The 72,089-nt window shown below is 43.1% G+C and overlaps 2 protein-coding genes across 2 annotated transcripts in view; both read right to left on the reverse strand.

Moving 5' to 3' along the window:
- Positions 1-1,816, reverse strand: part of LOC142141261 (nicotinamide N-methyltransferase-like) — a 15,655-nt gene extending 13,839 nt beyond the window's left edge. The window contains exon 1 of the mRNA XM_075199990.1: positions 1,660-1,816. Coding sequence (XP_075056091.1) covers positions 1,660-1,810 — 151 coding nt within the window. The 5' untranslated portion in view covers positions 1,811-1,816. The remainder of the gene's footprint in view (positions 1-1,659) is intronic.
- Positions 1,817-22,843: 21,027 nt separating this feature from the next.
- Positions 22,844-53,559, reverse strand: LOC142103901 (nicotinamide N-methyltransferase-like). The gene is made up of 3 exons (XM_075188265.1): positions 53,403-53,559; positions 27,311-27,518; positions 22,844-23,393 (listed from the first exon to the last, which is right to left on the reverse strand). Exons 1-3 carry the CDS (start codon positions 53,551-53,553, stop codon positions 22,964-22,966), a joined length of 789 nt encoding a protein of 262 aa, XP_075044366.1. The 5' UTR covers positions 53,554-53,559; the 3' UTR covers positions 22,844-22,963.
- Between the last annotated feature and the right edge of the window lie 18,530 nt (positions 53,560-72,089).

Below are 72,089 nucleotides of genomic sequence, written 5' to 3' on the forward strand. Positions count from 1 at the left end.
AGCTGTAAACTCTGCTCGAGGTTGGCAATCTCTCATAATGTTGCAATAGTCTGCTTTAGATCAGTTACCTGGGCTTCCAAAGAGACCAATTGCTCACATTTCTCACAGAGGTATAAACCTTGGAACAATTGTTCCAAGTGTGCATACATATGACAAGATACACATTGAGTGAGATCATCAAGAATGCTACCACTAATCTTATTATGGCTAACCTAACTTCTTATAGCCTGCAGTGAACTCGAGAGTACTAACCTTTGCTAGCCACTTACCAGATTAAACCCCTTCCTGGATTCAACTCCATACTGGATCTAACTCCACATTTTAAACAAACAGCACTTGAAATCAAACAGCAGTGGAAATCACAAGCTCACTGAAATTGCTTACCACCACCTGTTAAATAGAGCTTGCACTAACCAGCTGTATCAAGTAATGCAATTAATCTACACCCACTAGCTATAACAGAAAAAAAAGACACTTAATAAACAGACAGAAAATCAAATCCCCTTCAATAAACACTCAGAATAACTCCCCAATATATATCACTCTCTCAACACAGCTCAGCAATCCTTACTGGATCTAGCTCCACATTTTAAACAAACAGCAGTTGGTCCCAGGGTCCAGCCACCTGAAGCATGCAGTGCCGGAGGATGGTATGGGCGGGTTACCAGGTATTAGAACCCCCCTTCAGTTTGCCTATGGGGAGGTGGATCCTGGCAAAGTTTTACCCCGAAAAAGGGGAAAAGAATTCTTTCTGATAAAAAAAAAAATGGAAATAGGATAAATTACCTTATTCAATAATTTCCATAATATCCTCTACTAATTATAGCTATAGATATTATTTCTTCTAAAATAGGCATCCCATCAATTTTTAAATGTTTCCGGTTAGTGATTTTTAAATCACCACCTCAGGTAGTAATGTAGCTCATGGTAAATTGTCTTGCTTCCATTCACAGTTCATGACCCTCTGTCCTCTATATGGTCCTTGGTAAACTGACTTCTTAGTTTATCATTATGTTTTAATATAATTATCTTATTACTTCCCATATGGACTATTGCTATAGACTTCTTATTTGTCGTTTCCGTAATTGCTTATAGCCTTACAGTCAATTCAAAATCCTGTCATCACACTTATGTACCTCATCCGCCAATCTTCATCTGTATCTTCTATTTATATCATACCATATTTATAAAGGCTCAACACAGTTATGTATAAAATGTAAACTTTTCAATACTACTTTAACCACTAAAGATCTTTACATTATGGCCCACCTTAAATCTGCTCTTTTCTTACAAGATATTCTCCAAACTGTCCCCATCTTAAATTACTGCAGACTGAGGCTCAGCATAGCAGCGATTAGTTGTAACATAAACTTCTATAGAAGTTAGATACACAATCACGTGCAACTTACATTCACATACCCACAGAAGTTTCATATAGACTAACATACAGGTTACATGCACACACACATTCAAATGTAAGTTATATACAGGTTACAGAGACACTCGCACACAGGTTACATACAGATCACATACATATTCACACACACTCACATACAAACCACGGTGCACAGTCATTTGTATGTCTTTTTTCAAATAAATTTTCACAAAAAAAACTTCATTCCAAAATGAAATTTACAGTTTAAAATTAAAATCAGATACCTGATGTAAATGCTTTATGAAGAAATGTCATCAAACTTTTAGTGCTATCTTGAAAAAGACAGTCTGGAGTTTTTGGAGAGAAGTATGCGTCTAGTAGTGTATTGTGATTAAACTCATCCACATGGTAGTGCTTTATCAGTCTGGAATCCATTCTGTATCTCTGTTTGCAAATTTGTAAAATTGCTAGAATTATTCAGAGCTTTATAGTTTATGTAACCGGATTTGATGTTCTTTAATAAATATTGAAGTTGTATCACATGTCAGCGCAAACAGGATTATACAGTGGGAAAATAATGTTGTCTAAAGATAATATTTTCTAAGTGATGGGATAGTTAAACATGGCATGGAATTAACCCTTTACACTCCCTGCCATATTTATTCTTTTTACAATTTAGATTTACACTCACCCACTCAGACACAGGTTACATATCTAATCACCCACTCAAATGCAGATTACATACACACTCAGATAAAGGTTATATAAACACTCACAGACATACTCACCCACTTACAGACAGGTTACATACACACCAACTTACTCATGTGCAGGTTATATACACACTGACATACAAGTTACATTCATGCTCACTCAAGTATAGATTACATACACAATCACCCACTGAATTGTAAGTTACATATACACTCAGATACAGGCAGGTGCGGGCTGGCAAATTTCAGCCCAGGAGTCAGCACAGGCGGCCACATCACATGACACGCATCGCTTGCCATGTGATGCGGTTTTCTGAGCGGCCCAGGGGGGCGATGCCCCCCGGCCCAGCCCACCCCTGGATACAGGTTACACACACATTCACATACAAATTACATACACCCTCACTCAATCATATACATGCTACATACACACTAACATTGAGGTTACATTCACACTTACTAACTAATTGGTAACATACATGCTGACTGATATTGAAGTTATACAGAATTTAAGCTCACATACTGGTCAGAGACACACACATTTACACACTCACATGGAAACCACTGTTGTGGCATGTGGGGAAATGAGGTATGACCTCAAACGGAGTGCACCTCGTTTCTCACAAACTGCGGACTATAAAAACATATAATTTTTCTAACCCTCTAGTTCCCCATATTTGTCAGCAGGGCCGGACTGGGACTAAAAATCAGCCCTGGCATTTAAAGCACACAGGCCCACGTGTTGTGGGCTTCATGCACTATATTGTTGCACACTGATGTTGGCGTAGTATGCGTTGCTGGTGCAGTACAACATGATGTAGTGTGTGTGTGTGTGTTGGGGAGATGCGGGTATATATTTCTCCTAATGACCCGCAAACTTACATTATTAGTACCCCAATTACATCAATAAATACTATAACAATACATTATTTGTATCAAAATTACAGCAGTAAATAACCCCCCACACACACTCATACTACATCAATACCCACCCACATTACAGCAACCAGCATTACCTCCCCTTCCCCACATTACAGTAACCAGCATCACTCCCACATTACAGCAACCGTTGTCACCCCCCACATTACAGCAATACCCTCTCCTACTTGTTTGCAATACTAAGCCCCAAACACACTACAACATTGCAGCCACCACGCCACCCCATACTACAGCAATACCACCAATACAGGCGCCACTGTAGGAATCCAATGTTTTGCTATTTTCAAATCTCCCACAAAATAGCAGCAACAGAATACTTATACACATAGGTAGCAGGTACCCTTTTCCCTCAATTAAATAGTAATGGCAGAATTTCCATGAGTCATTCCACATGAAATAAAACTCTAACAAATATATCAGAAAAAACATAACTATTGAACGATCATTTAAAACCACACGGCTGCATTAAAAGTATTTCCATCTACAGCAATTTTTTTTTTACTACAGTAACTGGATATGCGTCTTTTCTATTCATTTTAAATAACACAGTATATAAATTAATGGAGGTAAAGGAGGTGGGTGAGAGATAATTGGATGTGATCCATCAGTTTGTTTGGATAGGAAACATTTAGATTATTTACCTGGAGACGTCTACCCCCTTGACTCACAGGCAGGGCCAATAAGAGGAATTTTGGGCCCCGGTACAGCAACTACTTTGGGCTCCCGTTATATTCAATAATGAGAGACTTGCCTTTGGCAGAAGTTCATATTATGCCACACCGTAGTGCCCCCAGTTCATATTATGTCACATCGTAGTGCCCCCAGGTCATATTATGCCACATAATATTACCCTTAATTCATATTTTGCCATGCAGTAGTGCCCACAAATCATATTATGGCATAGTAGTGCCCCCAAATCATATTATGCCACAATAGTGCCCCCAAATTACATTATGCCATACAGTAGTGCCCCCAAATAACATTATGCCCTACAGTAGTGCCCCCAAATAACAGTATGTCATAGTAGTGCCCCAAATCAATAGTAGTGACCAGACAAAAACTCATTCACAAATAAAAATTGGTACAGCATATCAGATTCTGAGAGTGCGAGCCCCAGGAGCAGCTTAATACCCCATTTACAATGCAAAAAAAAAAAATAGATATATTGACACAATCACAGGTAAAATGCATGACAAGCAGCTTTTTTCCTCTTAATTAAAAATCTCTGTACAAATAAATATGCAAGAAACATTACAGCACAATAATGAGCAATACATATTGTTTTAAACATCATTAGATACACAATAGTGCCCCCAGTTCAAGAAAGGATGGTGAAAAACAAATTGGACACGAGAAATATATGAACTTACCTGATTATGGCATCCTGTGTTCTGTTCTCCTACTGGGCGCGCTGGGCGAGGAGAGATCCGCAGCTGTCAGCTCACACAGGCAGTCGGGAGCAGGGACAGAGGGCAGTGGTTGAAGTGGAAATTTAGAAGTGGGGGTGTAGAAAATATACGTGAATGAAGTATGAAGGCTTGATGTTTTTTTAACACTTGTCCCCTCTGTGCATTCCCATTCTTCATTACTACTTGTGTTTTATGATGGCTGCATCCCTGACAATCCCATTGTTAAGATGTCTCTCCTTTTACACTTTCTTTTAGCTATGCCCCTGCACCATCTTATTCTTTGTCCCTCTCACCCCTCTTCATGCACCCCCTTCCCCCTGGCTCTCACCCCTCTTCCAGCACCCCCTTTTCCCCCTGGCTCTGTCACCCCTCTTCCAGCACCCCTTTTCCCCCTGGCACTGGCACCCCTCTTTTAGCACCCCCTTCCCCCTGGCTCTCACCCCTCTTCCAGCACCCCCATTTCCCCCTGACTCTGTCACCCCTCTTCCAGCACCCATTTTGCCCCTGGCTCTGTCACCCCTCTTCCTGCACCCCTTTTCCTCCTGGCTCTGTCACCCCTCTTCCAGCACCCCTTTTCCTCCTGGCTCAGTCACCCTTCTTCCAACACCCCTTTTCCTCCTGGCTCTGTCACCCCTCTTCCCGCACCCATTTTCCCCCTGGCTCTGTCACCCCTCTTCCAGCACCCATTTTCCCCCTGGCTCTGTCACCCCTCTTCCAGCACCCCTTTTCCTCCTGGCTCTGTCACCCCTCTTCCAGCACCCCCTTTTCCTCCTGGCTCTGTCACCCCTCTTCCAGCACCCCTTTTCCCCCTGGCTCTGTCACCCCTCTTCCAGCACCTTTTTTCCTCCTGGCTCTGTCACCCCTCTTCCAGCACCTTTTAATCTGTTCATCTTCCAGATTCATAAAACCAACATATTTTCTGATAATTTATATATATATATATTTTCCTAACAACTGTTTCTTAAACATTATTAAAACCAGATGTTTCACTGAACACACACTGAAATCACACACAAAAAAAACTCTGGAATGCACTTCACCAGATAAACTTACGAGAATTTATCACTTGCAACGTGACATTTATCTATGCTTTAAAATACATATAATCATTACACAAGTCTTAACAGGCACTACAAAAAAATCAGCCTATCTTTAGCCTACTGTCTTCACAAAACAAACCTTTTTCATCTCAAGATGATAAAGAAATTAAATATCCAGCATTTACCACAATTGAGCTGATTATCAGTATGGATAACAGAAGTACGAGACAGATGTATGAAACAAGCTGTGACGAAATGAGTTTGATAACCCTGTGAGCATGTCTCATTTCTCACATAATGTGAATTATAGCAAATACTTTTTATAGCTTTCTTTTGTTTCCCCAGCTCACCAGACTATAACTGCATTGTCCAATAACATGTGGCTAAGGGGACATTGTAGTTCAGTGTACATATGTATATTGTTTATTGTATATTGATAACTTGAAGTAAGGTTGCTATTCATTGTCTTTAAAGTGAAGCCAGGGGGATTATGGGTAGGGATCAGTCTGCCATGTGCCTGAGTAGGAAAACTAATTAGTGTCCATTGTTCTCACCAGGTTAGTCCAGACAGGCCATCTAACAGGGGAGGTTCTCTGAAAGGACAGCTCATCTTCACTCCCCTGTCCACCCCCCCCCCTCCTAGTCCAGCACTGACCAATGGTTAAGTAGAATAGACGCAGGGGTTTGCCCAGGGAGGGGAAAGACTGTGGAAATCAGACTTGTGATATATAAGGAACAACTCCAGGGGGGAGGGCGGGGATGCTTGGATTTCATTCAGGAAGGTGCAAGATGGAGTTTTGAATTGTCGTTTTCTAACTCAAATCTATATATGCAGCTGAGAGGGATCCATGGGTCATGAAGTCTGGACAGCAGGTGACTATATCTCCTTAAGTTATTGGGGTAAGGGACAGATGATGTGGTAAATCTGCCTGGCATTTATTTACTGTGTGGACATAATATTCTAGTGTGATTTGTATGACAATAAATATACTGTTGTATTTTTATAACTGCATTTTGCCTGAGTGACCATACGAATCCTAGAAGGTACTGGGTAGCACTGGGCCAGATAAACCCAATATCTTCACATTTTTGGTGGCAGCAGTGGGATCACTCAGTCCCAGGTCTTCTCTGGGTAGAGCTGCAGGGGAACTGTATCGTGATACATTCCAGGGCTCTGCAAAGCAGTTAGCACTAGAAACCAGTTACCACATTATCCTGAACTTTCTCCTAAAGGCTTTAAGGTAGAAAGTGTCACGAAAAGCGTTGTGGGCTTTAAGCGAGGGAAGATGCCGCCTAAGTGCCGATTTGATAAGGGGAAGCGCACCCCGCCAGAGGAGAGCGGAAGATGGAACCGTGTCTCAAAGAGAGGAAATCACAGTGAGGTGATCCCTGGAAGTAAAATGGGTGTGAGCTCTAGGAGCAAGAGAGCAGATCACAGCTCAGTGTTGAAAAAGTTCCCAAAGGAAGGGATGAAGCAGTCTAGTACACCCAGGAGAAAGGTGTACTGGGATGAAGGACTGTGGGAGTGTCTGCAGGATGGGGATATGGATGTGTTGCACCACCCCACCACAATGCAGCACATTTTGGATTATTGGGATGAGGAGTGCCCAAAGATTATTATGTGGGAAGGAGCCAGTCTACAGGAGAAATTGGAGAACCTGTTGGATGTGTTCCTAATGTTGAAAGAGGAGGCACGTGCCTGTAATTTTCAGGATGAACCAGAATGGGATGATTTTACACATGAAGTTATTTGTACTATGCAGAATCTGGCCAAGGGAGAATCCAGATACAACAATATTCAGCAGTACAAACCAGATGGAAATGGACTATTACAGCACAGTAACATGCCTGATGAATCCCCTGCAAATGTACTAATAGAATCTGTCCCATTAGCAGATGCTACAGATCCACTAGAGACAATGAGTATGGAGGAGCTGATAGTGGAATGCCAGATTCGGGGTGTACCTTACCTGTACTGCACGCACAGGGATATCCTCAAACGTCTTTTAAAAGATCAGGAGAATCCCATCCATGCCTTCAGTGTCTATAGGAAATGGATGCTCACTTTGGGTCCCCACATACCTCTCTGGGAACAAATGCAATGTCTGCAACAGAGTTTAGAAGAAGCAGAGGATGAGGTATGGCGACAAGGACTTACGGACACTGAAATGTGGCAGGATCAGTGTTATCGAGTGAATACTGAAAAATGCCAATTGCAATATCTTTTGTAACACTCTAAAAAAATGGCTGCTCAGTCTGTTAATCAGGGGGAGTTCCATCCCAGTGGATTATACACAGTTGCCCAAGCTACTATCTTGGGGGAGACTGGAGAAGAACTGCTTGGTGAGGATGTTGTACCTCTGACTACTGAAAAAGGATTAGGAGAAATCCTCCCATTTGGTGACTTGGATGGAAAAGAGCTACCAAAATTGGCAGATGAGGAGATGTTGACAGAGGGGGTGTCTGAGAGGGCTCCAGAACAGCAAAATTCACCAGCCCCACATGCTTTGAACCATCGCACTCCAGCTCCAAATCTGGGAATCCAAGACCCAATACTAGAGGCCTGCACTGGACCATCCACTTTGTTTTGCTACCAGGAGGACAAGTCTGTGTCCAATGAGGATTCACACTACCCCGATGCGCCACAGGCGAGGGAAGTAGTGCAACAGTTGGATGTGGTAGCAGGGGAGGGCAGATGCACACCAACATACTTACAAGGGCACCCACATGTGGTTTGGGAGGGGGACAGAGGATTCCCCATAAGCAAAGAATTAATGGAGCCCCCACGCTTGCCTGCCACTGGGCAGTTGTCCCTTGAGTGTTTGGGAGAGGAGGGATTGGATCTTTGCCAGAAACAAACGGACAAGGAGCCAGAAAGTTTGCCTGCCACTTGGCAGTTTTCACTTGAATATGTGGGGGAGGGGAGCATGGTCTCCAGAAACAGAGGACAAGCCAAGGGACTATTTGCAGTTGGGCAATTAAGGGTGGATAAGGCACACAAGGGATGTTGGACTACAACTCTCCTACCATGGATGTGTGCAAAGGAGTGGTCCAGTTTTATTGTTGTCTCATCTTATGACACAGGGGAGCATAAACCCCCACTCCAGCTGGGTGGGAAGATATGCCTGCAGCCATGGGACCCTGGTGGGAGATTGAGGAACTGTGTACTGCTGTCTACCTTGCCATCAGACCCAGGAGAAACCACAGCAGGCCAGAGATTTTGGACTTGGGGGAGAAAGGTTTACTTGGAGCAAGGGAGCCACTGGGGAACAAGGGCTAAAAAAGTAGGGGAGGTATATGTGACGAAATGAGTTTGATAACCCTGTGAGCATGTCTCATTTCTCACATAATGTGAATTATAGCAAATACTTTTTATAGCCTTCTTTTGTTTCCCCAGCTCACCAGACTATAACTGCATTGTCCAATAACATGTGGCTAAGGGGACATTGTAGTTCAGTGTACATATGTATATTGTTTATTGTATATTGATAACTTGAAGTAAGGTTGCTATTCATTGTCTTTAAAGTGAAGCCAGGGGGATTATGGGTAGGAATCAGGCTGCCATGTGCCTGAGTAGGAAAACTAATTAGTGTCCATTGTTCTCACCAGGCTAGTCCAGACAGGCCATCTAACAGGGGAGGTTCTCTGAAAGGACAGCTCATCTTCACTCCCCTGTCCCTAGTCCAGCACTGACCAATGGTTAAGTAGAATAGACGCAGGGGTTTGCCCAGGGAGGGGAAAGACTGTGGAAATTAGACCTGTGATATATAAGGAACAACTCCAGAGGGGAGGGTGGGGATGCTTGGATTTCATTCAGGAAGGTGCAAGATGGAGTTTTGAATTGTCGTTTTCTAACTCAAATCTATATATGCAGCTGAGAGGGATCCATGGGTCATGAAGTCTGGACAGCAGGTGACTATATCTCCTTAAGTTATTGGGGTAAGGGACAGATGATGTGGTAAATCTGCCTGGCATTTATTTACTGTGTGGACATAATATTCTAGTGTGATTTGTATGACAATAAATATACTGTTGTATTTTTATAACTGCATTTTGCCTGAGTGACCATACGAATCTTAGAAGGTACTGGGTAGCACTGGGCCGGATAAACCCGGTATCTTCACACAAGCAATTCACCATTCAATGATATTCATAAAGAAGGTTTGCAATTCTAAAAACAGCTAAAGTATCTTAAAGCGGGACAGTTATTAGCTCTCTTACCAGACCCGCTTAGCTCTATGTATTTCCACCATCTGTAAACCATTAGGACGATATAAAAAAACCTCAACCCCGTTCAGTATTAACACTATATGCTGCGCTGGCTGTATCATTATACATTTATTTCTGCTTTACTTTAAAATGTATGCATTTTTTATTTATTTATTATTTTTTTTCACTGCTCATGTCACTTATTAACAACTAACAATTAAATAACATTTTAATGTCTAGGTTAAAAATTAAAATTCCACATTTAAAAAAAACACATTTTATAACTTCTTAGTTATTGTTTTCATTGCAACTCTATAGGCACTCTTACTTATTTGCCCGGGGGATCACCACACCCTTTCTCTCCTTAAAAACAGCAAACTTTTTCTGTGTTTATTTAAGGGATGCATCAATCATGAGAAATCGGCATTTCTACTCGTATATCACAAAACATCACAATGCTTTCTGCCAAGTATAGGTCATCAGCCTATACTGCATAAGCAAATCATTTAACACATTGACTTTGCAAGTCACATCTCTTATACTATGTTAAACACTAAAATGTCTTTTGCCAGTTATGGGTGGCCAGTCCATACTGGAGAAAAAAAGCACATTTTAGCAACATTTAAACCAACAATATTTTCTTAAGTTACTAAGTTTCTGCAGAAACACATTAAATTAGCAATAAGGTCCGAGGTTACTTCACATATCAGCATCCACCTCCACCCTCTCCTCACTAACTGCTTTGATACCTCGATACACTTCAGTGCACAGATATACATAGATATAACTACATCTGATACTCACCAGTGCAGCGGAGTGTAGGTCATCAGATCATCTCCCCCTTGTCGAAGCAGTCATGAAGAGAGTATGGTGTGGTATGTGATACTCATAGGACGATGGCCCCCAGCCATAAGTTATTTTCTTTCCGTCTTCTTAAATAATATAGATACATAGATACGGTCATACTGGATGAAGCAGACATATGCCCAGGGTCTCAAATGCCAATTGGCACCCTATATTTGATTAACTTATTATTTTATAGAATATGAAACTCCTTCTTACTTCAAAACACACCTTTCCAGCTTACATCAGTGCTGGCACTCTATCATTAAAATAACATGTTCTATTGGATGGTCAGCTTGACCTTTAACGGTGCCAATAATTCTTTTGGACATATCCGGCTATGATTGCTAAAGACAATCATATGACCATTATCTAATCTGTTTTGCTCATGAATATGCAGTAATGGAAAATTACTAACAACTTGTCTCTTGTTATGCAATATGTGTTTTTCTCCGTTCTCTTAAAAGCACAGAAACAAATTCAAGTTTATTGGTTCATTCTATTGAACTAATTGATAATATAGGGTTTTTGTTAATTATTACTTCGACAGCTTTTAAAGATTTTTTTATGTGAGTGTAATTGTTATAAGAGAATAAAGAAGTTTTGAAGAAAAACATCATCACACTAGGCTTCTCTACTTCTCTATTTTTCTCTTTGCACTTTTCGGTATAAATTGGGATATTATCCTGAGATGTAATACCCGAGATGTAGTCGTTTGGAGAAAATTATCTTGAGAAACCATTACAGGCCTTTATAAAAGATATTTTCCAGTAAGTACATTACCATTAGAGTGTCATGGGTGAATCAGATCTTCTCCACCTATTTAAGTTGAAAAGGCTAGTGGGAAAGAAAAACTCTAGGGAATCATTTCTTCACAAAGTTATCATCACTTACTTTTTTGGAGGATTGGACTCTATTTAGATAAAATTATCTATTGTATTACGTTTTTTGCACGATGTTTTGTTTTTTCAATTTTTTTTAATATATGCTGGGACTATAAACCAATGAATGAAGATGTGTTAAAATAATTACCATTTACATTTAGGTCTGTAAGAGGTATATCTAGAGTTAAAATTAGTGCTGAACTATTCATCAATAACTAGACCATGAGGGCCGCTTCATTATATTGGTGGGTCAGGTGGGACATCAAACTATTACAGTGGCAAATTTGTATGCCCCTAATACAGGGCAGACTAGTTTGTTTAATAAGGTTTTTTTTGAGCTAAGTAAAATACAGAGAGGTCTTCTCCTATTAGGCAGAGATTTTAATACTATTCTGTCGGAGGAACTGGACAGGTCAGGTACGCGGCATGTCCCCCCGCCTACTACCCAAACAAAAACGTTGATCAAACATATGGCTGGGGTTGGTCTGTTCGACTCCTGGAGAGCCCACAACCCCTCCTCTCGTGACTATACCTTTTACTCACATCCACACAATTCTTATTCCAGAATTGATATGATTATGGGCTGTAGTAAAGTTATACAACTTCTCACCCACACTGACATATACCCCAACCCTTGGTCGGATCACTCAATAGTCACGTTTTCTTTTGATCTGTTGGATAAATCTAAAAGTAGCTCATCCTGGAGATTAAACGATTCTCTGCTCAAACTGCCCGTGTTCAGAGAGCAGATAGAGTCTCACCTCCAAGAATATTTTGATCTTAATCTAACGCCTGACACCTCTCTTCCCACTATTTGAGAGGCGCATAAATCAGTCATTAGAGGGGTCATTATTAAGTTTGCCTCCTTTCATAAAAAGCAACAAACCTTGAAACTAAATTCTCTAACTGACCAGTTGCAACAGCTCGAGGGTACTCACAAACAAAATCACTCAAAAATTGTTTATAAGCAAATCCTCTCCGATAGAGGAGAAATCTAATCTTTGTTAGTGGAAAAGACCGAGAGAGCCCTTCGCTGGCTCAATCAAAAATTTTATGAGAAAAGTAACAAATCTGACTCTATGCTAGCAAATAAATTGAAAGCAAAATGAGCAGCTCAGGCAATAATGGAAGTAAGAGACAGGAAGGGTATGCTGAGTTACGACCCGAAAGTTATCAACGACTCTTTTTATAGTTACTACAAATCTTTATATAATCTGAATAAAGAAGGCGCCCCGGTACCCCCCTCACCGTCTACCATCCAACAATTCCTAAGGACATTTGATTAAGAGGAAAATAACTGTATCACACCAGAACAATCCTATTATTTCAAGGTGGTGGTATATATAGTCAATAATATTTATTACATCATACCTCCGTCACCTAGAAGTGGTGCACCCACACAACTTTCTAAATATAGGAATCAACAGAGAGCAGGTTTGTGTTTAAGGGCACTCAAAGGATATCGGAATGAAATTAAAATAAAAACAAAATTTTTATTGGTATGCTTTAAAAATAATATCACAAAAATGTCATAATAATTAGAACAGTGAAATATTAAAACATGTATATGGAAAAACTGACCTAAATCAGCAATAACTGTTAAGATCAGCAGAAAATCTGCCTAAAGGTGCTGTCCCTTACTAAAATGAAGGTAATAAGGTATAGGTGCTTTGTAGTTAAATAATACAGTTATTAAATAATAAAGGTATTAATACCTTTATTATTTAATAACTGTTATATTTAACTACAAAGCACCTATACCTTATTACCTTCATTTTTTTTACATGTTTTAAAAAAATTTGTTTTTATTTTAATTTCATTCCGATATCCTTTGAGTGCCCTTAAACACAAACCTGCTCTCTGTTGATTCCTAAATTCCTAAGGACATGTAACCTTCCAAAACTAGACAAGAACATAGCTTCGAAATTGAATGAGGACATCAGTGAGGAGGAGCTTAAGGCAGCTCTTAAATCCCAAAAGACTTCCAAGGCTCCTGGTCCTGATGGATTTACCACCTCTAACTATAAAACTTTTAAGCATATTCTGTCTCCGCACCTACTTTCTATTTTCAACTCAATCCTACGGGGGGAGTAATTTCATAGAGACACCACACGTTCCAATAATATAGTAATACCCAAACCCAGTAAAGATCCCACTGTTTGCGCTAACATCTCGCTGCTAAACACGGATATTCAGCAATTTGCCAAAATTCTGGCGAATAGGTTGAACAATCATCTGTCACACCTCATAGATTCAGATCAAGTTGGATTTGTCCCAAACAGACAAGCTCTGGACAACACCAGGAGAACTATAGACCTGATTTCTTATATAAATCAAACCAAACTCCCTTCGGTAGTTTTGGTGCTAGATGCAGAATAGGCCTTCAATAGGCTCTCCTGGCCATTTATGTTTCAAACCATCCAATCCTTTGGATTCTTTGGCAATTTTCTTCAAGGTATTCAAGCCTTATATCATAATCCTTCCTTCTTGGTGTCGACAAATGGTTTGAGCTCATCCATGTTTGGCATTGGTAATGGGACGAGACAAGGATGCCCTCTCTTTCCTCTTATTTATGCACTATGCATCGAACCACTTTCTGCTCGGATTCGACTGAACCCAGATGTGCAGGGAATCCAGGTCAAGAGTAGACAATACAAGATTTTGTTGTTCGCAGATGATGTTCTTCTCACATTATCATCACCTCAAACCTCTCTTCCTAATTTATTTGCGGAACTGCAAAATTTTGGTTCTCTTTCTGGCTATAAAGTGAATAACTCCAAATCAGAGGCGCTTGCGCTACATCTTCCACCTCACATAAAGAAAGTATTAGAGCTCAACTTTGAGTTTCAATGGCGTCCCCGAGCAATCCGATACCTGGGAGTTCATATAATAACCTCCTACGAAACGTTGTTTCAGGCTAATTACCCCCCTTTGCTGTCCACAATAAAACAAGATTTATTGACCTGGAGTTCTCTCTACATCTCGTGGTTCGGGCGGATCAATACCATCACAATGAATGTCTTTCCCAGACTTTTATACTTATTCCAGACCCTTCCAATTAAAGTCCCTGACTCTTTCTTGAGCTCTATTCAATCTATATGTGGTAAGTTCGTGTGGCAAGGCAAGAGACCCAGACGTAGTAAACTTTGTCTAGCTAAATCTAAATATAATGGTGGCCTGGGCCTTCCCTTATTTGACAAATATTACCAAGCTACACAACTGACTCATCTCATTTCTTGGCTCTTACCGTTAGGACTCAAGAAGTGGGTGGATATTAAAGAATTGTTGTCTCCAGATATAGGTAGCTTCTTACCTTGAATTCCTAGGAGTGTCAGACCAGCCTCAGGCTCTGTTACGCCCTCCATCCATTTTACGCTGGAGGTATGGGACAAATTGAACAAAAAATATACACTGGCCCCATACCCCTCGCCTCTCACCCAGCTGTGGAGACACCCTCGTTTCCCACAGGGTTGCATCAATGCGTTTGCCTACCCTTGATGGAAAACGGGGTTAGATAGACTCTTTCACCTGATGGGAGAGCATGCATCATGCTCCTTCACAGACCTGAGTGAGAGACATGCACTTCTAAACAACCTATATTTTCACTATGTGCAAATCAAAAGCTTTATAGAAGCCCAGACCCAATAATCTAAGTTGCGGTTGCCAACACCCTTCGAGAGGCATTGTATTTATAGTCCGAGCCGCCGATGCTGTATATCAATCCTGTATAGTTCTCTCGTGACCTCCTCATCTCCTCCTAAGGAGCCATTTGAGCAGGCTTGGGAACAGGATCTTGGGGTGACTCTAGATGAGGAGAGATGGTCGCTCATTCGTGAAAGAATTTCGAGGTCAACTATTATTACAGCCATCCGTGAAAATACATACAAGGTCTATACCAGATGGTATTTGGTCCCTGAGAGACTTCATTCTATTTTTCCCCACACCTCAGTTCTTTGTTGGCGTGATTGTGGGATGGTGGGCTCTTTCCTTCATATTTGGTGGGATTGCCCTCTGGTGGCTAAATTTTGGGACAAAGTAATATCACTGGTTCGGCAGGTTACCTCAATTAATGTGCCTAAAAATCCACTCTCGGGCACTTCTATGCCAACCTATCAAGGGCATTACTAAGGTTGGGTGGTAGGGGGGAGTAGTGTCATTACAGACACAGTTGCTCCTTTTGCCGCAGACCGCATTCTGTCAAGGAGTGTCCGAGGTGTGGCCTCGGTCTCAGCAGAGGTCGCGGCACCGACGGTAATTTTGCGCAAGGCTCATTCCCCCATTTGTACAGACGTGCTAGAACGGTGGCTCAAGTTATACCCTGATGCAGATCAGGCAGCTTTTCTCCGCGAAGGTTTTCGCCAGGGCTTTTGGCTTCCTAAGGGGTCCGCGGTTCGCGAAAAGTCTTCTGGGAACCTTAAATCCACTTATATCTTTCCAGAGGTACTGGACGGAAAAATTTGCGGCGAGATCAGCCTGGGACGCATGATTGGTCCTTTTATCTCCCCGCCCATTTCTGATTTAGTCATTTCCCAAGTAGGTATAGTTCCAAAAAACGTCCCAGGTAAATTTAGTTTAATTCAGCACCTTTCTCACCCGTTAGGTAATTCGGTTAATGAAAACATGGATCAGGACATCAGTTCTGTAGTGTATCAGTCATTTGAGGAGGCCCTTCTGTTGGTTAGATATTTTGGCGCCGGCGCCCTTATGGCAAAATTTGGATTTAGAATCAGCGTTCAGATTGCTTCTTCTAAACCCAGAGTCATTTAAGTACATGGGGTTTCAAATTAAAGGCAAGTACTAGATAGATAGATGTCTGCTCATGGGATGTTCTCTTTCCTGTTCCTATTTTGAATCATTTAGTTAATTTCTGCACTGGTTAATTCAGGCGGGGACGGGTCACGAGGGTATTGCCCGACAGCGTTTTTGCCCTTGTAGGGGATAGGAATAGACACGTGGCGGGCTGCTGTCGTTTGCCGGCTGTTAAAATTTCCAAACTGGAGAGTATGATATCCAGTGCTCTGGCCTCTCCTTCGCTTAAGTTAAAACAAGTACAAGCGTTACTAGGACTGTTTAATTTCGCGTGCAGGGTCATTCTTATGGGTAGAATTTTTTTCAGGAAACTTCAGTTAGCTACAGCAGGTAGAAATAGACCACATGCTTTGATTAAACTGAACGAAGAGATCAGGCAGGATTTAGGAATATGGTTATCTTTCCTTAGGAGGTTTAATGGCCACAAGATTGGATCGATAGAGAGTTGGTTAAAAACTTACTGGTCTTAGAGTTATTCCCTATCATTGTGTCCTTGGTGTGAACTGGGAGGGGTCTTTTGCAAGTTCCACTAGAAGTAGGGACATTCTGATATCCTTACAGAATGCATCCCTCAAACAAATGGTGAAGGAGCCCAAACACAAAGACAAAATATTAGACTTAATTCTTACAAATGGTGACAGAATATCAGATGTAAATGTGGGAGAGAACCTATGATCCAATGACTATCGAGCTGAATGGTTTAGTATAAAGACAGAGACTGACTCACATCACAAAAAAACAAAGGTGTTAGATTTTAGGAAGGCTGACTTTATAGACATGGGAAAATGTGTTCGTGACTGTGACTGGATCATTTATAAATAACTTATGTATAATTTTTTTTAAAGGAAATAGTGCAGGACGCTTATTTATATAATTGCAAATGTACTTATTTTTGATATTGTGTGTATTTTGTAAAGGAAATATCTTTATTTCTGAGAACAGGGGAGGAAATTAGTTTTTTGTTTTAATTTTGCTAGAGGAAATGCATTATTTATGAAGTATATATCTGATGCAATAAGCCTTTGTTGAGGAAGGCTTTTGTGTATTTTGGAGTAGGGAAATGACTTGTTTGGGGTTTTGTAACTCTTCTTGGGGAATGTGTATTCTGCAACTGTCTGAAGAAAGGATACATGTTAATCCCATGTTAATTAGACCTTTTGATGTGAGAGGGTCCAGCACCTGAAGCAACAGGAAGATTTAATTATACTTGCTGTTAGATTTTCTCTGTGTCTAAAACAAGATGCAGGAAATCACAGCATGATTTAGGATATCACAGATAAGTGTACATATTGTTAGCTTTGCATTGCCTGTAAATCTAGGTTTAGGTAAACACATTGCATCCTGATTCTAAAAATAGCTCAGACCTCAAGGACTGGCTTACTGTTATGGACTGGAATAATATCAGGCCTAGTGGGCGGTTCCCACGATGGCCTGTGCACGTGACTAGCTGAGTCAGGATCATACAATGTTAGAAAATAAGAACACAAGACGGTGGGTCTGCTTAATAAGTACTTCAATGAGTATGAGCATAAGTACATATCAACACATGGAAACAATGCAGCAAAGTTCTGTACACAGCAGAGATGGTGAGTAATGATGTTCAGGATACCACAGGGGTCCGGTAATAATAGAGATTTCACTACAACATATATGCAAGATAAGTGTCTGATCACCGCAGAGTGTAGAAATAGCAGCGTCAGCGGAACAACCCAGAAGGTATCAAATAAGTTCTTGTACAGTAGTATAGGTGAGATGGCAGTTCAGTATATCACAATGATGAGAATCCGCACACTTGGCATAATAAACAAAGTCTGGTAAATTGGTGCATAGAGATACTTGCAAACAGAGTCCCAAAGATGGTGCTACCAGCACTTGGTTGATGAAGCAGGTTCACCCACAGGAAATCCAACAGGAGAGTTCAGGAATACACAAGGATCAGACAATGCACAGAAGTCCATGGAAACAGACTAGCAAACAAGTTGCACTGACAGTGAGCAGGTGTCAGTGCTGAGTTTAAATAGAGCAGGTTTGAATGGCACGCCCCGAAGTGAGTCATGTGATCCACAGGAGAACAGAGCAGACAGGAAAAGTAGCAAACCTGGGGCCTGATTCATTAAGGATCTTAAATGCAGAGGTATCTTATTTCAGTCTCCTGGACAAAACCATGTTACATTGCAAGGGGTGCAAATGAGTGTTCTGTTTTGCACATAAGTTAAATACTGCCTGTTTTTTCATGTAGCACACAAAATATCAACTTTAAATTTCAGTGTACAAATAAGCTATCAAGTATTTGTGTGCTACATGAAAAAACAGCCAGTATTTAACTTATGTGCAAAACAGAACACTCATTTGCACCCCTTGCAATGTAACATGGTTTTGTCCAGGAGACTGAAAAAAGATACCTCTGCATTTAAGATCCTTAATGAATCAGGCCCCTGTACAGGATTGTTACACTTACCCTGTGAGGCTGTGTCCAAAAACTGTATAGAAAGCACTGTTTTATATTGAAAATCGTTCTTCTTGTTTCATCTGACCTGCTGAACCAGGTACCTTCATCCAGGGTGAGCAAATAAACATCACTTGCTTCGAAGACCTGCTTAGAAACTTCTCTATCCCTGTGACCTACAGATTAGATCCAAAATCTAATCCGTTCCCTGGTACATTCATCCAGGGTGAGCAAATAAACATCACTTGCTTCAAAGACCTGCTTGGAAACTTCTCTGTCCCTGTCACCTACAGGTTAGACCCAACTCTTTTCCGTTCCCGGATATTTCTGAGCTTTGGACCCAGCTTTCCGGTTACACCGCTCTGCCCAGCTGCCCGCTACCCAGCAGCTCTTGCCAGGGGGATCCATCCCCAGCAATACTGATTCTTAGGAAGAGGTCAGGGGTACCAGCCCAGGTGCACCAGTAACGGGGTACACTAGCAGCGTCAGTTACCCAGAAGAAACCCGGTTCTGGATGCCAGTAAGGAGTCCACTGGTGGCAACATTATTAAGTCCCTCCTACTGTGGTTAGAGGGCGCATTTGGGATACTGAAAGTGAAGGGGAGTAAGCCCAGCCGGTTCCCAGCAACAACAGACAGGATGGCATAGGTAGTCCATCTTGTCACAGTGACTCTTTGGTAGAGTGGAAGAACTCAAAAGAAGTTCAGAAGCGGTGGGGAAATTAAAAAGTGGAATACTAAAAGCAACAGACCTTTTTAACAAAAGGGTTAGGAAAAGCATAAGGAAAAAGAAGTAAGTGTGGTTTGCAAAAGAAGTAACAAGTATCGTGAAAGCAAAACAGATGGCCTTTAGGAAATATAAACTGACTCAGGATAATGAAGACAAAGAGGTGTATCTTGTTAGAGAGAAGGAGAATTATAAGGTAATCACATGTGCAGAGGCACAAGCTGAAGAGAAAATGGCTCAGTCAGTAGGTAAAGGGGGCATAACTTTTTTCGGTATATAAGTGAAAGGAGAAAACAAAAAAGAGAAATAATAAGACTAAAGACAGAGAGTGAGAGGCAGTTCAAGTTAATTTGCAAAAATGCTCATAAAGATGAGGTAGATTATTATTATTATTATTATTATCCTTTATTTGTTGGGCGCCACAAGGTTTCTGCAGCGCCGTACACAGTACAAACAGTAGTACAAAACAGGGTGACAAAGTACAGAACAATAAACACAAAGTACCAATGCTTCAAGAACTCCAGGGAAGACATATGGAGTAAAGACAGAGCATAAGAACCGGTATGGAGACAGGAGGGGAGGGGGGGCACTGCTCATAAGAGCTTACATCTTAAGGGAGGGTGAAACAAAAACAGGCACGAAAGGGAACCAAAAGCAGGGGGAGAGAAGAAAGGGGCCAGGGGAGAAAGGGAGAACGAAAGTAGTAGATACAAGTAAATTTACAGAGGAGAAGCTCCTAATAGAACTCTCAAAACTGAAAGTGGATAAATCAATGTAGCCAGATGGGTTATACCAAAGAACACTAAAATAGCTTAATGGGGTGCCATTAACAGAATTATTTAATGAGTCATTAGCTACAGTAGTAATACCACAGGACTGGAAAAGAGTTAATGTAGTACCATTGCAAATAAGTGGAAGCAAGGAAGAGTTGAGCAACCACAGACCAGTGAGCTTTACATCAGTACTAAGGAAATTAATGGAAACACTCTTAAAATAAAAAGTTGTAGAATTTCAAATCCAGTAACTTGCATGATCCCAAACAGCATGGATTTGCTGAGGGGAGATTATGTCAAAGAAATCTTATTGACTTTTTTGACTAAAGTAATTGATCATGTGGGGGCCACAGATGTAGCTTAGGGTTGGGTACGTGTCCCCGACTACGAGGACACCGACAAGGACTTTCCACTATTTCAGTAGGCAGAAGCTGGCAATCACGAAAAGATGGTAACAGCAAAGCTTTGAAATCACTACTTCCCAGAATCGCGATGAATGCACATCGGCACACAAAAAGTCATGTGACTTTGTGTGACTGTACTATTATTAGGGGTGTTAAATGACTAATGCAGGGATGCACGGAATGTGTAAAGTAGAAGGGTTGCTGTAAAATATTTTAATTTCCGAGGCTCCCTGCATGAGTCATTTAACACCCCTAATAATAGTACAGTCCCACAAAGTCACATGACTTGTTGCTTGCCCGGCTTGTGCGTTAATCACAATTCTGGGAAGTAGTGATTTCAAAGCTTCGCTATTACCATCTTTTCGTGATTGGCAGATTCTGGCTTCGGAAGTCGGGTAAGTCCTTGTCGGTGTGGTGGTAGTCGAATTAGTAACTACCACCGGTAGCTTATCTAGATTTTAGTAAGTCTTTTGACATTGTCCCACATCGCAGACTGTTAAATAAATTCGAAAGCTTGAGATTGGATTATAAATTGTTCAATGGATAAGATCTTGGTTGCAGAATAGAAAATAGAGACTTGTAGTAAATGGAGTGCATTCACAGTAGGGAAAGGTTACCAGTGGAGTACCTCATAGATCTGTACTTGGACCAGTGCTTTTAATATCTTTACTGGTGACATTGCAAATGGTATTGAAAGAAAAGTATGGCTTTTTGCAGATGACACAAACATATGCAACAGGGTAGACCAGAAGGGGTAAAATAAATGATCGATGAGGTAGGCAGAGTAGAGGAATGGTCAAGACAGTGGCAATTATGGTTTAATGCCAAAAAATGCAATATCACTTGAGTCTCAAAACCCAAAGGCAAAATATAGTATTAATGGCATTATAACGGAAACTACTGAGGACGAAAGTCTATCTAGGAGTCACTATTTTAGGTTATTTAAAGGCAGGTAAGTACTGTAACAAAGCAATGAGAAAGACAAGTCAGATGCTTGGTTGCATAGTGAGAGGAATCAGTAGCAGACAGAAAGAAGTAATAATGCTATCGTATAGGTCATTGTACGGCCTCATCTAGAATACTGTGCTCACTTCTGAAGAAGGATATAAATACATTACAGAATGTACAAAGATGGGCAACTAAAATGGTGCATGGCCTACAGCAAAAAGACTAAAATATCTTAATATGTATAGTTTATAGCAGAGAAAGAAAAGGGGGATATGATAGAAACTTCCAAATATGTGTAGGGTTTTAACAAGGTAATGGAAGGAATCATTCTTCAAAGGAAGAGAAGTATTAGAACACAAGGACATGCACTGAAACTGGAGGATAGTAGATACGTGGAATAGTCTCCCATCGGAGGTGGTTGAGGCTAATATAGTAGAACAATTTAAACATGCTTGGTATATAAATACGGATATCCTTAAAAGGACTAACAATCAAATAGGGCTTGAGGCTACCATAGGTTAAAAATTTGGCAGACTAGAAGGGTCAAGCAGTTCTTGTCGGCCGTCAAATTCTATGTTTCCAAAGTTTAAAACTGAACAATTTTTTTGCTACAAAACCAATTGCTTTGAATATATTATAGTATACAGTATAATTTTCATTTATCCACTCCCTAAATGATACTTTACTTATGCAAAAAAATGATGTGAGGAACTAAGCTATTTTCTTACATTAAAGAAAATTATTTTGTTTGTTTTTATTTTCTATCTGCTACTACCAGACAATACAGTTTTGAGAAGGTAAGTTGGTAATCACCAATCACACTCCTGGAGGGACAATATTCTTTGAACAGCCAGGAAGCCGAGGCAGTCTTAATCTACAATTGATGAGATGTTAATCTGTCTATTAATTAGGCCTTCTAAAGTTTTTTTTATTTTGCAGTATCCTGTGTGACAGGACAAGTGTTATTCCTTCACGGGTCCAAGATGACTGTAGAGCTTGTTGTTATAAGTAGATAATATAATACAACTGGATGGGTGGGAGATCAGATGTGCAATGGGTGGGAGATCAGATGTGCAATGTCAATAATGATTAATGATAATTTTGATCATTTTATTCAAACCTGGATAAATTGTTACACAAACACAATGCACAATTTAATTTTTTGACCATTTATTGGCTAATGTTACTGCATATGGATGATGATAGTAATTCTTATTCTTATTAAGTTATTTGGAAAAGTTTTTAAGAATAATTTAACATAATTCACACAGTTTCAAACCTAACTATGTTATAATTTATAATTATGCTTAATTTAATGACTTAAACTTGTCTGGAATACATAACATTTAAGAATTATAAATAAGAAATCTCTAATTTAGTCTTTGAAAAATACACATTAAGATGGACAAAGAAACTGCTTAATTAGTGAAATAGCCAATTTGGTTCTAAACCTCACTCACTTTTTGGGCAATGACAAAAACAAGTTTCTCGTAGTCTGCAAGATCAGAGGTAGTTATTCTCTCCAGGTTCTCATAATGTTCAATTTTGTACCCTTCATCACTTAGAGTCTTTCTTAAAAAGTTGTCATCATAGGTTAAGACATGATACTTGTGATCCCCAATTTTAAAATAGGAAGCATTAATATCTCCATATATTATAAGATACCCTCCTAGTTTAATTAAAGAGGATATATTTTTCAGGTTTTTGCAGTAAGTGTCCTTGTCCTTACTAATAATATCCAGCCCCCATATGCTCGTTACACAGTCGACTTTTGGCAGCACTAAGGGATCCGTAGGATTATCTTTGCTGAAGTCACATTTCACCGGTGGTTTCACTTTGCTTCTCAGAAGGTCTTCTCTTTCTTGCCATCCATTACTGGAAAATATAAATAAACATGTTTCTTATATAAGTATCCATAGAGACAAGGGGACAAGGTACTAGGAGTATAGTTAAAATGTAAATTACGTTAACATGGAAACACTGCTACAATGCTATATTTTTAATTGCATATTGTTGAATCTATTTTCAGTACCTAATACTAAGGTTGTTATCAGTCTTCATCTCCCACAAAAAAATATAACAGTGTTCGTGGATTCGGACAGATTTTAGAATGCAAATAAATATAATTATAGAATGAAGTTAATAGTAAGAAAGACCATTACAGAAAGTCCAAAGAGTTTTTGATTCCATTATAACTGATAAGATTTGGTAGGGAAAGTGCTAATATGGAAATTCTAGAGGAGACAGGTAAATAGTTCATATGAATAGTCTGTTATCTTGAACGGTGAATCCTATTACATACATCATCCTCATACCGTTTTTCATGGTGGTTCACACAGGAACAGTCAATAGAGAGGTAATGTAAGTAAAACACACAAAATCATTACCTGATAATGTTGTGTGTAAGAGATTGAGAGAAGATCTACTAAAGCCAAACCGCAGGAAAAATTCAGTTTTACAAAGTGCCACATGCAAAATTATCATCCCAACTTTTTCAATTAATAGAAAGCTCTGTATTTATCAATGTGGCATTTGTCAAACCACTGAAAAAAGAGACCAAAAGTCACACAAGAAAAAGAGAGGTGGTTGTGAGAGGCGAGAAAGCTTAAGCTTATCTACCAAAAGCAACTAAATAGTTTAAATGTTACAATACCCCTCCTTCCAGTGTGCAACAGGCCATGTTAGTCAGCATCTGGCTGATCCTCTATTGGGGAGCACAAATAAACATTTGGGACCGCACAGCTGAAGATGCCTGGCCCAATTCTAAGTAGCATTGAGCCCCACCTGTTACCCCGTGCTGGTGGATACCAGGGACATCAAATACCTTTGCTCCCTTGTAGTAATAACTTAGTGTTTATTAATAAATAATTGTGCCTCCTTATATGGATTAATAAATAATAGTACTCCTTTTATTTAATGCATTACAAGTATGTTAAAATTATTTTCTGTAGTGGGATGAATGTATACTTGCCTACCATCCTCAAATTTTCTTGATTCATTGGAAAAATTATTTTTATGCACACTATCTGATTTCTCGAACTCTCCTTTCCTGCTCTCTGACCTCCATCTTCTCTCCTTCAGTTGATGAATCCCTCCCCTTCTCCCCAAATCCTCCCTCACTAAACATAGTCTAAAAATACCAATCTTCTCTTTGTTGCCTGAAGCTCTCCTCTCCCCAATAATCTCTCTGGCCTGCCCCAATCAGACAGTCTCCCGCTACAATAATACCCTCACCTCTTAAGTCTTCTGCTCTTGCCACCCCTTTCAGCTCCCCAAATTCCAAATTACAAGTTTGTCACTCCTAATAGTCCCAATTTCTACAAAAATGGTCTTGCACCGTTGAATGTCATTAGAGGAATTCTCGCTCACTCTCCAATTCATCCTCTATTCCTACAGTTCCACCCTCTCCCTTGCCAAACAATCCTTCTTAAGGTCTCTCATCTCCTCCAAGTTTCCCAACCCCTTCCGACCTCTTTGCCATCTTAAATGACCTCTGTCCAGCTCCCCCTCCCACCCTCTTCTTCACTCTCTCTGAATTAGCCTCCTTTTACCCCCTGCTCCGCCTCTCACCCAGTCCCTAATATGCTCCACCCCACCATTGATTATGAAGTCCATGCTTTTCTAATATACTCTCCCACCTCACTTCCTCTACTCTAATGTCTCCCTCCAACTTGCCCACCTCTTCGATTTATCCCTCTCTATCAGCATCTCCACCTCGTCCTTCAAGCATGCTCTCATCTCAACATATCTAAAAAAAAAAAAACACTCTTGACCCTGCCTTACTCTCAAATGACCACCATATCTCTCCTTCCCTGTGCATCCAAAATACTGGAGCAACTCATCTACAAACAACCTATGGCCTTAGTGACACTATTCTGTCTTGGTTTACCTCCTACCTTTTTAACAGTTCCTTCTCCATTTCTACCTCTAACTCCTTCCTCTGCCACCCTTCCCATTTTCCGCAGGGCTCTGTCCTCAGCCCCCTGCTCTGTGCATATACTCCATTGAACTTATCAGCTCATTCAGTCTCCAATATTAACCCCCATATCTACCTCTTCTCCCCTGAACTCTACCCCTCCTTCCTCTCTCAGGTGTCCAGTGCCTCTCTGATGGCAGCTTCCAGGAAAGAACTACTTAGCTTGGGTAGCATTTAGAGACAAACCATGTCTGACCAAGCAGCTTAGTCCAGAGAAGACAGGTCATGAAGTACAAGCTGAAGTCAATGGATTGGAGAAGGTAGAATAGAGATGGACGAAGCTGACGTCAAAGGATTGGAGAAGGCAGAATAGTGGGGGACAAAGCCAAAGTCAAAAGACTGGAGAAACTAGAATCATGATGTACAGTGAAACAAAACAAGTGTTCTTCAATGCTCTGACAGCTGTCATCTGGAGCTAGTGTTGTGAATTCTCACATGAACAGTTCAAAAATTGACCTTATTGCCTGCACCATCCTTGACTCCTACCTCTCCTTCACCCCCATATGCAATCCCTCAAGCAACCCACTCTCTCAAAATCTCCACAATTATTGCAACCTCCTCCTGACTCCCTTCCCCCTCACCTGCCTCTCTCCTCTTTAAGCTATAGATGTTGCATCAAGATTACTCATCCTCTGTTGCTGCTCCACTTCTACATCCCCTCTCTGCCAAACCTTACACTGGCTCTCTTTCCAATGTAGAATCCAATTTAAATTCCTCAGCCACACCTTCAAATCCCTCACCCAGTCCTCCCTGCCCTACATCTCCAATGACTGCCACCTCACTTCCTCTTTGGTAACCTCATTTCCCATTCACCTCCAAGACTTCTCCTGTGTTGCACCACACCTCTGAAATGCTCCCCCTTGTACTATCAGACTCTCCTGCTGACTGAAAACGTTCAATCATTCCCTAAAATCTCACCTGTTCATTAAAGCCTACCAATCCACTGCCCAAAACCTCCCCATCCCTCAAAAACCTCTGCTTTCCATGTAAACCTCTTTTTTTTCCGCCCCATCCCCAGTAGATTGTAAGCTCTTACGAGCAAGGCCCTCACTGCTGTGTTGTCATGTTGCTGTTCTTGTTTACCCATTCGTCCTACCTGCTGTATAAAACTGCAGAACTCTTGTGTCATATAAAAAAAGATAATAATAATATATCAAATTGCAGCTTTATTTTGCATTACTTGATATTTTCATTTGGACCACTGCCGGAAAGTAGGTTTCTATTTAATATTTTAAAAGGAGAAAAACAAAGGAGATGTTCACATTTAATTTCAGCTTATATGAAATACGACTTTTGCGTTTATTATTAACTGTCAAGAAAATATTAGCTTTTGCATTCTGTATATGTCCCTTTATTACATTATACTGTTTTAAATAGGGTAATACCACTTTAGCATTTACTACTAAAACTGGCAAGCGACACATCTATACATTACTGTGGATGAGAGCAATTATGAAAAAGCTTGGAGGACACCTGCGGGTAAATGTATCAAGCTGAGAGTTTTCCGGCGGGTTTGAAAATTGGAGATGTTGCCTATAGCAACCAATCAGATTCTAGCTATCATTTTGTAGAATGTACTAAATAAATGATAGCTAAGCTTGATACATTTACCCCCTGGTTGTACCACATTTACACTCATGAAATTATAAAAGCATATAACAAATTTTGAAGCTTTATAACTATATTAGTCCTGCTAACTTCTTAGTTTAATATTGTTCTATTAAAATAAATTGTTTTTATTTCTGCTTGTCCTGTTCATTGTTATTGTGATATTATAAGATAAATAATAAAATTATATAAAAATGTGACGCCAAACCTGCTTCCCTTTAACTGTTCTGTGATTGTTGAGGTATGAGTCCAGTCAAAGGCGTCTGTATCTTTATTTATCCATTTTTCCAATTCCTTGATGCAAAAGTCATTAAATTTTAGAATTGTAATTTCTTCCAAGAATTCACAGATTGGAAGAAGGTGATGGATGATGGGGCCACAACTAATGTCAATCAAGGTTTTTCCTGCAACATAACCTAAAAATAGAGACCCATACATACATTATGTTAGTATTAGAATATATTTACTGTACCAACATATGTTCTATTACATTTCCTTTTCTTTTGGATTTAGTTGGGTGATAACTAAATCACTATTATTCATTACCTACTGTATCTCATGCCGTTAAAATGAAATTCAGCATTGTATGAACAGCCATCAAACTATATTAACAACTGTATATATATGAGACATAGGTGAAATCAGAAGGGAAAGTAACATGACCAATAATTCATAGTTAGAGCTACAATCGAAACCACACTATTTAAAACATAAATTATTGACAGTATTCAAAACAGTCATAGCTGCCACATAAGAAAGGTCCAGTATGTTTTATATCCAGGCAGCCGGACAGGAGATTTAAGGAGAAAGGAAATTTGCAACCCCACAGGGCATCCCATTATTTCAGGAGTCAGTTCCTAAACTACAAATGTATATTCCTACATTGATTCTTTTCTCTAGACTCGTGTTGTGTCTATCCAATCATAGACTGACTTTGCTAACTTGTGTATGGAATGTATTGAACAGGAATATTTTTGGGTAGCATGCTCAGTGCAGATTTACTGCTCTATGGAAAACATGTTAAGGATTTTTTTTTTGTTTGGGATGGGATTCTTGTATTGCTTGGTTGCACCTTAACCTTAATAGTAATCATGTTAATTTTAAGTTTACCAGAACTTTTCATTCTACACTGGTCAAATTCCCGGAAATACAGCTCTTGGTCAGTTTTGTGTCCATGCCTTTCATTAAAAGTTCAATTCTAACAGTTTTTTGAATTGTAAGAGTAATCATCTAAAGTCCTGGAAAAAACATTCCTAGAAGGCAACTTCTTAGAATTTGCATAAATTGTTCAAATGACAAGTTTTTCATGAACAAGCAGTAAGCGATCAATTTAAGTCTGTGAATCTACGATCCACATAATCTGAGGTTGAATAGTTAATGTGATTTTCTCTCCTCAGACCTATTAATCATTCTAGTAGGAATGTGATTGATTGAATGATATCCTTCCTTTCAAAGTATAATGCTTTTTCATATATATATATATATATATACACACACACTAACTGAAGTACCCATCATTGCTCATGTTTAAATCTTCAAGTTATTAAGTTAACAATGAGTTGGATGTTATCCAAATACATCCAGTGGAAGGCCCAGAACTGGCTCCACTCATCAAAATTCTGGCCAGCATTCACTAATGGTAGGTGTGAGTGAAACCTCAACCTCCTCATATGTCTTCTGGCATCCAATGCTACCAGTCTGTGAAAGTTTCGTCCAAATCCATCCAGAGAAAGACTCAGTACAGGCTCTATGGGTCAAAGTTCTGCTCAGCGTACACCAATGGGAGATCTGACATGGACCCCAATCCCCCTTAAGCCTGGCCAGGATCCAACTGGACCACCTAGCATTGGTTTCATCCCAAGTGGTGCAGAAGTGCCGAAGATATTTGCCAACAAACAAAGAAACAAATTTCTTTTATATATATATATATATATAGATGGTTTCCAAATCGATTCAGTGTAAGGCAAAGAACAGGCTCCTCAGGTCAAAGTTCTGGTCAAGGAACACCAACGGGATGTCTGACCAGTGCCTGAAACCCCTAGTCTGTCTTCTGGTATCCAATGTTACCAGTCTGTGAAGTTATCGTCCAAATTTATCCAGAGAAACCGAAAGGCTCAGAACAGGCTCCCAGGGTCAAAGTTCTTCACAGTGTACACCAACGGGAGGTCTGACTGAGACCCAAACCCCCCGTAAATCCTGGCAAGGTTCTAACTGGACTACCTTGCGTTGGTTTGATCCCAATCAGTGCAAGGGTGTCCGAATGCATAACTGGAAAGGCAAACAAACCAAATCCATCCAGTTAATTGCTCAGAACAGGCTCCCAGGGTCCAGCGTACATCAACGGGAGGTCCGACCGGAACCCTAACCTGCTTAAAACCTGCCCACGATCCAAATGGACTTCCTGGCATTGGTTTCATCCCACTCTGCAGTAATAGTCAGCATATCGATGCTGACTACACCGACAACACTTACCACTACATCTGGAGTCCTGCTGGCTGCTTCCACAACAAGGATCCATCACGACTCTTCACTGAAGCGACTTCAATCAATCCCAAAGACGGAAGACGCCGGCTGCACTGGATGACGTCACTGACCTCGCTGACGCTGTTCACGCTGCTCTTAAGGGGGTAATGTAACTATGGGGCCATGTACAATGTACTTTAGAAAGGGTAGTACATTGTACATGGCACCATAGTTACATTACCCCCTTAAAAGCAGCATGAACTGCGTCGGTGAGGTCAGTGACGTCATCCAGTGCAGCCGGCGTCTTCTGTCTTCGGGATTGATTGAAGTCGCTTTAGTGAAGAGTCGTGATGGATCCTCATCGTGGAAGCAGCCAGCTGGACTCCAGATGTCGTGGTAAATGTTGTTGGTGTAGTCAGCACCGTTGTTCTGTACCCCATCCCCACTCGGTGCAGGGGTGTCTGAATGTATAAATGGACAAACAAGCCAAATCCATCCAGTGGAAGGCCCAGAACAGGCTCTCCAGGTCAAAGTTCTAACCTGCGTACACCAATGGGAGGTCTGACCAGGACCATAACCACCTAAAAGGTCTTCTGGGAAGCAATGTTAAAAGTCTGTAAAGTTTTCATCCAAATCCATACAGTAGATGGCTCAGAGCAGGCTAACCAGGACAAAGTTCTGCCTAGTGTAAACCAACGGGAGGTCAATCCAAGACCCTAACACCTTTAAATCCTGACCAGGATGCAAATGGAACACTCGTTGTTAGTTTCATCCAACATGGTGCAGTGGTGTTCAAATTTATAATTGGACAGACAAACAAGCCAAATCCATCTAATGGAAGGCCCAGAACAGGCGCCACAGGTCAAAGTTCTGGCCCGCATTCACCAACGGGAGGTCCGACTGGGACCTTAATCACCTAATATGTCTTCTGGGATCCAATGTTACCAGTCTGTGAAGTTTTTGTCTGAATCCATCCAGTTGAAGGCTCAGAACAGGCTCCCCAGGTTAAAGTTCTGTCGAGCGTACAACAACGGGAGGTCCGACTAGGACCCTAACCCCCTAAAAATCTGGCCATGATCCAACTGGACCCTCACGTTGGTTTTATCCCAATCGGTGCAGGGGTGTCCAAATGCAAACAAACCAAATCCATCCAATGGAGGGCCCAGAACAGGCTCCACAGGTCAAAGTTCTGGCCAGTGTAAACCAACTGGAGGTCCGACTGAGACCAACACCCCCTAGTATGTCTTCTGGAATCGAATGTTAAAAGTCTTTTAAATTTTCGTCCAATTCCATCCAATGGAAGGCTCAGAACAGGCTCGGTGGGTCAAATTTCTGTTCAGTGTACACCAAAGGAAGGTCCGACAGGGTCCCTAAACTCCTGAATATATGCCTGGGATACAACTAGACCACCTTGCGTTGATTTTATATGAATCAGTACAGGGGTGTAAAAGATATTCGCCTATAAACAAAGAAACAAAGAAACAAACTATTTCTATATATATTACAATTGTTTACAACCAAAAAATTATGTTTTCAATTTCTGATGCTCTATCGATTTGTTGCGTTGCTGCCTTTTAACAGATTACTTTTTCACTACTAAAGAACATTTGCAACTTTATATTGAGAGCAGTGGAAGATATTCCTCAATTAACAAACAAACATATAAACAAGCGAATGTCCTCTTTTATATATATATATATATATATATATATATATATATATATATATATATATATATATAGATTAGCTGAAGTACCCAGTGCTGCCTGGGTTTAAAGTTTCAGCCTGCAGTGCCGAACACTTCTCCAATCGGAATAACTTGGCGTCAGCATGGTGATCCAATCGGAGATTTGCAGCATCAGCTTCAAGATAAGTCTGTTTATTGTACAATCGGTTTTGCAGAAATTCGGTTTATATTCGTAGGGCTTGTCGATGTCTGATTTTTCTGCATAGATCAAGCGTACCCAACCCATGTTACCAGTCTGTGAATTTTTTATCCAAAGGCATTCAGTGGAAGGCTCAGAACAAGCTCTCCTGGTCAAAGTTCTGCCCAGCATACACCAACGGGAGGTCCAATCGGGTCCCTGACCCCCCTAAAAACTGTTCACCTCGCGTTGGTTCCATCTCAATCGGTGCAGGGGTGTCGAAGATATTTGCCAACAAAGAAACAAATAACTTCTTCTTTTATACATATCGATGTTGTCCAAATTCATCCATTGGAAGGACCAGATCAAGTTCACCGGTTTAAGGTTCTGACAATTGTACAACAACAGGAGGTCCAACAGGGACCTTAACCTTCCCCTAAAAACTGGCCATAATACAACTGCACCAGCTCTCGTTCATCCCAATCGGTGCAGGGTAGTGCCCGAATGCATAAACGGAAAGACAAACAAACCAAATCCATCCAGTGGAAGGCCCATAGCACGCTCTGGGTCAAAGTTCTGGTCAGTGTTCACCAATGGGAGGTCTGACTGGGACCTCAACCCCCTAACATATCTTCTGGGATCCATTTTTGCCATGCATGAAAAGACCAGGGGGTAAATGTATCAAGCTAAGAGTTTTCCGCCGGTTTGAAAAGTGGAGATGTTGCCTATAGCAACCAATCAGATTCTTGATGTCATTTTGTAGAATGCAATAAATAAATGATAGCTAGAATTTTTCAAACCCGTCGGAAAACTCTCAGCTTGATACATTTACCCCCAGAAGTTTATTTTCAAAATTGGTGCACATATACTCCCATAATTCCACAATCAAGATATTTTTTTTGTTAAGGGGACGTCATAGAAGAATAAATAAATTATAATTTTTATGAACTTGATTAAAATAGAGTTAAGAATAAAGCGAAATATAAAGGTGCTTGTGAATAAACAATCTGTAACATATTTAATGAGGTTGGAAAAAGACACCAGTTCATCAAGTTCAACCTATTTTGAATCTCCTGCGATCCCTCACTTATATCTGAAATTGATCCAGAGTAAGCAACCGCCAATTTGTTTCAATTTTGAAAATCCCCCCAGACCCAATATTGCAGTCCTATTTTTACCCTATATCCACTACTATCCTTCATTTTAATTAATGGTCGTATCCCTGAATACACTTTTCGGCAAAAAAAATTCTTAAACATATCTATTGAATCTGCCATCACAACCTTCCCTGGCAGTGAATTCCATATCTTCACTGCCCTTACAGTAAAGAACCCCTTCATTTGCTGGTTGTGACATTTGCTCTCCTCTAACCTTAGGGGGCGACCACGTGTCCTTTGTATGAGATCTTGGGGTAAAAAGTTCCCATGAAAGTTCTCTGTATTGACCCTTAATGTATTTGTACATAGTAATCATATGTCCTCTTAGACGGCTCTTTTCTAAAGTAGTTATGCCTAAACTGGCTAACCTTTCCTCATACCTTATCAATTTTGTTGCCCTTCTCTGAACCCATTCTAGTTCCAAATTATCCTTTTTATAGAGTGGTGCCCAGAACTGTACTGCATATTCAAGATGAGATCTTGCCAACGGCTTATACAGTGGCAAAATTGCACTGTCTTCCCTTGCATCTATGCCCTTTTTGTGTATGCCATTACTTTATTTCCCTTGCGGCTGCTGCTTGACGTTGAGCACTATTGCTAAGTCTACTGTCTAGGAGCACGCCCAAATCCTTTTCCATTATAGATTCTCCTAAATTAATTCCATTTAATTTATAGATTGCGTTCTTCTTTTGATCCCTAAATGCATAACCTTACATTTATCTATGTTAAACCTCATATTCCATTTGGCCGCCAATCCTCCAGTTTATTTAAGTCCCTCTGTAGAGAAGCTACATCTTGCTCTGATTTTATAACCTTATAGAGTTTAGTGTCATCTGCAAAACTAGAAACATTACTCTCTAAACCATCACCAATGTCATTAATAAATATATTAAAAAGGAGTGGCCCCAGCACAGAATCTTGAGGTACTCCATTTAAAACTTTTGACCAATTAGAAAATGTTCCATTTATCACAACTCTCTTTTCCCTATTCTCTAACCAGTTTTTGATCCAAGTACAAATGTTGTTTCCTAGATCCAGTTCCCTTATTTTGTAAATCAACCTTTTGTGTGGCACTGTATCAAAGGCCTTTGCAAAAATCTAAGTAGACCACATCTACTGTGCTGCCCTGGTCTAAGTTCCCACTAACTTCCTAGTAGAAACTAATTAGATTAGTTTGACATGACCTATCCCTCACAAATCCATGCTGATTCCCACTAATAATCTTATTGTGCACCAAGTAATCCTGAATACTATCCCTTAATATACCTTCCAGTAGTTTCCCCACTATTGATGTCAGGCTTACAGGTCTATAATTCCCTGGTTGTAATCTTGTCCCCTTTTTAAACAACAACACCACATCTGCTATTCGCAAATCCCTTGGTACTGAGACTGATGAGATTGAATCTATGAAAATTAAGAATAGCGGTCTAGGTATTTCTGAGTTTAGCTCCATAAGGACCCTTGGGTGTATGCCATCTGGACCTGGAGCTTTATGTATCTTAATATTTTTCAGTTGCGTTTGGACTTCTTCCTCTGTCAACCAAGTATTAATTAATGGTACGGTTTCATTTCCATTTTTATGTATTATTCCTACCATTTGTACCTCTCTTGTAAATACTGAAGAAAATAAATTGTTTAATACCTCTGCTTTTTCCTTTATCAATTCACCCATCTCACTTCTTAGGGGTCCTATATTATCTTTTTTAATCATTTTGCCAATGATATACTTAAAAAACTTTTTGGGGTTTGTCTTACTTTCTTTTGCAACTTGTTTTCCATTTTATAAGTTAGCCAATCTAATTCCCTTTTTTTTATGTTTTATTACATTACTTGTACCTACATAAGGACTCCTCAGACCCTTCAGACTTATACAATTTAAATGCACACTTCTTACTTTGCATTTCTTCCCTTACCTTTTAATTTAGCCACATTGGTTTAGGGTTAATTCTTTTTCGTTTATTTCCCTTAGAATGAACTTATACTTATATGATTTCAACAACATTTTAAAGACACCCCACTTTTCTTCCATATTTTTTCCTTCAAAAACGTTGTCCCAGTCTATGCACTTTATAAACTCCTTTAGCATAGTAAATTTGCCTTTCTAAAGTTTAAAGTCCTAGTTGATAACTTATACCGTTGCTTCTGGAAACTAATTTCAAATGAGACCATATAATGATCACTATTTCCCAAGTGTTCCCTTACTTGAATATTTGATATTACATCTACATTATTTGTTATTACTAGGTCCAATATAGTCTATTTCCTAGTCGATTCCTCTACAAATTGGGATATGTAATGGTCTAGCATGCTCAGAAACCCTTTTCCCCTAGCTGTACCACAGGTCTCATTACTCCAATTAATGTCTTGCCTCTCCCCCCCGAAGCCTAATTTAAAATCTCCTCCAACCTTCTAACCATCATCTCCCCTAGCTCAGCAGTTCCCTCCTCATTTAGCTACAATCCATCTCAACAATAAAGATGGCAACTGACTGAGAAATCAGCCCAGTACTCTAAGAATCCAAAACCCTCCTTCCTACACCAATCTTTTAGCCATGCATTAACCTCCTAATTACCCGCTGCCTCCCTGGACTAGCGCGTGGCACAGGTAGTATTTACGAAAATACTACCTTGGATGTCTTTGCCTTAAGTTTGCGACCTATATCCCTGAAATCATTCTTTAGGACACACCTTCTTCTTCTAACTCGGTCATTGGTGCCAACATGCAGGAAAACCGACTGGTCAATCCTAGCCCCTCCCAACAATCTGTCCACCCGATCCGCAATATGCCGAGCCCGAGCACCCGTGAGACAACACACTGTTCGGCATGCACGGCCCCGGTAACAGATTGCCCTATCTACCTTCCTAATAATTGAATCCCCTACCACCACAATCTGCCTGGGTCCCTGAGTAACTTTGGTCCCCTCTATGCTGGAGAGACCATTCGCCTGGTTGCTAGAGGAAGCAGTCTCATCCAACTTTACCAATTCTGAACTGCCTTTCACAGTATCTATATCCAATCTGGCAAATCTACTGGGATTGCTTAGCTCAGAACTGCCTCTTCCTCCCTCTGATACCCCTAGTAACTGTTACCCAGCTGCCCAACTGTGCATCCTCCTCTGTCTCTGCTCCACCCTGCTCAGTTAACACATCAACGGTGAGCTGTAAACTCTGCTCCAGGTTGGCAATCTCTCTCAATGTTGCAATAGTCTGTTTAGATCAGTTACCTGGGCTTCCAAAGAGACCAATTGCTCACATTTCTCACAGAGGTATAAACCTTAGAACAATTGTTCCACGTGTGCATACATTGGACAAGATATACATTTAGTGAGATCATCAAGCCTGCTACCACTCATCTTATTATGGCTAACCTAACTTCTTATAGCCTGCAGTGAACTCGAGAGTACTAACCTTTGCTAGCCACTTACCAGATTAAACCCCTTCCTGGATTCCACTCCTTACTGGATCTAACTCCACATTTTAAACAAACAGCACTTCACATCAAACGGCAGTGGAAATCACAAGCTCAATGAAATCGCTTACCACCACCTGTTAAATAGAGCTTGCACTAACCAGCTGTATCAACTAATGCAACTAAACCACACCCACTAGCTGTAACAGAAAAAAAGACACTAAATAAACACACAGAAAATCAAATCCCTTTCAATAAACACTCAGAATAACTCCCCAATATATATCACTCTCTCAACACATCTCAGCAATCCTTACTGGATTTAACTCTATATTTTAAACAAACAGCACTTGGTCCCAGGGTCCAGCCACCTGAAGCATGCAGTGCCGGAGGCTGGTATGGACGGGTTACCAGGCACTGGAACCCCCCATTCAGTTTGCCTATGGGGAGGTGGATCCTGGCCAAGTTTGAGGGGGGTTAGGGTCCCAGTCGGAACTTCCATTGGTGTATGCTTGGCAGGACCCTGTGAGCATTTTCTGAGCCATCTACTGGATAAATTTGAACAAAAACTTCACAGACTGGTAATATTGGATCCCAGAAGACATACTAGAGGGTTAAATTCCCACTTAAACTTCCCATTAGGGGTACGCTGGCCAGAACTTTGACCCGGGGAGCTTGTTCTGGGCCTTCCACTAGTTGGATTTGGATGACATCTATATATATATAAAATAAGAAGTTTATTTGTTTCTTTGTTGGCAAATATCTTTGACACCCTTGAACCGATTGGGATGAAGCCAATGTGAGGTGGTCCAGTTGGATCGTGGCCAGGATTTAGGAATTTGGACCTCCTGTTGGTGTATGCTTGGAAGAAATTTGGCCCAGGGAACCTGTACTGGGCCTTCCTCTGGATTGATTTGAATGACATTAACATAAAAACAAAAACGACACTGAGCAGCCAACTCATGGGTGTGTTGGAAGAGCTGCTAAGCTGCTAATTATTTTTAAAATGTTACATCCAACAAGTATATATAAATAATGCGTGCTATGTATACAATGTTTATAGCATTTAAAGAGTATGTACACCTACACTATTCATAGTTTGCTGAAAAGCAAAGCTGCAAACATGCTTATCAAGAACTTGCTCCTCACCTTGACTGAGATATAGATAGTGGAAGGAACAGAATGTTCTCAAACTGGCAAAGTTACATGGCTGGTAAGATTTTAAAAAAAAATCACAGGTCCACTCAGACTTTCATAAAGTGTATGCATTGATCCAAAGGAAGGCTAAGCAAAGCCCTTAATATATGACAATTGACAATTTTGCCCCACCAGGGGAAACAAAATTCCTGTCTGACCCCTGACAAGGGGAAAATAATTCTTTCTGATCAAAAAATGGAAATAGGATAATTTACCTTATTCAATCATTTCCATAATATCCTCTACTAATTATAGCTATAGATATTATTTCTTCTAAAATAGGCATCCCATCAATTTTTAAATGTTTCCGGTTAGTGACTTTTACATCACTACCTCATGTAGTAATGTAGCTCATGGTGAAATTGTCTTGCTTCCATTCACAGTTGATGACCCCCTGTCCTCTATATGGTCCTTGGTAAACTAACTTCTTAGTTTATCATTATGTTTTAATATAATTATCTTGATTTTCTGTGTGTCCTATTCTTTTTGATTGTGATACTTTTTCAGTGATAATATAATATAATATAATATATATAAGCCTAGCGGCGTGTATTAGTGTGTGTGTGTGTGTAAAAAACTATTTTCTTAGAAAGGGCTCATCCAATTGACCTGAAATTTGGTATACTGACATTATTCGACAAAAAAATGATAATAGTGAAGTCAGTTAACTTCCATCATCCCCCCTTTCCCCCGTGGGAGGTATAGTAAAGGCTAAATTTACCAGTTGAGGGCTCAAACTCTTGACCGTGTGGGTATTTATTTACCAGAGCCTGTGTTTGGTCATGGACAATTGTATGTCGCATTTTCACGAGTACGGAGAAGCAGTGATGTGAAAGTGCAGGTTAGGAATACTGCCCTTCAAGTAAGATTGATTGAGCACAGCGATAAGGTGTTTAGCAGAAATGTTGTGTATCGAGAGGTTTTAGAACAGTAAGACGATGGAGATTAAGGATGTGGCGATGAAGATGAAGGATGAGGTGATGGAGAAGAATGATGAGGTGGTGACATGTGGACAAAACCACGTTAAAAAAGGGCGCTTACGTCGGGAAGTAACGCTCTTCCCCTGAGGAGGCCTGGCCTAGCCCCAAATGCATGACAAGAACCTTTTTAACACCTAAAGTAGCTTGATTTGACTAAAATGCTTGAGTATCATGCACGGGTTAACTTGTATAGTATAATACATTAGTGCAAAATTGAAAGTGTCTCAATGGAAATTGTGAGGAACAAAAATGGAAATGTGACACCAAACCTGTTTCCTTTTAACTCTGACATGAGTGTTAAGGTGTGAGTCCTGTCATAGGCATCTGTATCTTTATTTATCCATTTATCTAATTCCTTGATGCAAAGGTCATTGAAATCTAGAATTGTAATTTCTTTAAAAAACAATCACAGACTAGAAGAAGTTGAAAGATGATTGAATCAGGACTAATGTCAATCAGAGATTTTCCTGTAACACAACCTAAGGATTGAGACCTATCCATGTATTACGTAAGTATCAGTATATATTTAATGTACCAAGAAGTTCTCCATTTTCTCGTTATCTGTCGTATTGAATAAAAGAGATGATTGGGTGATATCAAAATCACTATTATTCATTACCCATGTCATACTATTTGCTGATCACCATACTTTGCAGTAGAGATGAGCAAAATAATACTATATGATAATATAGAATTTTAAAACAGATAATTATATTTATAATAAATTTAGCAATGTGACACTCCCTACTGATCTCTTCATAGCAAACATGAAGTTATAATAAAGTTTTCATGTAGTAATTGTGAATATTTAAGGTTGATATCAGGCTTGATCATGAATTATCCATTAGATTATTCATTAGGACAATGATACTCAGGAGGCGTCCTGATGAAGTCCTATTGGATGAAACGCGTAGAGGTGACTATGGATACTCTCTGATTTCGAGCTGCTGCAGATAAAGCCGTTCGTATATGGATATCAGATTTGAGCTGTTATACTATTTATGCCTGAATATTTTTACCATCTGGTACGAGCATTTTTACTGTTTGAAATAAAACTTTTAAACTTGGATAATACACCATGGAAGCGCCCCTTCTTTTGTGATATTTTAGGAATATATATATATATATATATATATATATATATATATATTAATATTTATATATATATATATATATATATATATATATATATATATATATATATATATATATATATATAGAAAGCAAGATGTAAACACTGGCGCTCAAGACAGTATTGTATGAGTAAGGTAATCGAATTCAATCCCACATATATACCTCTTCCATGTGAGGAGCCAGCCTTCCTTCAAAACTCTGGCTGGTAAGGCCGAAAATGAAATATCATAGGTACAACAGAACGAAGGCGCAATGGTGATATTGACAGATAATACTGAACAAGGTGGGTAAAATATAAATAAGCAGATGGATTCAGTTCAAATCTCTGGGTTGGTATTCAACAAGATATACAAATAATCCAGTCTTAATCCAAATGCAAGACAGAGTGACCAGTCATATCAAACATGAACATGCAGAATTCTTGAATACGGCAGACGTCCCAATGCAAACACTGCTCTCAGGCTCCAATCAGCCAGAATAAAAGAGATAAGGAGCTATATAGTGTAGTAATTTATGTACACCAGGTATTTGAAACAAATCAATAAATGGGAGTGTACCAGAAAATAATATAAAACCAGCTTATCTGTATCAGGGTCTCCAGGGGAGAATCTCAGCTCCGCCTAGTGAATCTGGAACGGACAATACAGCGACCGCAGTATACGATATTCCTTTAACCACGGGCAGACGTCCCAATTGAAGCACCGCTCTCAAACTCCAATCAGCCAGAATGTAAAAAATAAAGGAGCCATATAGTGTAGTAATATATATACAAGGGATTTATTCATCAAACATATAAAAATGCAAACTTCCATTTTGCAAGATAAATAAAAGCTTATCTGTACTCAGCAGTTGGTCAACTTTTACCAGTATGGATCCCTGGAAAGTTTTAAGGGTATTACCGGCGATCTCCACACAAAAGTATCAGGTATATAACATCAAAATGGTCAGGGTGGCAGTTTGACCTAACTAGCATATACAGAAATAGTATTGCCTCAACGCGTTTCGTCTAGGTAGACTTCATCAGGAGGAATAAATGTTTTTTCCTCCTGATGAAGTCTACCTAGACGAAACGTGATGGAAACAGGAGGTAGGAGAGCCCTGCTCAAAGGAGCGTACTATCTAAATGGAGGGGAAGACAGACAGACACATGGATGAGATGGAGAGATGGGAGAAACGGAGACAGAGTCGAGGAAGGGGGAGAAGGGAAGAAGGGATGAGAAAGAGAGGTAGCCAACCGGTGGGAGTTTAGGCATGAGACTGGAAGGCTTTAAGGAAAAAGTGGGTTTTTAATGTTCGTTTGAAAGAGGACAGATTAGGGGAAGTTCTGATGGAGCGGGGGAGCTTGTTCCAATGGAGGGGAGCGGCGCGGGAGAAGTCTTGGATACGTGCGTGAGAGGAGGTAATCAGAGGGCAAGAGAGGCGACGATTGTTGGACGATCGCAGTAGGCGGGAGGGAGTGTGAATAGAGATAAGGTTAGAGATGTAGGGAGCAGTGGAGTTGGCGAGGGCCTTGTTGGTCAGAGTGAGGAGCTTGAAAAGGATTCTGTGTCACTCACCGGACTGTGAGTGCCTCTTCTCATGTTGTTAGGAACCGTGGCCGCCCGCCATCCTGATGGTCTGCGCATGCGCAGCCTCTATGAACCCTTCAGACCTGTTGCTTTTAGTTAATTGGCTTATCAGGCAACACTCCCTATTTAAAGCACCTGTGGTCATTACCTCGTTGCCTGATCTTGGAGTCTCATTCCCTGTGAGTCTCTGAAGGTGCTCCTGTGTTTCATCGTGTCTTCAGCTCCAGCTGATTCCTCGCTACTGCACTGCCGGTTTCCAGGCCTCTTCAACTCTCCTGTGTTTCATCGTGTCTTCAGTTGCAGTTGATTCCTCGCTACTGCACTGCTGGTTTCCAGACCGCTTCAACTCTCCTGTGTTTCATCGTGTCTTCAGTCCCAGCTGATTCCTCGCTACTGCACTGCCGGTCTCTAGACCGCTTCAACTCTCCTGTGTTTCATCGTGTCTTCAGTCCCAGCTGATTCCTCGCTACTGCACTGCCGGTTTCCAGACCGCTTCAACTCTCCTGTGTTCATCGTGTCTTCAGTCCTAGCTGATTCCTGACTACTGCATTGCCGGTTGCCAGACCACTTCAACTCTCCTGTGTTTCATCGTGTCTACTATTCCTGCTGACCTCCGCAAGAATCAGCATTGCTCCACTCGTGATATGTTCTCTGTCTGTGTGCTTCACAGACACGGATTACCGCTACCACTCTCCTGTGGCCTCTACTCGTGTCGGCATTCAGCTGCTCAGCTATCCCTGTGTTTCTCTTGTGACAGCCTGCTCAACTGAATCGCGGTATGCTTATCTTTTATTGACTTTACCAGTTTATTGCATATCCGCTTGGACTGTGTTCTACTCATCTATGGAGTCCTCTATCTCACGAAGTTATAGATGCTATTGTCTCATATGACCTGGATCTCAGTAGTGACTTTGTATCTTCAAGCAGCGCTAGTCATTTGCTATTGTATTATATATACCATTGGAATCAAGTTCCTTGTGCTCTCCGTGTTACCTTTGATGCTCCACTCATCTACCCTAGTGCCTATCCTCACCTATATATGCAGTGGTACAACTTGCTGAACGCAGACCACTGACTCCCTGTTTCCTATTGGCACCAGTTACAAGTATTCTCACTATAAGCAGTGGTACAACTTGCTATACGCAGACCACTGACTTCCTCGTTACCTACTTGCACCTGGAACCAGTCCCATCACTACAAGCAGTGGTACAACTTGCTGTACGCAGACCACTGACTTCACTACCTCCTATCTATCCCTGGACATTCTTCTCACTATAGCAGTGGTACAACTTGCTGTACGCAGACCACTGACTTTCCTCACGTCTTCACGTCCATCAAGATCCTCGTGTTCATATTGTTTAACCCATAACCTGTGGCTGCTAGTCATAGACTTTCCTCTAGCATCCTCTCACCATCTGCTGATTCTCCTGTTCCGCTAGTCACCCTGCTACCAGAAGACCACTGTGTGCATACACTACTCTGGTAAGACTACATCTGGTGATATCCTGGGAAAAGACTCCTAGTGCCCATGACAGTAAGATCAGGCCATGACAGACCAAGGATTGGAACCCTCAGCTAAAGAGATGCTGCAGTATCTGGTTACCCGTATTGAACAACAGGATGTTCGCCAACAACAGTTGCTGCAATGTTATCAGACTTTAGTCTCCCAAGGAACTTCTGTGCAAAATACCGCAGCCACTGTTGATACTCCTGTGTCATCACCTGTTTCTCCAGTGCCATCCCAGGTGTCGACTGCTTCCACGATACACCTGCCTACTCCTTCAAAATATGATGGAGACCCCAAAACATGTAGGGGTTTTTTGAATCAATGCTCTGTCCATTTTAAGCTTCAACCTTACAATTTCCCTACTCATCGTTCCAGAGTGGCCTATCTCATCTGCTTGTTTTCCGGACAGGCTCTTGCATGGGCTTCCCCTCTATGGGAAAGAAATGATCCATTGCTAAAAGATAGTGCCAAATTTATTTCCACATTTTGAAGTGTATTTGATGAACCTGGTCGTGTTATCTCTGCTGCATCCAGCATCCTCCGTCTACGCCAAGGATCTCGCACTGTAGCTCAGTACGTCATCCAATTTCGGATACTAGCCTCTGAACTTCAGTGGAACACTGAAGCTTTGATTGCCGCCTTCTGGCAGGGGCTTTCTGATAAAATTAAAGATGCACTGACCTCACAAGAATTACCCTCTTCCTTGGAGGATTTGATTTCTCTTTGCCATCGTGTGGGCATGAGATTTCGTGAGAGAGATTCAGAAAAAACAACTTCCCATAAAGCACCTCTTTGCTCAGGACCTCAAGTTCGTCAAGCTCCATCTCCAGTAATACCTATGGAGATAGTTCGCTCCAAATTAACTTCAGAGGAAAGAGACCGAAGAGTAAAAAATAGACTCTGTATCTATTGTGCTGATTCTACTCACATGCTCAACTCATGTCCTAAAAAGTCGGGAAATGCCAGACCCTAACCAGTTCTGGAGAGGTGAAGTTAGGGTCTCTGGAGTCCTCTCCAAGTTCCATGAAATTAAAAGTTTGTGCTTTTGATGTTACCATTTCCTTTGCTACCAAATCCTTTGTGCCCCAAGCACTTATTGATTCTGGAGCTGCAGGAAACTTTATTTCTAAATCCCTCGTGAATCAATGATCCCTACCAGTGGTTTCTTTAAAGGTACTTATTACCGTTACTGCTATCGATGGATCGCGTATTATTAATGGTCTCATTACTCAGAGTACGTCTCCAGTAACTCTTCAAATTGGAGCCTTACACCAGGAAAAAATTTCATTTCTAATTCTGCCTGTTACTACCAGTCCTATTGTTCTAGGCCTTCCATGGCTTCAACTGCATTCTCCTCAGATTGACTGGAACACTCCTCAAGTTACGTCTAGGGGGCCTGAATGTCATCATCGTTGCCTTACTCAAGTTGTTCCACTCAAGATGCAGCAATCCTCCATTTCACCGTGTCCACCGGGTCTTCCTCCTCAGTATGCTTCCTTTGCCGATGTATTTGATAAGCTTCAGTCTGAACGTCTTCCTCCTCACCGTTCTTGGGACTGTCCGATTGATCTTCAACCTGGCAAGACTCCTCCTAGGGGTCGTGTGTATCCACTTTCTTTACCGGAGACTCAAGCTACATCTGAGTATATCAAAGAGAATCTCCAGCGAGGATTTATTCGACCTTCTTCCTCTCTCGCTGGAGCAGGATTCTTCTTCGTGAAAAAGAAGGATGGGTCATTATGTCTTTGTATAGATTATCGTGGACTCAACACCATTACCATCAAAAATCGGTATCCCATTCCATTAATTACTGAGCTTTTTGATCGCATCAAGGGAGCCCGGATCTTTACCAAGTTGGATCTCCGTGGTGCTTATAATTTAATTCGAATCAGGTCCAGTGATGAATGGAAGACAGCTTTCAATACCAGAGATGGGCACTATGAGTATTTAGTTATGCCCTTCGGGTTGTGTAACGCCCCCGCTGTTTTCCAGGGTTTCGTTAATGAGATCTTCCGGGACTTGTTATATGTTTGTGTCGTCGTCTATCTGGACGACATATTAATCTTTTCCCAGGACCTGCCTTCTCATCATCAACACAGGGCAGAAGTCCTTTCCAGACTCCAAAAAAAATTGTTATTCTGCAAGTTAGAAAAATGTTCATTTGAGATGCCCCCAGATTCCATTTCTGGGATATATTGTCTCCGGAGTCGGCCTTCAGATGGATCCAGACAAGGTGAATGCTGTATTACATTGGCCTCAGCCAACTACTCTTCGTGCAATTCAGCGTTTTTTAGGTTTTGCTAATTATTACAGATGCTTCATCCAAGATTTTTCCTCGATTGCATCTCCTATTGTGGCCCTAACCCGTAAAGGGGCTAATACGAATCAATGGTCCTCCGAGGCCCTTCAAGCTTTCCAGTTTCTCAAAGAGTCCTTCTCCTCCGCTCCTGTTCTTCGACAGCCTGATGTGACGCTTCCCTTCTTCCTAGAGGTAGATGCCTCTAATGTTGGCTTAGGAGCCATTCCATCCCAAAGATCGGAGCAACAAAAATTCCATCCTTGTGCCTTTTATTCTCGGGGTCTTCTACCTGCAGAGGAAAATTATAACATCGGGGACAAGGAGTTGCTGGCTATAAAAGCAGCATTAGAGGAGTGGAGATATTTGCTGGAGGGAGCTCGCCATCCTGTGACAATTTTTACAGATCATAAAAATTTGTCATATTTACAGTCTGCTCAATGTTTGAATCCTCGTCAAGCAAGATGGTCTCTTTTCTTTTCTCGTTTTGAACTTATTATAACCTTCAAACCAGCTGCTAAAAATAAAAAAGCAGACGCCCTATCTCGGGCAGACGTTGAAGATGGTCCTAACCACTCAATATTAGATCCCAAATGTGTTTCTCTGGCCGCTTCACCCACTAAGGTGCTACCGTTCGGGAGAACTCTCGTGCCTCCATCCCTCAGGAAGAAAATCCTGTCGTGGTTTCATTCTTCACATTTTTCTGGACATGCTGGTGAATTCTTTCTCGTAGTTACTGGTGGCCTTCCATGAGGAAAGATGTCAAAGATTTTGTGGCTGCCTGTGAATTGTGTTCCCAGTTCTAGGCTTCCCGCAGAACACCGGCGGGTCTACTTCAACCACTACCCATTCCTTCCAATCCTTGGACCCATATTAGTATGGACTTTGTTACTGATCTTCCTCCTAGTAAAAAGTGTAATACAATTTGGGTAGTGGTAGATAGATTTTCAAAGATGGCACATTTTTTTTCTTTGACCGGTTTACCTTCTTCATCTACCCTGGCTGATCATTTCATTAAAGAGATTTTCCATATTCATGGATGTCCTTCAGAGATCGTTTCAGATAGAGGGGTGCAGTTCGTTTCCAGATTCTGACGAGCCCTTTGTAAGACCTTGGGTATTCAATTATCACTCTCATCCTCCTACCATCCTCAATCAAACGGACAGACCGAGAGGGTCAATCAAGATCTTGAGACTTTCATAAGGATGTTCTCTTCAGCCAACCAAGATAACTGGGTCGATTTGCTTCCATGGGCTGAATTCGCCCATAACAACATGTATCATGAGTCATCTTCTAAAGCTCAGTTTTTTGTGGTTTACGGTCACCATCCGTCTTTTCCGGAATTTCCTGCCCTCCCCCCCACCCAAGTTCCTGCTGTAGAGACTGTTTGTCAGACCTTCAAAAATATTTGGTCTCAGGTCAAAACCTGTTTAAAGAAGACATCTGCCAGATATAAGTCCTTTGCAGATAAAAAGAGACGGGCTATTCCACCACTTAAAATTGGAGATCGTGTATGGTTATCAACCAAAAATATTCGTTTGAAGGTCCCATCTATGAAGTACGCTCCTCGTTTTATTGGTCCATATAGGATCATTCAAGTGATAAACCCAGTTTGTTTCAAACTTCTACTTCCTAAGAACCTTCGTATTTCCAATGCCTTCCATGTGTCATTGTTCAAACCTCTCATCATCAACCGTTTCTCTGCTTCTCCTTCAGCACCTCGGCCAGTTCAAGCTCTTCAAGAGGAGGACTTTGAAATTACACATATATTGGATGTAAAAATTTTGCGAGGTGTTCTTCGTTTCCTCATTCATTGGAAGGGCTTTGGCCCTGAAGAGCATTCATGGATTAGGGCTGAGGATCTCAACGCCCCAGCTCTTCTAAAAAAGTTCTATTCCAAATTTCCGGGCAAACCCGGTTCCATGTGTTCTGTGCCGACCTTTAAAAGGGGGGGTACTGTCACTCACCGGACTGTCAGTGCCTCCTCTCCCGTAGTAAGGAACCGTGGCCGCCCGCCATCCTGATGGTCTGCGCATGCGCAGCCTCTATGAACCCTTCAGACTTGTTGCTTTTAGTTAATTGGCTGATCAGGCAACACTCCCTATTTAAAGCACCTGTGGTCATTACCTCATTGCCTGATCTTGGAGTCTTATTCCCTGTGAGTCTCTGAAAATGTTCCTGTGTTTCATCGTGTCTTCAGCTCCAACTGATTCCTCGCTACTGCACTGCCGGTTTCCAGATCGTTATAACTCTCCTGTGTTTCATCGTGTCTTCAGCTCCAGCTGATTCCTCGCTACTGCACTGCCAGTTTCCAGACCGCTTCAACTCGCCAGTGTTTCATCGTGTCTTCAGTCCCAGCTGATTCCTCGATACTGCACTGCCAGTTTCCAGACCGCTTCAACTCGCCAGTGTTTCATCGTGTCTTCAGCTCCAGCTGATTCCTCACTACTGCACTGCCGGTTTCCAGATCGCTTCAACTCTCCTGTGTTTCATCGTGTCTTCAGTTCCAGCTGATTCCTCGCTACAGCACTGCCGGTTTCCAGACCGCTTCAACTCTCCTGTGTTTCATCGTGTCTTCAGTCCCAGCTGATTCCTCGCTACTGCACTGCCGGTCTCTAGACCGCTTCAACTCTCCTGTGTTTCATCGTGTCTTCAGTTCCAGCTGATTCCTCGCTACAGCACTGCCGGTTTCCAGACCGCTTCAACTCTCCTGTGTTTCATCGTGTCTTCAGTCCCAGCTGATTCCTCGCTACTGCACTGCCAGTTTCCAGACCGCTTCAACTCGCCAGTGTTTCATCGTGTCTTCAGCTCAAGCTGATTCCTCACTACTGCACTGCCGGTTTCCAGACCGCTTCAACTCTCCTGTGTTTCATCGTGTCTTCAGTTCCAGCTGATTCCTCGCTACAGCACTGCCGGTTTCCAGACCGCTTCAACTCTCCTGTGTTTCATCGTGTCTTCAGTCCCAGCTGATTCCTCGCTACTGCACTGCCGGTCTCTAGACCGCTTCAACTCTCCTGTGTTTTATCGTGTCTTCAGTCCCAGCTGATTCCTCGCTACTGCACTGCCGGTTTCCAGACTGCTTCAACTCTCCTGTGTTCATCGTGTCTTCAGTCCTAGCTGATTCCTGACTACTGCATTGCCAGTTGCCAGACCGCTTCAACTCTCCTGTGTTTCATCGTGTCTACTATTCCTGCTGACCTCTGCAAGAATCATCATTGCTCCACTCGTGATATGTTCTCTGTCTGTGTGCTTCACAGACACGGATTACCGCTACCACTCTCCTGTGGCCTCTACTCGTGTCGGCATTCAGCTGCTCAGCTATCCCTGTGTTTCTCTTGTGACAGCCTGCTCAACTGAATCGCGGTATGCTTATCTTTTATTGACTTTACCAGTTTATTGCATATCCGCTTGGACTGTGTTCTGCTCATCTACGGAGTCCTCTATCCCACGAAGTTATAGATGCTATTGACTTTGTCTCATATGACCTGGATCCCGGTAGTGACTTTGTATCTTCAAGCAGCGCTAGTCATTTGCTATTGTATTATATATACCATTGGAATCAAGTTCCTTGTGCTATCCGTGTTACCTTTGATGCTCCACTCATCTACCCTAGTGCCTATCCTCACCTATATATGCAGTGGTACAACTTGCTGAACGCAGACCACTGACTCCCTGTTTCCTATTGGCGCCAGTTACAAGTTTCCTCACTATAAGCAGTGGTACAACTTGCTATACGCAGACCACTGACTTCCCCGTTACCTACTTGCACCTGGAACGAGTCCCATCACTACAAGCAGTGGTACAACTTGCTGTACGCAGACCACTGACTTCACTACCTCCTATCTATCCCTGGACATTCTTCTCACTATAGCAGTGGTACAACTTGCTGTACGCAGACCACTGACTTTCCTCACGTCTTCACGTCCATCAAGATCCTCGTGTTCATGTATGGGTTGTTTAACCCATAACCTGTTGCTGCTAGTCATAGACTTTCCTCTAGCATCCTCTCACCATCTGCTGATTCTCCTGTTCCGCTAGTCACCCTGCTACCAGAAGACCACTGTGTGCATACACTACTCTGGTAAGACTACATCTGGTGATATCCTGGGCAAAGACTCCTAGTGCCCGTGACATTCTGTAGGGGAAGGGGGGCCAGTGAAGGGCTTGGTAGAGTGGGGAGACAGAGGTGGAACTGCGAGAGAGGAAAATAAATCTAGCAGCGGCGTTAAGTACAGATCTAAGGGGAGCGAGATGAGAGAGGGAGAGGCCGATAAGGAGAAGGTTGCAGTAGTCCAAGCGGGAGATAATCAGAGAGTGGACGAGAGATTTGGTGGCATCTTGGGAGAGGAAGGGCCGAATGCGGGCAATGTTACGAAGCTGGAAATGGCAGGACTTGGCGAGAGAGTGAATGTGAGGGGCAAAGGAGAGAGAGGAGTCGAGGATGACACCTAGGTAGCGGAGTTGGGGAACAGGGGAGATAGAGGAGTTGTCAACAGTGATAGAGAGGTCAGAGGGGAAGGAGGTACGAGAGGGAGGAAAGACAATGAGTTCAGTTTTAGCAGGATTGAGTTTAAGAAATCTAGAGGACATCCAGGAGGAGATGGCAGAGAGGCATGCGGATACCCTGGAGAGGAGGGAGGGAGAGAGATCAGGAGAGGAAAGGTAGAGTTGAGTGTCATCAGCATAAAGTTGGTACTTGAGGCCGAAGGAGTTGATGAGTGCACCCAGAGAAGAGGTGTATAGTGAGAATAGTAAGGGTCCAAGGACAGAGCCCTGAGGGACTCCGACTGGAAGGGAGGAAGAGGGGGAGAGAGACTCAGAGGTGGAAACAGAGAAGCAACGATCGGCAAGTTAAGAGATGAACCAGGAGAGGACGGTACCGGAGAGGCCAATGGACTGGAGGGTGTGAAGCAGGAGGGGGTGGTCAACGGTGTCAAAGGGCGCTGAGTGGTCGAGGAGAATCAGGAGGGAGTAGTGGCCCATGGCTTTAGCCAAGAGGAGATCGTTCGTAACTTGAGCCAGGGCAGTTTCAGTGGAATGGAGGGGGCAAAGGGGAGAAGGGAAATGGGGTGGTAATTAGAGAGTGAGGTGGGGTCAAGGTTGGGTTTCTTGAGAATGGGTGAGACGAGAGCATGTTAAAGGTGGAGGGGAAGATGCTGGTGGAGAGGGACAGATTAAAGAGGTGAGCGAGGTGGGAGCAGGTGGAGGCAGAAAGGGAGCGAAGAAGGTGAGAAGGGGGGGAGAGAAGAAATGAGAGAGTGGACTGATGTGTGTTATGTACGGTGTTCACTTATTGCTCACTTTTCCATATTTACACTTTCCAACAGCTCCCAACATTCCAGGATCCATGCAAAAGTCCAGTACAAGCTTATGAAAGCTACAATTACAGGTAGGTGAGAGTAACACCATCTTAATACATAATGGGGGAATTCAATTAGCCGCAAAGTGTCTTAGGTACGTCCGCAAGACACTTTGCGGCGGAGATTTGACGGAAATCTCCTCCCATTTTTGCGAGGGAAAATGAGCGTAGAATTCTACTGTAAATGTCTGCGTGTCACATCACCAGCAATGAATTTCCACCAATATGTTTATCTAATTAAGTGCAGCCACATCCATGTTGACCACGCCCCCAACAATATGTGGCCCCGTCCCTTTGGAGGTTCCGCAGCACAGCAATGCCTACAGCAAACTTGCTGCTCACCTGTAGGGGGTGAGCAAAAAATTTGCTGTACCTGGGCTCCAAATTTTCTCTTGGAGGCCTTGATCATCCACAATCAAATGGTCAAACTGAAAGAGTCAATCAGGACCTGGAGACCTTTCTCAGAATGTTTTTATCCGCCAATCAGGATAACTGCTCTGAATTCCTACCATAGGTCGAATTTGCTCATAACAATGCCTTTCACCAATCCACCTTTGCTTCAACCTGCTCAGTTGTCTTTGGGCTTCATCCGCCTCTTTCCAAATTTTCATTCCTCCGTCCCACCCAGATGTCTGCTTTCAATTCCCTGCAACAAAGATTCACTGCCATTTGGAACCAAGTGAGGAATTGTCTCAAAAAGCCTTCTGATCACTACAAGCTCTGTGCAGACAAGAATCGACGGCAGTTCTCGAGCTAAAATTTGGAGACAAGTGTGGCTTTCCACCATGTGAATCATTATTCCTTCTCTGTTGAGTTCTATGAATTTGGGAGATGAACCCAAGTTTAGCAAAGTTGAATAATTCACTGATGAACACAAGATAATTTTCAATGGTCTCAAAGCCCTACTAACTCTAATGGCAACTGCCTAGATTTTTTTTATTTGCCTGCTACTTTCAAATATACAAATTCTCCAGCTTCTCTTTTTCTTTCTTTTACCATAACCATGCATCCACATAAGCACACTACCTCATATATTTCTCCATCTTGCTAACTACAGTTCTGTCCAAAGTTCCCTTCCCTAACATCACTACTAGAGCACAAACCCAACTTTGCTACATGCACACAACCTGCTATTGCCATAATGCCCTCCCACTGAGCTTTTCTGAACACAGACATGGGGTGTATTTGACATCGTTCTCTACAAATACATGTTATCAACTTACCACTTGCAAAATCTTGTCAAATGGATCTTAGAAACATTTCCAGAAAATAACATCTCTCACCAAAAAGGATACTATAGCTTAAAATAATTCCCTTATTACTTCCCATATGGACTATTGCTATAGACTCCTTATTGGTTGTTTCTGTAATTGCTTATAGTGGCGGTTCCCAAAGTGTGCGCTGCGGCTCCCAGGGGTGCCGCGGCGCTGTCACAGGGGTGCCGCAGCCGGGGGAAGAGAAAAAAAAGCAAACCCACAAACTTGCCAATCCGCGCGGCGAGGAAGAAGAAAAAAAAGCCCAGCAAAAAACGTACCAATCTGGTGGCACCCGGGACTCAGCATCCTCCTCCCTCCTTGCTTTTCACTGAATGGTGGGCGTGATGTCATCACGCCGACATTCAGTAACAAGCGGCAGGAGAGAGGAGGATGCTGGGTCCCGGGTGCCGCCGGATTGGTAAGTTTTTTTGCTGATTTTTTTTTTCATCTCCCTGGCCCCCTGGATGTGCGGGGAGGGGCACAGTCAGCAGAGATGTCAGGGGGGGCACAGTCAGCAGAGATGTCGGGGAGGAGACACAGTCAGCAGATATGTCGGGGGGGAGAAACAGTCAGCAGAGATGTCGGGGGGGAGACACAGTCAGCAGAGATGTCGGGGGAGGGGGACACAGTCAGCAGAGATGTCGGGGGGGGCACAGTCAGCAGAGATGTGGGGGGGCACAGTCAGCAGAGATGTTGGGGGGGACACAGTCAGCAGAGATGTCGGGGGGGACGCAGCAGAGATGTTGAGGGAGGGCACAGTCAGTAGAGATGGAAGGGGGGGCACAGTCAGCAGAGATGGAGGTGGCACAGATTGAGGGGAGATGCAGAGGGGGCACAGAGTGAGGGGAGATGCAGAGGGGGCACAATGTGAGGGGAGATGTAGAGGGGGCACAATGTGAGGAGAGATGCAGAGGGGCACAATGTGAGGGGAGATGCAGAGGGGGCACAATGTGAGGGGATATGCAGGGGGGGGCACAATGTGAAGGGAGATGCTGAGGGAGCACAATGTGAGGGGAGATGCAGAGGGGGGCACAATGTGAGGGGAGATGCTGAGGGGGCACAATGTGAGGGGAGATGCAGAGGGGGCACAATGTGAGGAGAGATGCAGGGGGGGCACAATGTGAGGGGAGATGCTGATGGGGCACAATGTGAGGGGAGATGCAGAGGGGGCACAATGTGAGGGGAGATGCAGAGGGGGCAGAATGTGAGGGGAGATACAGAGGGGGTACAATGTGAGCGGAGACGCAGAGGGAGCACAGTGTGAGTTAGCTGTAAATTATTATTTGTCAGAAATATAATTGAAAAAAATATATAAAAATATTCTTTTTCCTTGGATCTATGCGTATTATTTTTGCATACAACGAAATAAGTATTTCTGTCCTGAACTAAATACGTATTAAGTTTTTTTGCCCCAACTGCTTATAAAACGGGACTGCTCGATATTTATTTTGGAGGGGTGCCTTGAAAAAATTATGGAGACTCTAAGGGTGCCGCAAACTGCAAAAGTTTGGGAACCACTGGCTTATAGCCTCTACAGTCTATTCAAAATCCTGCCGTCACACTTATGTACCTCACCCACTAATCTCCATCTGTATCTTCTATTTGTATCATACCATATTCATAAAGGCTCACCGCAATTATGTATAAAATGTAAACTTTTCACTACTACTTTAATCTATAAAGATCTTTACATTATGGCCCATATTAAATCTGTTCTTTTATTACAAGATATTCTCCAAACTGTCCCCATCTTTAAATTACTTCAGACCGAGGCCCCAGCATAGCAGCGATTAGATGTAACATAAACTTCTATACAAGTAAACATAAACATAAACTTCTATACACACTCACGTGCAACTTACATTCACATACCCACAGAAGTTTCATATAGACTGACATACAGGTTACATGCGCACACACATTCAAATGTAAGTTATATACAGGTTACATAGACACTCATACACAGGTTACATACAGGTCACATACATATTCACACACTCACATGCAGACCACGTTGCGCCGTCATTTGTATGTCTTTTTTTAAATACATTTTCACTAAAAAAAATTCATTCCAAAATAAAAATTACAGTTTAAAAATGAATTCAGATACCTGATGTAAATGCTTTATGGAGAAATGCCATCAAACTTTTAGTGGATTCTTGAAAAAGACAGTCTGGAGTTTTTGGAGAGAAGTAGTCGTCCAGTAGTGTATTGTGATTAAACTCATCCACATGGTAGTACTTTATCAGTCTGCAATCCATTCTGTTTCTCTGTTTGCAAATTGGTAAAATTGCTAGAATTATTCAGAGCTTTATAGTTTATGTAACCGGATTTGATGTTCTTTAATAAATATTGAAGTGGTATCACATGTCAGCGCAAACAGGATTCTACAGTGGGAAAATAATATTGTCTAAAGATAATATTTTCTAAGTGATGGGATAGTTAAACATTATTATTATTATTATTATTATTATTATTATCATTTATTTGTTAGGCGCCACAAGGTATCCGCAGCGCCGCACACAGTACTAACTGTAGACTATACAGGGTGAAACCATACAGAACAATGAACAAAAAGTACCAATACTTCAGAAACTCCGGCCAGTCAGGAAGAGGAAGAGGTGAGTTTTGAGTGCACGTTTGAGGGAGCACAGAGTAGGAGAGAGATGGATGGAACAAGGGAGGTCGTTCCAGAGAAGGGGGGCTGAACGGGAAAAGTCTTGGATTCTGGAGTGGGAAGAGGTGTTAAGACTGGAGGAGAGGCGGCGGTCGTTGGCCGAGCGCAGGGAGCGGGCAGGAGTGTGAATGGAGAGGAGGTCAGAGATATAAGGGGCAGTAGAGTTGGAGAGAGCCTTGTAAGTAGTGGTGATGAGTTTGAAAAGGATTCTGTAGGGGAAGGGGAGCCAGTGTAAGGCAAGGCATAGAGGGGAGGCAGAGGAGGAGTGGCGTGAGAGGAAGATGAGTCTTGCGGCCGCATTGAGTATAGAGCGGAGGGGGTAGAGACGGAAGTGGGGGAGGCCAGTGAGGAGGAGGTTACAATAATCGAGGCGGAAGATGATGAGTGCGTGGATGATAGTTTTGGTGGCATCCTGAGAGAGAAAAGGACGGATGCGGGCGATGTTGTGTAGTTGGAAGCGACAGGCTTGGGCAAGGGAATGAATGTGGGGGGCAAAAGAGAGAGAGGAGTCGAGGGTGACACCCAGGCAGTGAAGTTGGGTGACAGAGGAGATGGTGGTGTTATTGACGACAATAGAGAGGTCATGGTGGGATGGGAGTCTGGGCGGAGGAAAGACAATGAGTTCAGTTTTAGAGTGTAACAGATTCTGGATACTATATTACTAATCTTGATTAGCACTGGCTTACCTGAGGTGCGGAGTCTAACGATCTCCCCGGTGTTCACCAAGAACCGCCGCAAGGCGGGGTGGGCTTCGCTGCCAGGATTCGCAGGTCGCGGTCCCCAGGTTCGCCTCAAGATGTAGTACAGCGGAGTGAAGCGGTGGTAGCGGAGTCAACAAGTCGGTTCGGTACACAGGAATGGAGTCAGGCAGAATCAGAAGGCAACTCGGAGTCAACAAGCCAGGTTCGGTACACGGGTCACAAGAATAGGAGAATGGTCAGCAAGCCGGGTCGGTACACAGGGATTGGAGAGCCAGGGAAGTCAAACAGGCAGAGATCAGCACACAGGAGACACTGGAAACAGGAAGACACTGCAATCCACGAAGAGCAGGAGCCAGGAACAGGTAAGTGTTGCTCTGACACTCAGCGAGTGTCAGAGTGAGGTTTTTATACTGAAGGGGATTCAAAATCCCCGCCTCTAGGGTTGTGGTCATGTGACCGCCTCCGGGTGCGGTCACATGGTCCTGAATGCGGAAGTGCGGCTGGACGGAGAGGCGGGGATCAGGTAAGTCCGTGACAGTGCCCCCTGCCATAAAGGTGGACTCCGAACACCTAATAGGGTTTCAAAGGAAATTTTTTATGGAAGGATTTAAGTAGACGGGGAGCATGTAGGTCAATGGCTCTTACCCATGAGCGCTCCTCAGGGCCGTAACCCTTCCAATCCACCAAGAACTGTATGGCACCTTGAACTTTACGAGAATCTAGGATAGTTTTAATCTCGTATTCAACTTGATTCCGATCCACAGCAGGAGGAGGAGTTCTGGATGAGGTGGAGAATCTGTCGGTTACCATCGGTTTTAACAAGGAGACATGGAAGACATTGGGTATGCGTAAGGAGGGAGGCAGACTCAATCTAAAGGCTACGGGATTAATAATCTCAGATATAGCAAATAGGCCAATAAACTTGGGAGCAAATTTTTTACTGGGAACCTTTAAACGAATGTTCTGGGTGGATAGCCATACCCTGTCATCAACTGCAAAACTTGGAGTCATTCTTCTCCTTTTATCATAGAATTTTTTGGAACGAGTAGTTGCTTGTTTTAAGTTTGTCTTGGTTTGTTCCCAAATATCAGAGAAGGTACGAACCAGAGAGTCCACTGCTGGAACTTCAGAATATGAGACTTGAGAGAAGGTGGGTAGTCTAGGATGGCAGCCATACAGAACAAAAAAGGGGGAGTTAGAGATGGCCTCATGAAAATGGTTGTTATGGGCGAACTCGGCCCAAGGGAGAAGGTCCACCCAGTTGTCTTGGTTACTAGAGATAAATATTCTTAGAAACTTCTCTAATTCTTGGTTGGTTCTCTCAGTAGCCCCATTGGACTGGGGATGATATGCGGAAGAGAAGTCAAGCTTAATCCCGGATTTATTGCAAAAAGACCGCCACAATTTTGATATGAATTGTGATCCCCTATCGGAGACAATATGTTGAGTACAGCCATGGAGGCGAAATATTTCTTTAATAAAAATATCGGCTAAGGAGGAGGAAGAAGGAAGGCCTTTGAGAGCAATAAAGTGGGCTGTTTTAGAGAAGCGATCCGTGACCACAAGCACTACAGTACAGGATTTGGAAGGGGGAAGGTCCGTGATAAAATCCATGGAGATCTGTGACCAAGTTTAATCAGGAATGGGTAATGGGAGCAAGCATCCATAAGGCTTTTTCCTAGAGGTCTTGTGTTGAGCACATTTGGAACAAGCAGCAACAAATCTCTTCACATCCTCCAGCAAGGAAGGCCACCAGTAGCTTCGGGACAATAGGTCCCAGGTCTTGCGAATGCCGGCATGCCCAGAGAAGATTGAGTGATAAGCCCAGTGAAGGAGCCGGGTGCGTAGATGTGGCAAGATGAATGTTTTGCCTGGAGGACAACCCTTTTTCAGGTGTGTAGCTGCCAATACTTGACATGGATTTACAATGAATTTCTTATCTTCCGAGGATTCCATGTCAGCTGGATCAAAAGAGCGAGATAAGGCGTCTGCCTTCGTATTCTTAGATCCTGAGTGAAAAGTGATGTTGAAATCAAAGCGTGAGAAGAATAAGGACCACCTTGCTTGTCGAGGGTTTAGACATCGAGCAGTGCGTAAGTAAAGCAAATTCTTATGGTCAGTATATATGGTGATAGGGAATTGCGCTCCTTCTAGTAAATGTCTCCATTCGGAGAGAGCCAATTTGATGGCCAGGAGCTCTTTGTCGCCAATCCCATAATTCCTCTCAGCAGGTAAAAAGCGACGGGAAAAGAATCCGCAGGGATGAAGTTTTCCAGAAGGACCTCGCTGTGATAGTACGGCTCCTGTGCCAACAGAAAAGGCATCTACCTCCAGGACAAAGGGACGAGAACAATCTGGCTGTTGAAGAATGGGTGCAGATGAAAAGAGAGACTTTAATAATATAAAGGCTTGGATAGCCTCAGAGGACCAAATACCAGCATCAGCAGATTTGCGGGTCAATGCTGTGATGGGAGCCACGAGAGAGGAGTACCCCTTGATAAATTGACGATAATAGTTGGAGAATCCTAGGAAGCGTTGAGTGGCCTTAAGGCCCGAAGGTTGGGGCCAGTCAAGTATGGCTTTCAATTTTGTGGGATCCATCTGTAGACCAGTGCCCGAAATAATATATCCCAGGAAGGGAATTTGTCTCTGCTCGAAGGTGCATTTCTCCAATTTGCAAAATAACAGATTTTTTCGGATACGAGAGAGGACCTCCAATACATGAGTACGATCAGATGCTAGATCTTGAGAAAAGATGAGAATGTCGTCCAAGTAGATGACTACAGATTGGTACAAGAGGTCTTGAAACAGCTTATTCATAAAGCTCTGAAATAAGGCTGGGGCATTGCATAGCCCGAAAGGCATGACCAGATATTCAAAGTGGCCGTCTCGGGTGTTAAACGCCGTCTTCCATTCATCCCCCTCCTTAATGCGTATAAGGTTATACGCTCCTCTGAGGTCAAGTTTAGAAAAGATGGTGGCACCCTTGATCCGGTCAAATAATTCAGAAATCAGTGGCAGTGGATACCGATTTTTAACGGTAATGGCATTCAGGCCTCTGTAATCAATGCAAGGGCGGAGGCCCCCATCTTTCTTTTTTACGAAGAAGAAGCCAGCCCCAGCTGGGGAGGCAGACTTGCGGATGAAGCCCCTGCTTAGATTTTCTTGGATGTACTCCTCCATAGCCTTAGATTCCGGGAGGGAAAGGGGGTAAACACGGCCCCTGGGAATGGGTTTACCAGGTATCAGATCAATGCCACAGTCCCAGATTCTGTGAGGGGGAAGTCTAGTGGCCTCTTGTTGACAAAAAACATCAGAGAAGGTTTGGTATGGCTCAGGCAGGAGAGTCACAGGAAATTCTTGGGTACGTCTGGGACTATTCGGGGGAACCACTCTCTGTAGGCAGCGAGAGAAGCAGAACTGTCCCCAGGACAATATGTGACCAGATTTCCAGTCCAAGGTGGGAGAGTGGACACGAAGCCAAGGAAGTCCTAGGATGACTGGGTTGGTAGATCTCTGTATTACTAGAAAAGAAATCTTCTCCCGATGAAGTGCTCCTATCTGAAGTAGAAGAGGAATAGTGCGTACCAGGATGGACCCCTCAGGGATTCTTCCCCCATCAATGGCCATCAGAGAGATGGGTTGTTCCAAGGCTTGTGTGGGAATAGCGAATTGTTTAACTACTGTGGCAGAAATGAAATTTCCTGCGGCTCCGGAATCTAGAAGAGCCGACTGCGGGAAGGTCTTTTGTCCTAACTGAAGGGAAATGGGAATAGACAGGCAATCATTACTATTGGGAACTGACTGACACTGAGAAAAGAGGCCCAACGATACAGCTCCAGAACTCGTTAGGCCCTGTCGTTTCCCGAGCGTTTGGGACAAGAACTCAGAAGATGGCCACTCTCTCCACAATATAAACACAACTTGTTCAGAAATCTCCTCTCCCTCTCTTCGGCTGATAGGCGGGTCCTCCCAAGTTGCATGGGCTCTTCAGGGGGAAGAACAGGGGTTTGGAAGTTGGGGGCCAAGCGAATCATGCTACGCCGCGACTGTTCCTTCTCGGAATTACGTTCCTTGAAACGCAAATCAATTTTGACACAGAGGGAGATAATGTCGTCCAAAGACGTAGGGAGTTCCTGGGATACCAACTCGTCTTTGATTCGGTCTGAAAGGTCCTGCCAGAATGTAGCTACTAGAGCCTCATCGTTCCAGCGAAGTTCAGAGGCCATGGTTCTGAAGTGGACCGCATACTGCCCCACAGACTGGTTTCCCTGGCGGAGACGTAGTAAGCCGGAAGCGGCATTGGACACCCTTCCTGGCTCATCAAATATTTTCTTGAAGGTGGACAAGAAGAGGTTGAAGTTATGTAGAATGGGGTCGTCCCTCTCCCATAAGGGGGAAGCCCATGCTAAAGCTTGACCGGACAATAACGAAATCACATAGGCCACTTTCGTTTTTCCGGAGGGGAAGTTCCCAGGTAGAAGCTCGAATTGTATGGAGCATTGATTTAAAAATCCTCTGCAATTTTTAGGGTCTCCATCGAACTTAGGTGGGTTAGGAACCGTAGCTGCGAGGAAGAAGCTGCTGCTGCGGCCTGAGGTACAGGGGCCACTGCCGGCCCAGCTGATCCACCAGCCACTAGGGTGTTCTGGACAACATCCAACCGAGTGGATAGACTATTGAGGAATTTTAAAAGTTGCTCTTGGTTAGCTTCTTGCTTATCCATCCTTCCTACTAAATGCTCCAACAGATCTTTAGCTGTGGTATCCATGGTCAGAGCAAACTGTAACAGATTCTGGATACTATATTACTAATCTTGATTAGCACTGGCTTACCTGTGGTGCGGAGTCTAACGATCTCCCCGGTGTTCACCAAGAACCGCCGCAAGGCGAGTGTCAGAGTGAGGTTTTTATACTGAAGGGGATTCAAAATCCCCGTCTCTAGGGTTGTGGTCATGTGACCGCCTCCGGGTGCGGTCACATGGTCCTAAATGCGGAAGTGCGGCTGGACGGAGCGGCGGGGATCAGGTAAGTCCGTGACATAGAGATATTGATTTTGAGAAAGCGCTCGGACATCGAGGAGTAGATGGCGAAGAGGCAGTCAGATACCCGAGCGAGGAGGGTGGAGGAAAGTTCAGGAGCGGAGATATAGAGTTGAATGTCATCAGCATAAAGGTGATACTGAAGACCGAAGGAGGAGATGAGAGCACCAAGGGAGGAAGTGTAGAGCGAAAAGAGTAGAGGGCCAAGAACAGAGCCCTGCGGGACTCCTACGGGGAGAGGGTAGGGGAGGAGGAAGAACTAGACGTGGATACAGAGAAGGAGCGATTAGCGAGGTATGAGATGAACCAGGCATGGACAGAACCAGAGAGGTCGAGAGAGAGAAGAGTTTGCAGCAGGAGGGGGCGGTCTATGGTGTCAAAGGCTGCAGAGAGGTCAAGGAGGATGAGTACGGAGAAGTGACCCTTGGATTTGGCTGATAGGAGATCATTAGTAACCTTGGCCAGGGCAGTTTCGGTAGAATGGAGGGGGCGGTAGCCAGATTGGAGAGGGTCAAGGAGGGAATTGTCTGCGAGGTACCTGGTTAGGCGGCTGCAAACAATCCGCTCAAGTAATTTGGAGGCATACGGGAGAAGAGAGATAGGGCAAAAATTAGCAAGAGAGGTGGGGTCAAGATTGGGTTTTTTGAGGATAGGAGAGATAAGAGCGTGATTAAAAGAGAAGGGTACTACACCAGAGGAGAGTGATAGGTTGAAAAGGTGTGCTAGGTAGGAGCAGGCCGTTGGAGAGAGAGAGCGAAATAGGTGGGAGGGGATGGGATTGAGAGGGCAGGTAAATGGTGGAGAGGAAAGAATAAGGGAGCGAACTTCTTCACCGGTTGTAGGGCTGAAGGAGCACCAGAGTTGGTTGATGGGGGAGGTGAAGCGATGAGGGTGGTGGGAGAAGGGAAGAGGAGATGTTCAGTCTGATGGCCTCAATTTTGGAAGACAAGAAAGGGGCGAAGTCAGAAGCGGAGAGGGAAGGCGGGACAGAGGGGGGGGGCGGAGAGGAGGGAGCTGATGGTGGCAAAGAGGCGGCGTGGATTGGAGGACTGAGAAGAAATGAGGGACTTAAAGAAGGATTGTTTAGCGAGGGAGAGGGCAGAGGAGAAAGAAGAGAGTATGAATTTAAAGTGGAGGAAGTCAGCCAGGGAGCGAGATTTCCTCCAGAGGCGTTCAGCAATGCGAGAGCATCTTTAGAGGAATCGGGTGAGTTTGGAGTGCCAGGGTTGGGGAATAATGCGGTGTCGGCGGATAGAAGAGGCCGGGGCAACAGCGTCCAGGGCAGTGGTGAGAGAGTGATTGTAGAGAGAGGAGGCCTGGTCGGGATAGGCCAGGGAGGGAAGGGGTGAAAGGAGAGTTTCGAGAGAAGAGGAGAAGGAGGTGGGGTCAATAGCATCCAGGTTACGTCTAGTGAGGGTGGCTTTGGGCGAGGCAGGAGCAGGGGAGGAGGACAGAGTGAAGGAGAGGAGGTGGTGGTCAGATAGTGGGAAGGGAGAGTTAGAGAAGTCAGAGAGTTCACAGAGATGAGAGAAGACAAGGTCAAGGGAGTGACCAAGACAGTGGGTGGGGGAAGAGGTCCACTCAGTAAGGCCTAGGGAGGAGGAAAGGGTGAGTTTAATGGTGGCGGGGTCAGAACAGTTGTCAATAGTGATATTAAAGTCACCAAGTATGATGGAGGGAAGGTCAGAGGAAAGGTAGTGGGGGAGCCAGGCAGCGAAGTTGTCAAGGAAAAGGGAGGAGGGGCCAGGGGCACGGTAGATGATGGAGACACGGAGGTGGATGGGGGAGAAGAGACGGATGGAGTGTACTTCAAAGGAGTAGAAGGAGAGGGAAGGTAAATTAGGAATGACACTAAAATTGCAGTTAGGGGATAGGAGGAGGCCCACTCCACCTCCTGGACGCTCGTCTGGTCTGGTGGAGTGGGTGAAGGAGAGGCCCCCATAGGAGAGAGCAGCGGGTGAAATGGTGTCAGAATAAGTAAGCCAGGTTTCAGTGATGGCAAGAAGATTAAGAGAGTTGTAGATGAAGAGGTCATGGATGGAGGAAAGTTTGTTGCAGATGGACCTGGAGTTCCAGAGGGCACAATAGAAAGGGAGGGAGGGAAGAGGAGAGATGCGGATGAGATTATCAGGGTTGATGGAGCGAGGGGGAGGGTGAGGGGTGGGGCAGTGAGAGTTGGGCGAGAGAAAGGGGCTAGGGGAGAGGATGGGTAAAGGAAAGGAGTGGGGCGGCATGGATGAGATGAGTAGGGACTGGGAATGAGAGAAGGGGCAAGAAGAGGGTAAGGGCAATTAGCGTCGAGGTGAAGGCAGCAACGGGGGCCAGAAGTGGGCCAGAGTGGTCGAGTTAGATATGGGCTGACAAAGCAGAGTAAGACAAGAACAAAGGAAGGACTGCAGAGAACAATGAAGTGGAGCAGGAACAAAAGGCAGTGGCAAACACAATTTAAAGTGCTGTAAAGATAAAATAAAATGGAGATAAATTAATTAAAGTGCAAATACAATTAAGGTAGAATATACTAAAGATCTCCCTCTCACTAAAGATAAAATAAAATGGAGATAAATTAATTAAAGTGCAAATAAAATTAAGGTAGAATACAGTACAATAAGATAAAATTAAATTGAAGTAAAATAAGTTAAAAGAACTTAAGGTATATTTTAAAATGAAAAACACATGGTAGTAAATGTAATGGATGGCCGCAAAGAGCCTATACCAGGAGGAACAGGAGAGTCCAGGGAGTCCAGAGATCAGGGTAGTCCACAGGTAGTCACGGGAACAGACCAGAGGGACCAGAGTTCAGGAACAGGTGTGGAGTTACGGTGGGTCACGGAGACAGTCCCAGGAACAGGTTCAGATCAGGAACAAGTAAGGCAGGAGTTTCTGAGGGTCGCAGGGCAGGGGAGGCCCAGGGTCCAGGTGGGAGTCAGCAGCAGATGTCCAGGGAAGCAGACCAGGCGGCTGGAGACCAGGCAGCAGATGTCCTGAGGAGAAGGCAGGCGGGAGACAGCCAGCAGGGGACACCAGGAAACCGTCCCGAGGAGATGGCAGGCGGAAGACAGGCAGCGGGCATCCCGAAGAGATGACAGAAGGGAGACCAGGCAGCAGAGTACACCAGGAGACCGTCCCGAGGAGATGGCAGGCAGGAGACAGGCAGTGGGCATCCCGAGGATATACAGGCAGAAGACCAGGCAGCAGAGGTCACCAGGTGACCGTCCCAAGGAGATGAGGTCTTGAGGAAATGTCAGGCAGAAGGAGCCCTCCGGGAGTGGTTAGAGCCAGGCCAAGAGATGCTAGAGACCGAGGAGCGGATGAAGGACAGCTAGGCCAGAGCCGTGGGGCTTGAGTAGAAGATAATTACTGGAGAGATCGCTGGAGGGAGCTCAGCTGGATGCGAGGCTACTGGAGGCAGCGGTGAGCAGAGGCAGGTAAGTGGAGGCAGGGAAATGGAGCAGTGCTGGGGCTACACCACTAGAATCAGGAGCCTAGGTTAAGCCCCAGTGGAGAGCCCACATGGCACGTCCGTGCAGCATGGAATTAACCCTTTACCCTCCCTGCCATATTTATTCTTTTTGCATTTAGATTTACACTCACCCACTCAGACACAGGTTACATATATAATCACCCACTCCCATGCAGATTACATACATACTCAGATAAAGGTTACATAAACACTCACAGACATACTCACCCGCTTACTCATGTGTAGGTTATTTACACACTGACATATAAGTTACATTCATGCTCACTCAAGTATAGATTACATACACAATCACCCACTGAATTGGAAGTTACATATACACTCAGATACAGGTTACACACACATTCACATACAAGTTACATACACCCTCACTCACTCATATACATGCTACATACACACTAACATTGAGGTTACATTCATACTTACTAACTAATTGGCAACATACATGCTGATATTGAAGTTATACAGAATTTAAGCTCACATACTGGTTAGAGACACACACATTTACACACTCAAACGGAAACCACTGTTGTGGCATGTGGGGAAATGAGGTATGACCTCAAACGGAGTGCACCTCGTTTCTCATAAACTGTGGAGTATAAAAACATATAATTTTTCTAGCCCACTGGTTCCCCATATATGTCAGTCATATTTAAGCCTTGCATATATTCTATTTTGAAAGTAGCTAAAATGTATTCTGGCATGTTTTGTTATCTTGCAGACTTGTCCATTGTTTCAGCCTAGGCAAAAGGATTATTGTCCACCAGTCCTGTATGAATGTACATCACACCAGTGGGTCTCTTGTCTTTGTTTAGTTGTGAGTCTCTGTGTGCAGGGTCGGACTGGCCTGTCGGAAGAAAGAAAAAAGAAGACAGAAGATAAGAGAAGAAAAGTGATGAAAGTAGCCAATAGGAAGGCGAGTAAAAGAACTGAGACAAGGGGGGGGGAACAGAAAGGCACAGAGTGATGAAGAAGGGGGGGGGGCACAGAATGATTGTTATAGCTCACACCCCAGGTATCAATTCCTAGAACCGCTTCAGAGGTCTTCGCCTATAGCAACCGCCTTTCCCGTAGAGCTGAACTTGCTCACAGGTACTCGGATGCCCCCAGGTCTTTCTCTCTAGTAGTAGGAGCTGATAACCTGAGATCGTAGCGCAGGTGATTACAAAGAGGAGGAACTTCTGGCGGAAGGTGGTATGCAGTCCCGCAGCACTACAAGGCCCAGACTTGATGGACTGAACGCACGGGAGATCTGTGTCTGAATCCAGGCAAAGGATCTGGGTAACTGATGAAATCCATAAAGAGTAAAGAGAAGAGCAGAAAATGTGTATAAGGGGCACTCAATAGCTCTTACTTGCCATTTAATTAGTACAAACATAAAATATGCAAAAAGCTTTATTGGTATGCTTTTAAAAAAAGGAGAATAATTAACTAATACCGTTCTTCTAATGTTGTACTAGCGAAATATTAAAAACGAGAAAAATGAATGAATTTGAAAAAATAGAAATTATAAGATGGCAGTAATAACTGCCAAGTCAATCCGCTACTCATAGAATTATATACTTCTAATAATTATATGATTACTAAGTGAAGGAATATGTAATTGCAACAATTGGAGATGTAAATAGATGTCAATATTCCTCTTTTACTGATGCAATAAATTATTTTTCAATAGAGTGTGTGTGTATTCATTAAATGGTTGTTTTCAAAATACATTATAAATTAATCTAATTTCCCAGGAATATCCTTATTAAATACCCTTATTATTCGCCCCTTTAGGGGTTATTTATATGAGGCAAAGGGATAATTTATTAGCTTGGACTTACAATAGTAGAAATATCAAATAATGCTTATCTTGTTTTACTTGTATCTCCCAAACCCCTTGAATGGGTATTGTAATTTGATATTCTACTTAATAGGTCTGATTGAGAGGCTAAAGTAATGCCTCATACCCCAATATTGCACATTGAGGTCTTAATTCATTACATAGTAGCTACATCTATACGTTTAAATTGCAAGTGAATTACAGCAGACTGTCTTGCATTCACACATTGTTCATCCCCATCAAGGGTTAATTGTATTGAGCAGTGAGATAGTTAATTAGTATAGGCTTAAACAGGTGAAAAAATGCCTGAATCTATAGTTCTCAAGTTGAGACTGTATTTATAATGTTATTCTCTTTGAATCCCCTTTGTTGGGTATTATAATGTATATTTGTCTAACTTAATCAATGTGAGAAAGCTTCTAATGATATCCTGCTCCTGTACACACAAAGCTGTCTCTACTCTTAACTGCATCTATACACACACACTCCTAACACTTTCATTCAGTATAGCTTAAGGTCATATTTTTCCTTTTAAAGCTCAGCATGGTAACTGATAATAAAGGCTTAAGTTCAGGTAAACTATAATTCTAATGAGTAAGCGAACGTGGCGTCCGCCGATGCACGTTTCGCTTGAAGCTTTATCAAGACCAGGGGGTAAATGTATCAAGGTCCGATTTTGCCAGCGTGTTAAAATCGCGGAAAATTTATCAAGGTGCGATTTTTACCCTGAAGTTCAAAATCGCTGGTCATCTCCGGCGATTTGCAGCGAGTTAAAACACTCCCATGTTTGGCAAACTCTCCTGTGTTGTAGCAGCGTGTTGTCAACACATCACTGTTACACTGGCCTGTAAAGAATAGATTAAAGTAAAAAAAACAAAAACGTGGGGTCCCCCTCTATTCCTGCTTAACCCTAGTGCCGCCTGACTACTGCTGGTTCCGTGAAAATCAGGGAAAAATTTTGCGTGGGGTCCCCCCGATTTTCACTTTACCAGCACTAGGCAAACCAGCCAGGGTTGGCGGCACTATAGCAGGGGGACGCGCGGCAGGGGTCCCCCTGCCATAATGGCTTACCAACCCTAGACTGTTCAGCGCTGAGCTGGATTCCCTAGGGAGTGGGGTCCACCGAAAAAATGAGCGGGCCCCCCCTAGAGACACCCAGCCCAGTGCTGATAGCTCTAGGGCTCTTCCTACCCCCGTGGGCTGTGGGTAGTAGGGTAATAACGGCGATTAATATTGAAAAAACAAACGGACGCCATTTTGTTTTGTGGAACTACAAGTCCCAGCCAGCCAGGTTGCCCAAAATATTGTGGCCATGCTGCTGCTTGTATAACTACAAGCACCAGCATACCCTGGTGCCAACATGCCCTGACATCCATGGCTGGCTGGGACCTGTAGTTCCACAAAAGAAAATGTTTAAAAAAACCACCACAGCCTCGTAAACACCACTAACATTTAATAAAAAAAAAAAACTTCAATAAACACAGTAAGCACCCTCATTTACACCATATATTTTTATTAAAAATAATAAATTCCCTTATACTCACCGATGAAGTCTTCTTTCTTTTGTCAACAGCTTTCAATCCAAAAATGGCTGTCACAAATGTCCCAAATAAATTTGTAGATCCAAAAGTCCGGCTTGCCCCAGTCCCCAAGTTATTTATACCTTCCAAATGTCCAGGCTTGACCAAGTCCAAAAACAATTTGTACATCCAAAAGTCCGGCTTGCCCCAGTCCCCAAGTTATTTATACTTCCAAAGTCCTGGCTTGTAATCTCTTCATGTCTTCGCCCAGGAGGGGCCCATTGTTGATAGTAGTCTTCATTTCTGTGGCCACGGGGTATTATGTCATTTTCCCATGCTAATACTGTAAATAAACTTTGCGCATAAGCAAACGTTCATTGCGCAGGGGAGCTCCTAGCTAGTAGGAACTAGGTTTATTTACAGTATTAAGTGATTTCCCCACTAGCGTGGGAAAATTAACTAATACTGTAGATAAACTTTGCGCATGAGCAACGCTCATTGCGTAGCGGAGCTCCTAGCTTGCTAGGAGCTGTTTGCGGCGGCTCCTTTTTTTTTTCTGCAATCAAGAACAAAGAATTCAGGGATGTACAAATATGGGGGCCCCCTGGCCGAAGAAATGAAGACTACTCTCAACAATGGGCCCCTCCGGGGCGAAGACATGAAGAGATTACAAGCCAGGACTTTGGAAGTATAAACAACTTGGGGACTGGGGCAAATATATATGGTATAAATGAGGGTGCTTACTGTGTTTACTGTGGGTTTTTTATTTTTATTAAATGTTAGTGGTGTTTACGAGGGTGTGGTGGTTTTTTAAACATTTTTTTTTGTGGAACTACAGGTCCCAGCCAGCCATGGATGTCAGGGCATGTTGGCACTTGTGGTTCTCCAAGTGCCAACATGCCCTGGCTGCCGTGGGTATGCTGGTGCTTGTAGTTATACAAGCAGCAGCATGGCCACAATATTTTGGGCAACCTGGCTGGCTGGGACTTATAGTTCCACAAAACAAAATGGCGTCCATTTGTTTTTTCAATATTTATCGCCGTTACTACCCTACTACCCACAGCCCACGGGGGTAGGAAGAGCCCTAGTGCTATCAGCACTGGGCTGGGTGTCTCTAGGGGGGGCCCGCTCATTTTTTTCGGCAGACCCCACTCCCTAGGGAATCCAGCCCAGCGCTGAACAGTCTAGGGTTGGTTAGTCATTATGGCAGGGGGACCCCTGCCGCGCGTTCCCCTGCTATAGTGCCGCCAACCCTGGCTGGTTTGCCTAGTGCTGGTAAAGTGAAAATCGGTGGGACCCCACGCAAAATTTTTCCCTGATTTTCACGGAACCAGCAGTAGTCAGGCAGCACTAGGGTTAAGCAGGAATAGCGGGGGGACCTCACGCTTTTTTTTTTAACTTGAATCTATTCTTTACCATTTTTACACTGAAAGGCAGTTTAACAGTGATGTGTTTATACAACACGCAGCGTGTTGTATCTGGCGTGTTAGAAAGCAAACTCTCACGATTTTGCTTACTCGCAGCCTTATACATTGGAGACTTGTATAGCTGCAGTGGCAAAGAGTCGGGAGTTTGATCTCTGGCGATTTTGCAAATAGCGATTTTGACAGAAGCACAACTCTAGCGATTTTGCATGGAATCTCAGCTTCATACATCTGCGAGTTTTAACTCTCCCGAGAAAATCGCTGATTTTGCAAAATTGGACCTTGATACATTTACCCCCATATGACTGATAAAATAGCAGTGTCAACAATTCAGGCAAAGGTTTCAGGGTCACAGGCAATCAGCAGAGTCAGTATACGAGCAAGGGGTCTGGGTCACAGGCAAATCAGCAAGGTCGGAATCCGAGCAAGGGGTCAGGGTCACAGGCAAATTTAGCAAAGTCAAAATCCAGGCCAAGGGTCAGCAACGGTGATACAGAAAACAGCAGGAACGCAACAGCAGGAGAAGTGTGCTTGGGAGCAGGGACAATAACCGGCAGGGAGGCTTCACCCTCTCTGCCTAATATACAGGTTACAAACAAAAACATCATTGGGGCACAGCAGGAATCATCAGCCACAGGGAGCTGGTCATTAATTAACTATTTGCGCATGCGCCCGGCTGCCCTGGAAATAGGGTCCAGACAGTGACCTTGGCAACGGCCCGGGACAAACCGGAAGTGACGTCCCGGCCGTCATGACGACGGTCGGGAGGCTGGGCCAGAGAAGAGAGTGAGTCGTGGCGAGGCCCAGAGCTGCCGCGGCTTGTGACAGTGATGAAGTAGAGGGGGGAGGCACAGAGTGATGAAGAAAAGAGGGGGGCTGGCACAGAGTGATGAAGAAGAGGGGGGAGGCACTGAGTGATGAAGAAGAAGAGGGGGGCGAGGCACAGATTGATGAAGAAGAGGGTGAGGCACAGAATGATAAAGAAGTGATGAATAAGAGGGGGGCCGAAAGGCACCGAGTGATGAAGAAGAGGGGGGCATAAAGTCACAGAGTGATGAAGAATAGCGGGGGCAGAAAGGCACAGAGTGATGAAGAAGAGTGGGGGCAGAAAGGCAAAGAGTGATGAAGAAGAAGAGGGGGGCGAGGCACAGAGTGATGAAGAAGAGGGTGAGGCCCAGAATGATAAAGAAGTGATGAATAAGAGGGGGGAGAAGGCAGAGAACGATAAGGAAGAGGGGGGCCGAAAGGTACCGAGTGATGAAGAAGAGGGGGGCATAAAGGCACAGAGTGATGAAGAATAGCGGGGGCAGAAAGGCAAAGAGTGATGAAGAAGAAGAGGGGGCAAAAGGAAACAGTGTGATGAAGAAGAGGGGGTTGAGGCACAGAGTGATGAAGAAGAAGGGCGGAAGGCACAAGTATTAATCTTGAGCCCTATTGATTTAATGCCGGCCTCGTTATAATTTTCTAAATGTGCCCATTTGTTTTTCTAAATAGGGCCCCCAACATTCCAGGATCCAGACAAGCCGCAACTAAAGAAACCAGCAGCCACAGTTGGTGAAAGTGAAAAGAACAGGAACGACAGTCTGTCAAATGTTCTGATTATAGTGGGACAATCCCGATTTTTGGTGACTGTTCCGCCCAATCTAAGGGGTAGGTCAAGACTGTGTAATCTTTATATACAAACTGCATTCTTTATATACTACACTATGGTGCTAGCTGTCCTTTGTGGGCTGACAACTCCCTCTCTAGTGTCTGCGTTGCAGTCCCCTGGCGGGCCCTTCAAACCCCAGTCCGAGACTGTGTGTGTGCTAGCATATCGAAAATGCCCACAGACAGAGCTCTATGTTTTATTACAGAGGACTGCATTGTGTATTTAAAAGTAAATGTGTCTGGATTGTGATCTCTCCTGTTTAAACAAACTCTGCTGTATAGCCACAGAGCAATACCTTTCCCTAATTAAATCAGGAGTGACTCATCTGCTATCCCTTTGTCTGTATGTTTACCTGTAAAAAGGTAAGCACAGAGAAGAACCAATCAGGCAAGTCCTGAAATTGCTGATGAGGTCATTTTTGGGCTTAAAGGAAAGCTCCAGAGGACAGCAAATTGGCATTCACTACCAAGTGATAGCTGAAGTCAGGCCGGCGTTGAGATATAGATCTCTGCTACTGACAGGAAAGGGACTGTCAGTCCCTGGAGTACTGCCGTTGCCCTGATCTACCTCTCCAGGTCTTGGGGAACTGTGTGTCCGCCGAAAGTGAAATGACAGTGACCTTTGCTGGTAGCCTTAAAGGAGAGAGGAGGAGAAGCTTGGATTGGTAGACAGCAATCCCTGAAAGTGACAAGGATACTGGGGAGGTGTTTTCATTATACCCTGTATGTTGTCTTTGCCAGACTGCAGTGTTTCAAGTTATTATTTAAATATGTTTATTGCTGATTGGTGCTACCATTTTGTTAAATAAACTTATTTGTTTTATTTCGAATATTTACCTGGGTGATTTTGAACCTTGGGTAGGTACTGGGTAGACCAGCTGTGCGGCGCAGAAAGTTACTTTATACCCGGTATCCTCACATTTGGCAGTAAGCAGTGGGATCACCCAGTCCTGGTTAGGTAAGCCGGGTAGAGCTGCAGGGGATCACACACGAGGTGTGGTCCAGTGCTTTGTGAATATCCGATGCACCAAACCTGCCCACTACAGTCTGTGGCATAGTTGCTTGGTTACCAGTAACCAGTAGTTGGGAGCTGCAAATGGATCCAATAGCAACAAGGGTACTGGCTTGGGGTCTGTGCGTTCACCCTTTGGGCAGTACAGAATAGTGGCCCGTGTCCCACAAGGAGGATCACAGACAGGTGACCTTGGCATTAGGCTAGGATTACGGACCGCCTAGATGCGAGATAAGTGTGGCACTTGGGTGTAATTCAGGGTGAGAAAAGTACTGGCACAGTGAAGGTGCGAATGCCTACTGGCAGTACTGAGTGTGGGACCGTGTGCCCAGGTAAAAGACACAGGGCCTAAAGTGGTAACGATGATTCATCTAGGTGCAGGCTTGGCGAGGGTTGGTGCACCCTGCAAGTTGGAGTGAGGAGAGTGCTTCTGTAAGTAAAGGACTGAGTAAAGTGCCGGACAGGTGTTTGCTGGGGAGAAACAGTGGCCCCCGGGAACTACCAAGTATATCCTGAGTAAAGTGAGAGCAGGACAGAACCCTGCCACAGATACAGTTCAAGGCCCGGAAGCCCTTGGAGCAGAGTGCGTGGTAGTGGGTCCCAGCCCCAACGTGTATGAGAGTGGGTAGTAGCCCCACCGAGGAAGTGTAATGCCTGCAGTAGGTTGGATCTACGGTCCAACTACAGAGCGGCCTGGCAGTGGGTCCGTGCACCCAGCCAGCAGTGTGAGAGGAAAATCAGTCTTGCAGCAGCATTTAGGATTGATTGAAGTGTGGATATATGGATGTCAGGAATGCCAGCTAGCAGGAGGTTACAGTAGTCAAGATGGGAGATGAGAGAATGGATAAGAGTTTTGGTAGCATGTTGGCTGCCAAAAACTGGCATATTATGACAATGTTTTAAGGTGGAATTGACAAGACTGGGAGAGCCTGAATGTGAGAAATAAATCAGAGGACAGAGTCAAGTGTGACACCAAGGCAGCGGAGTTGGAAGACTGAGGAAATGAGGAAATTGTGGTGTTATTCACAGTGAGGGAGTTTTGAGGGCAGGTGGTGACTGACAGGAGCGAAGACAATAGCTCTGTTTTGGATACGTTGAACTTTAGGTAGCATTGGGACATCCATGTTGAGATGAAAGACAGTTGGTTACAAGAGATAGTACGGAAAAGGACATGTTAAGGGAAAATATATAGATTTGGGTAAAGCATAGAGATGGTACTGGAGTCCAAATGAGCAAATTAGTGCCCCAAGAGAAGAGGTGTACAATGAAATAACATAAAGAGCCAAGAGCAGAACCTTGTGGGATCCCAAGAGATAATGAGAGAGAAGGGGAGTATATACCAGATGTAGAAACACTAAAAGGAGTGGTTCGATAGGTAGGAAGTGAACCAGGAAAAAATGAAGGCCAATCGAGTGATGGGTGTGTAAGAGAAGACGGTGACCAATGTTAAAAGCAGCAGAGAGGTTATT

The sequence above is a fragment of the Mixophyes fleayi genome, chromosome 1 (assembly GCF_038048845.1).
Source record: "Mixophyes fleayi isolate aMixFle1 chromosome 1, aMixFle1.hap1, whole genome shotgun sequence".
NCBI lineage: Eukaryota > Metazoa > Chordata > Amphibia > Anura > Limnodynastidae > Mixophyes > Mixophyes fleayi.

Excerpts from the sequence above, each read along its gene's own strand:
- LOC142103901 (XM_075188265.1), bottom strand. The coding sequence starts at position 53,553 with ATGGATTGCAGACTGATAAAGTACTACCATGTGGATGAGTTTAATCAC. Across the intron at positions 27,519-53,402 it reads CCATAAAGCATTTACATCAG|GTTATGTTGCAGGAAAAACC; the intron begins GTATCTGAATTC and ends CTCTATTTTTAG. Across the intron at positions 23,394-27,310 it reads GAACAGTTAAAGGGAAGCAG|TAATGGATGGCAAGAAAGAG; the intron begins GTTTGGCGTCAC and ends TATATTTTCCAG.